The 72,089-nt window shown below is 41.0% G+C and overlaps 2 protein-coding genes across 3 annotated transcripts in view; both read left to right on the plus strand.

Moving 5' to 3' along the window:
- The window catches only part of COLEC10 (collectin subfamily member 10), a 21,523-nt gene extending 14,960 nt beyond the window's left edge, over positions 1-6,563 (plus strand). For both annotated transcript variants that reach the window (XM_085312137.1, XM_085312222.1), the window contains 3 exons: positions 1,626-1,679; positions 2,889-2,984; positions 4,493-6,563. In XM_085312137.1, the coding sequence (XP_085168263.1) occupies positions 1,626-1,679; positions 2,889-2,984; positions 4,493-4,884 (542 nt within the window). In that variant the 3' untranslated portion in view covers positions 4,885-6,563. The remainder of the gene's footprint in view (positions 1-1,625; positions 1,680-2,888; positions 2,985-4,492) is intronic.
- A 14,770-nt stretch (positions 6,564-21,333) lies between these two features.
- On the plus strand, positions 21,334-31,436 carry MAL2 (mal, T cell differentiation protein 2). The gene is made up of 4 exons (XM_085312353.1): positions 21,334-21,542; positions 23,738-23,908; positions 28,750-28,908; positions 31,269-31,436. Exons 1-4 carry the CDS (start codon positions 21,408-21,410, stop codon positions 31,338-31,340), a joined length of 537 nt encoding a protein of 178 aa, XP_085168479.1. The 5' UTR covers positions 21,334-21,407; the 3' UTR covers positions 31,341-31,436.
- Positions 31,437-72,089: the final 40,653 nt, after the last annotated feature.

The raw sequence follows: 72,089 nt of genomic DNA on the forward strand, positions 1-72,089 counted from the left end.
TGATAACTGACATGTTTATGATTTACTTCCTATCTGGCATATATCAGACTTATTTGGCTAAAATAATTTGCTACATGACTTAATAAACCAATCCTCTTGGATGATAAAAGAGAAAAAGAGAGAAATTTGCCCCTTGTGAAGTAAGTAGCACAAATCCTCTGAGAGCTCTAAAAGAGAAAGGCAAATTTGTGTCTCTGCTTCTGATACTGAAGGCCCTAAATCAATATTCTGTCGCTGTTTGGGATGCCACACTTTGTCAGCTGCATTGGTGTGGGAGATGTGAGCAAGCGACACACACAACACCTAGGAAGAGAAATGATTTAAAGATTTTTAAGAGAACGTAAGCAGGGCAACTCTTCCTTGCAAATCAAGGTAGATTCTGGCCCTGCCTGGATAATAATGCCATGAAATTATTGCCCTAGTAGCCTGAGAAGAGACACAGACCCTCCCCTTAGATACTCCAAAGAACGACACAAGAAGAACCATTCCTCCGGCCAGCAACCTGCCTTGAAAGCTCAGCAGGGATTCCACCAACCTAAGAGGAACTCTGSGGTCTCTAACCAGCACATCAACCCAGAAATACAGTGAGTGGGTAGAGCAACCTCTCCTGAGAGCTTCTCAAGTCATTGTATTCTAGCAAAACCTGGACGGCCTCTAGCAGCCTCAGGATCAAAGAACAAAAGAATTTGGCCTGAGGGACCAATTTTCAAAAGTTCCTAGACAACTGAAGACACAGATAGTTATCTCCCAAGTTTCTTCAATCAGCAAAGGAGACTAGAATTTAAGATTACCACAAGTTGCTTATCTTTAAGTAAACCAAAGCTCTGAGTCTTTAAGTAAATTAATCTCTCTGGCAAGCTGACTGTATACTTCATCACTCCCTTCCAGTTGGAATATTTTTCCTTATTTCTTTTTACTTTTTATCTGGAGAAAAAAAGGAACTTTCACTCAGGAAAGTCAGGGCATTTCCTGATCAAAATTACAGCTGAAATTTTTTAAAAAGGTGCCTTTTAGCACATCTGAAGAAGTACTCTCATCATTTTCATGATTTACAGAACAAGAGGAAAGCAGCTGGATGAAAATAAACCATATTTCCATTAAGTGTAATGTCCTGAACTCTGAAATGTAATGCTAACGCTTCTTAATCCCATTATGCAGGTGTTAATTGCTGCCTGCATGCTCACTCTGTTGCACACATGAATTCAGTGGCTTAGCGTACATCAGCCTCATCTTGTGCCTAATCCCGACATGGAGCTATTGAATCCACGAAAGGCTCTGTCCTGCCAGGCAATGGAAAAAACTAGRTCTCCCCTCCCACAGGTTTCTTGAGTGTCTTCTGCCTTCCAGGATCATTGTGTAGCTTATATTTAAAGTAAGTGGTACCAGGAACCAGCAACACGCAAAATGCTTGCTTTATCAGTGGGTTAGCTATTAAAGGGTTCTGCTTATTTCCATTCACCAGAATTAATCATGGGATGTTTGACTTGGCACATCTGCTAGTACAGTACATCAGAGCTTTCTACCAGATGCAGACCATTAGTATATTATTAAGCAGGTGTTTCGAATATGTTTTCCTGACATGTACACAATCTGAGATCTGAGAATATATTTTCTTTTTTATCCAGGTGACAAAGGAGCCAAAGGCTTATCAGGGGTGCCTGGAAAAAAGGGAAAAGCAGGTATGTTATGCATCTTTCTCTTCAAAATGGTTGAGTCTGCTGATTCTTTGATCTCAGAGTTGGTTGTTTGAATTTGATCTTTACAAAATTCTGACGCCTACAAAGTGGATAAACCTCAGAATAGATGAAACAAAGAGAAGGAGACTGGAAAAGCTTTGTTTGGCAAAATAGACACTGTGTAGGGACATGACTGATGGTTATGAATACACCAAAATACACACAAGATGGAAAAGAGTTAAGGAAATTAATGGACAATGACCGATAACATAAAAACTAACATGTACAAATAGATCAGCAACACATTTATATTGGAAAGTAGAAGAAAGTTTCTGAACATCAAAGGAATGAAGAGCTAAACTCCTAATAGCAGGAAGAGGACAAAAGAATATGKTTTTTTTACATAGAGCATAAGCTGTAGTCTGCTAATAACCTTAAATGTTTTTCCACTTTGAATGTACAGCTATAATCATTTTTAACACACTTCATGGGCAATGCCAGCTTGGTTCTGGAATGGGAAACCATCAACAATTTCCTCTCTCTCTGAGAACAGGAACAAACAAAATCTATACCAAATCAAATTTCAGTTTACCAACAAAAATACAACTTAGCCTTCAGCACTTGAAAGCTATTGATTATCTGAGTTGGTGTAAATTATTTCTGCTCTACCACAGCTGTATGCAGCACTTCACTAACATGGTCTCTCTCCCAAAGATTTTCCACTCCTGCCTCTGTGCACASTCACACTTACTCAGTTTTACTGAGCAAACAGCAGTTCCACATTTCACAAATGCTGCTGTTTCCTTCAGGAGGCTGAAGAATCAATGGTGTTTACAGTTTTGGAGATAGACTTTGAGCATTCAGATCACAATGAAAATCACATCTCAACTCGATGGAATTAGTGATGACAGGGGCAGAGGATGTATAAATCCTACAGTGATATGGGCGGATGGAAGATGGCAAACTATGACTCTTTCATTTGCATTTTCAAACTTAGGGATGTTTAAAGCAAGTTAACAAGGGAGTGTATAGAGGTAACATATTGAGTGCTTTGGTCTACAAAAGTATGGCCAATAAGGTAGGGTGAGACTAGYTCTCCACAAGTTGACACCAAGTCTTTAGAAGGTTTGAAAGTGGATTACAGCTGATCCTCTACACACACACATATATACTTCTAAATAGAGGAATTCTCTGTCCTTTGTATTGCATCAGGCACAGTCTGTGACTGTGGAAGATACCGCAGAGTTGTTGGACAACTGAATATCAATGTCGCTCGGCTTAACACATCCATCAAGTTTGTAAAGAATGGTAAGCATCACCACGTCCTTAACGTGTTTTATTTGCTCCTGTCATGTTTATCATTGCTATTCCTCTATCACTGCTGTTTTACAGCAGTGCCAGGAAAAGGGCCAAATCATATGAGGCACTCTCAAAACACACAGCAAACAAATTCCTGTCTCTGCAAGGACACATGCAGCAGATGAATAAAAGTAAAAACAATATAGAAATGATCAATAGAATGATAGGAAGAATCATGAAAAGCACATGGTACAGGTTGCTAAATCTATGAGCACGGCTCACCTTCAGGTTCAGTCACCTCTCAGGCAACAAAAGGAAAAAGTTTGTGCCAAGCTGCTCAAAGTGCCAGAAAAGGTGATAAGAATCTTTTGACCTCTCTACTGCACAGGAGGGCTGCATGTATGGTAGTCCTAGCGTTCCCCTCAGGGCAAGCATTAGTTTTTACTGTAATAAGGGAGATACCAAAACCCCAAAAACATGGGTTATAAGGAGTCACATTTGCAAGCAGTGCTTTCAGCTGGACAGTGTAAACTGCCCTTACTGAAAGGAAAGAAGGAAATGTCCTGGTACWGCAAAGCTTTTTGAAAGGGCTCCACATCACATCGCTCTTTGAAAGGGCATTACTTCTAGGATTAGGTCTCTGTGAGTAAATTAAATGTCTGGGACCGTTCTCTGGCACTGTGGGCAACTGACATAGTGTAGACCTCATCTGTATTATTAAATCCTACAAAACTGAATGGTCACATCATCAGGAATGGTCTCTGGCCTCTGCTAGCTCCTAAACTGTGCCAAGGGTAGGTCCTAAATTGTTATGGAAAGCATTAGTTGCCCCAGGCCAAATCTGTGTCTGGGACCATTCCAGCAATCTAGAAGCAGGGACAATCAACTTCCAGTACCCAGGAATGCTCCTTGGCACTGTTTAATTCACCAGGATAGATAATGCTTGATAAGTTTGGCTTTTAAAGCTGCTGAGCCTCCATAGCTCCCTTTGTAATCAATGCACACTAAGTGGCTACAGCAGCTCTGAGAACATGGCTCTCATCTCTCATTCTAGCAATCACATTTTATAAACACTGACTTCTTTCTATATGGAAAGGACCTGAAAGCTATTCATAATCCTGTATTTCCATCCCAGAGCACTTTTTAAAATCTATATTCAACAAAAAGTAAAGCAACTGAGGTGGTTGAGAATTAGACCCAGCTAATTGTCCATTTAGCATGCCCTGTCCAATCACTTTTACTTCAGTGATATCTAGTACTAAAGTGTCTCAGGAGATGCATGCCAGCTAGGACTGAAGAGCTCTTGTCCTAACTTGTGTAAGACGTTCATCACTCCCATTAGCAGCATTAGCCTTTGATCCAGTCATCATTGTTCATTGCAAGTTCAGTTGCGGGAACATTTTTTCCTCTCTCCCTTTGATTAATTCCAGGGTAGAAATCACCTCATTGTGATATTGGAACAGAAGCATCTTCATATATGTTGAAATGCCATTGAGCAATGTTTTTTCCCTCTAAAGTTATAGCAGGCATCAGAGAAACAGATGAGAAATTCTATTACATTGTCAAAGAAGAGAAGAATTACAGAGAAGCCTTGATCCACTGCAGGGATAGAGGAGGAACACTAGCAATGCCTAAAGATGAAGCAACTAATGCCCTGATTGCTGACTACATCTCCAAAAGCGGCCTCTTCCGAGCATTCATTGGGATGAATGACATGGAAAAAGAAGGACAGTTTGTGTATGCAGACAACACCTCACTGCAGAACTACAGTAATTGGAAGGAAGGGGAACCAAACGACCCAAATGGGCGTGAGGACTGTGTGGAAATGCTCAGTACAGGCGAGTGGAATGATTCAGAGTGTCAAGTTACCATCTACTTTGTCTGTGAATTTCTCAAGAAGAGAAAATAAAAGTGCCACAGAATGTGCCTGGCACTTTCTGTATATATAATAACCCCTCGTGCTTCATCCCTTGTAGGAAAAGCAGACTAAAAGGGCTCAGCTCAGCTTTCACTTCCCTGGGTTAAGGAAGAGTAACTATTGCTGAGTGAGCTAACGGTGGCCCTGAAATCAGTTCAGGTCTGTAGGTGGCATTCAGCCAATAGTGAATATGTATTTTATTTTTATGTGCAATTTAGGGTGGTTGGACAAAAGTAGAGTATGCAGAGGTGAACATGACTTCACTAATGCCAGAAACAGTAAACTCACCGGTATATTAACTACCGATGAGCTTCACAAAGTCCACTTATCTTTGACCTGCACAGGAAGTCCCAATACTTTCCCTGGAGACTTCAGACCTGGAGGGACACATTTCCTGTTTCTCTTGAAAAAAATCCTTCCTTTGTTAGAATCACAGAATAATTAAGGTTGTAAGGGATCTCTGGAGGTCATTTGATCCCATCTTCCATCCAAAGCATGGCCAATTTCAAAGTTAGATGAAAAGTTGTTACCCTCCTTGCTTGTGACTGTACAATTATATTGCCTGATATGCAGAAGAGGACTCACTTATCTTTCCTTCCACTCCATCAATCCATCAGGCTGGTCTAAAGTGTTAGGAATTAACTTAGCACTGGCACTGATGTTCCTCTGCAGGCAACTCTGAGCAGCTTTTATGCAATTTGAGAATAAATGGAGCACTTCTAGCTTCTGATGACCCCCCAAAGGCAGCTACATAGAAAAGTCTAGCACAAAGAGAACTGTATAAAGGAAGCACCATTACTGTAGGCTGTAAACAGACACATTCAGATTCATTTATACCAATGCACACTGCTGGTTTAACAAGTGATTCTAGAAACATGCAAATGCCCTAACTCAGTAGTCAGTGATATTTGATGTTTAATGCTAAAATCACCTGTTCCTTCGCAACATAATAAGCAGCTTAACATCAACAGCCATAGAATGTTCTTTACCCTCTAAGAGCTCAGAACTGCATGTAGTTGAGCAACTTAATCACATACTTCAGTAAGACTCTTCACAAATGACCAGCAGTAAGAGGCTTTGCTGTCAGGGCCTGACTCCCGAGTTTTCCATGGCACTATGCCCACAATGGATCAGATGTTGGTATATTTTTAATAAAAAGAAGCAGTTTTGTTCATGTGGTAGAAGAGCCCACACTCACATGGCATTTTCTAAAGCATTTCCAGGACCGTTCTGAAGTCCAGGGTGCTGCTGACATACAATTATTTTGCCTTCAGAACTAGCTTTTTCTTAGACTTACTTCACGCTGCTTAAAAATCTTGCCTTTCCTCACAGCAGAAGATGTCAGGAGAAATTCCTCTGCAAGAGACCTCCACATCTTCTTTCCAATTTGACACAGAAAAGGAGGGAGAGATATCTGGAGGCTGAAGAGAATGCGAGGCATTAGTCACAGGCACTAAATGTACCTTGTAAGTCACTCTAAACACCAGTTGTGCATAGTGTTCCTCTGGCAATATGAGGAAGGTCACTTCAAAGCCAGACAAGAAGGCAGTTCCATCAGGTAGTGATGCAAAGGATTAGCTGCAGGTCTCCCATCTGCTGCTATATACACAATGTAGAAGCAATCAGACAACAGTCACACTTACCCAGCTTGGCCCTCAAAAGGAAAATCCTCCAAAACATTTAGCTAGTTGGTAGTTTGACTCATTTAGCTAGTTGGTAGTTTGATTCCAAACTCATTTCTGAGCAATGACCAACCCAGAAGCCTCCCAGGAGACTCTGTAACTCAGAATCACTCTACTAAACCAGTTTCTCTAACTACTTGTTTATCTGGATAACAATTTGCTGCTACCAGCAGTAAATTTCCCTTGTTGCTGCCCACCATCCAGGCAACTTTTCAGACCTGTGAGTGCAGGGGCGGGATCACATTTCTTTTCATGTTTCCCCTACTACGTTATGAGAGTGTTTGGGCAAACAAGTTCACGTAGCACAATGTACCCTTCCTGTGTTATCCCCTTACTGGGAAGCTGACATTCCCCAACATCAAGCAGAATTCCACCTGTTAGGATGTACCGTAATAAACTCAATAAGCTAAACTCATTCGGTTTTAGAATCATTAATGGATAAGGAATTTACGACTCATTCAAGGCTAAGTTTCTTGAAGAAAGATAATATCTTTTCTAAGATCAAGCCCAGAGTAAGCTGCTGGAATATGCTTGCTTTTCTGGAACTGTTTGGCCATCCTGGGACCATTGGCTGAGATAAGCCTGGGGTGTCCTTAATACTGACAGTCATCAATAGGCCATTCTCCTGTTCATTAGGAGGAAGCTTAGAGCTGGGAGGAGGTGAAAAAGAAGAAATGCTTTGCTGCAGGATCAAGCCCTGCCTGGGATTTGACTATGTGCTTTGCTTCACTCACAGTATCAGGCAACGCATGTCTAAATTGAAACTGGTCAAAACACTGAAGAAAAGTGAACTCCATCTGCTCTTTTTTCAGATAGTGAATTAAAGTCACCCAGAAGCAAGCTCTGTGCACAGGAAGGATTCACTGTTTCAGCCTTTAGCTGCACAGCTGATTGGAGTGAGGAACTTGTGTTGGATTTCTGTGATAGAGAGGCTGGAACTGTCTGCTTCATCTCTCCTAAGACTATCATTGAGACACCAGCTTCATCCTTAATTAATTAGGAAAAAAAAAAAAAAAAAGGCAACCCTTTCACTCACTATGCCTTCATGCAACAAGCAGATTTGCCATGGCTGTTCTATGCTAACTACAGAACAGGGACAGTAGATGGGAGCAGTACAGACATTCAAGCTAGCAAGGCATAAGTCAGATCAGGTGCTCATGAATCCCAGTCCTGCAGCACTGACTCCCAGTTAATAAATTTTGCCAATAAGCCTACCCATAAGCCAAGCCAAATAAAAGAGACTATACTGCACAGGAAGCCTGGCAGGTAAGTCCATACAGCTCTGCACCATGTTATGCAGACACAAGCTTGGGTCAGCACTTACTCAATATTTTAGCTGTGTTTTGCAGAAGAAATATATTTATTATGATTAAGAATTTGAGATACAACACAATGGTTCTCTTTGAACCCTTGTCCTAAGCATAGAGGAACAGGATAGTTTGTTGGTAAAGACTAAGGCAAAGAAGGCACTGAATACATGAGCCTGATCTGTGTCTGCTGTCACTAAAACATCTGCTTCATTCAGCAACGGTCCCACATTTTACTTGTTCAGCCTTTTTCAACTAATGTAGCAGAAGCTCTTATTTTTGCCCTTAATATCCTTTGCAAGTCTCAACTCCTATTAAGTTTTGGCTTTTCTAACACTACTCCTCCACACTCAGGCAATGTTTCTAAATTCTGCCACTGTGACATGTCCCTGTTCCCACCTTCTGTATACTGACTTTTTGCATTGGAGCTCCATCATGAACTCCCCATTTAGCTAAACCAGTCTCCTGATACACCTGCTTGTATGTGTCCTCTGAACATAAGCTGGCTTGCCACATCACAGCAGGAACACTTAAATGTTCTTCTTGGTCTTAGTGAATCAGGATTTTATCTCCTATACTCTGAAGACTATCATCCAGGTGCAAACATCAACTTCGTGCTTCTCCTAGGTCTGGAATGCACATAAGGCACAGACATTGAGGGTAAATATAATGTTTTCAACAACTGTTTCTAAATAAAAGATTATGAATAAATAGGTCCCACTAGGAACATATTTTTCTGAAGCATTTCAAGTAATCTTACATGGGAAATTGGGAAATCCACATCTGTCAGTGCCTTTCATCCATTCAATCACTTTTTTATTAATGTTTAGAAAATGTTTCAGTACTCAGTGCAATGTAGTGCCACATTCTTGACCACAGCCACAAGAATCTAAACAGGCAGCTCTCTTTACTTAATTTTATACACAGTCTTAAGTGGTACATCGTAGTTGTAGTCCAACCACACAAACCAGGTATTAAGGGAAGCGATTTGACACTGCATGTAACAATAAAAACATCATGTGCCACAGTGAGGGGAATTAGCTTATGGTTACTTTGGAAGGCAATGTTCTAGCTTGTCTTCCTTTAATTCATATCAATTAATGGCTTTYGTTCATATGCAATTTTTTTAATTAAAGTCATACTTGACTTTAGTCATACATATCTTCTACATTCTTGCAGAAGAAAGAATGAGCACGATCAAAGGCGTATATTAATCTGGATTGTTTTTATGTCTGTGTGGGAAGCAAGAACAGCAAATTGTAAAAGAATTTTGTGAATTCTGCCTACTTGCCCTGTAGAGTGTGCCTGACTGCAGTCCTGACGCCCCACCCTCTCCAGTCCTGTAAAGGTTTCTCCATGCTGATGTTTCAACATAGAGAGGAAAAGTTTCACTTGATTTTCATTACATGGGTGGGACTAGGAACCTGCATGGTCTTGTTTTGCAGAAAGCAGCAGCAACCTACCAAAGCACAGTAGTTAACTGCATAAAAATCTCAGTGTCTGGGAGCTAGGCGATCACGTGCATTTTTGAGTTCTGAATCTATACGACCCTTACCACGCTCAGTGCTACACTTATATTTAAATCCCACAGAAGTCCTGTGCCTAAACACACACAGATTTACTGATGTTTGGGCAGTAAAGGGGCTGTAACTCTGCATTAGTAGGAGGCAGTACAGCATGGATGTATCTACAGAGCCATGACCYGCTCGTATGCAATTTCTTTACCTCTTCCCTCCCCCTCCCTCTCCATCCAGATAAGGGCTGCATCTGTCTTTGCTTACTTGTTTTACTAAGCAGTTAGGCATAATGCCAATCATTGCTTTGGTCTTATTATTTCAGACATACCTTAAACCTTAAGAGTTCAGCAAATATAAGCAATGTCCTTCTGGAAATAAATTACAGTTAAAACTACTCTGCTAATTTTTCCCCTTTACTAGATGTTTTAAGACAGTGCTATCTTATTTACCTCTCAGCAGTGTGTCGCCTAGTAAGACATGCTAATTTCCCCAACTTCACACAATAGAAGTCTTTATATCAACTGTGCCATAACATTCCCTGAGCACGTGGGACACTATACCATGCAGAGGGTTCAAGCAGCAACAATGATCAGTCAGTCAGTAAAGGATTAAGTAAAATACTGTGGAAAAAAATTTGAATACAGAGTTGGCGGATGCTTAACATGTGAACTGAGGAATTTGCTCCCACTGTGAGCCAGTTTCTAAGTCTTGAAAATGCTCAAAACCTTGTCCGAGGAAATCTAAAAGGCTGCCAGAAGATCTGAGAAGAAATCTGCACGCAGTAACTCAGGAACCCTAGAGCTTTCTATAAGATTACTTATGCAAGACAGAGAGTTTCTCAGAGACTGAAGAAGTAGAAATACATTTTTCTGCAGAAATATCATACAATTAGAAGTCTTTCCTTGTAAAAAGCATACTTTTTCATCCTTAATTCCTCAAATTTGAACTGTTCCTAAAGCAGACAAATATTAGTGGGCACACTAAAAACACAAGCATATTCAAGCAGTGTGTATGGCCACACCGCACATGGCTTCCCCCCAGATAGCAGAGTAGTGTTACAGATGATAGCAACTGTACATGCCATGCCATTCCCCTAAAAGACTCTTATAAAAGAAAACATAGAAGCAGTATAAAAACTTACAGAGAATAGAATAAAATACAGGAGAAAAAAAATAAGGATGAGAACAGAGTAGAGAATTAAATCAGAGCTTGAGCTATAGAAAGAGGTGGAGCAATGAAGAGCCACGATGGTGAAGTCTTTAAATTTGGTCCAGAAAAAGAAGCCAATGGAGTCATTTGCAGACTGAGGCTGTTGTAATCAAAGTCAGAGCAGAAAAGTTATTTTAGCTGAGATATGCTGGCAGAGCTGAAAATGGAGCTTATTTTGTATATTAGAGCAACTGTTTAAAATAATTAAATAATACCCCAGAAAGCTGAGCTGAAGAACTATGTCACAGAATACCAGGACCTCTAGCTTGGAGTGAGATGAAATAATCTAATTCTACCTCAGCACTAGAAACAATGACTTTCACATTACATTCCCCTTTCTGCTTTTGCTGTTTCTGTGTTTGTGTTCAGGACATCAACCTTATACACTCACTTCTCAACAAACTGGGAGCAGTAGGTACCCTAGTAAAAGCCCTGTGTAACTCTACAACTTAAGTTGTTACAACTTTTACTGGTGTTTTCAAAAAAGAGTATGATATAAATTTATATATACACACACACATATACATATATGAATGCTCTGGTGGACATGATGCTAATAAAGGATGCCAGACTCACAAGAAATGGGCTGACTTTCAGACCTGATGCAGAAATCTCTACCTTGATCCCATCTCTGATGCTTCCRTATTGGAAAGGTATACTTCAGTGTTCAGCCTGGTATTTGACTGACCAATGTATTTGACCATGGCCTCTCACTGGATTTGAGCAGAAACTCTGTTTCCTTCCAGCAGCTCCTTTTTCTGTCTATCCTTTCTGCACTGTGCTAGCAGTACGGCTTAGGACTTACCTGGCTAGAGGATATGGATGGAGTAACTGACAGAGCAATTCTACATCAAAACTGTACAAGTAGCCACTGGAGTTTGGAAAGCAGAGGAACTACATAGAGGAAAGGTTATAGGATAAGACATACCTTTGCTTTTCCTTCCAATATATATATATATGTATATGGGTCTAGTTAGATGTAATTCATTAACCACTGAGAATTCAAACCTTGGTTCCTCCTGACATATAAAGATCTGATTCTTGACTTAGAGATGTCATACTTCATATTCTATTATTGGTACCTACGTTAATTCCCTTTTGGTCATTACAAAYAGGTAATTTTCTCCATGCATGGACAAGGGGATCAGCTAGCTCCTATTCCAATGGAGGTGTGGCTTACTAGAAAAGCTGGAAGCGAGGGCCAGCTGCTTGAGTTGCTCAGCAAATAACAGAAAGCACAGTTCAGTCACGAGATACCTGAAAAAAGTTGAAGAGAACCTCTCAGAAGCACAGTCCTGCATTCACCCATGTGAAAGAACAATTTTAGGGGAAGGAGCTGGTGAGAGCCTGGCAGGAACAGCACAACCTTACACTGAAAGAAAAGTTTTCATTTTGTACTAATAAGGTCAGCAAAAATCTGAGAGAAAGCATTTCCTGGATGAGAGCCAGACTGTGCCACAGGGGTGGTGGAAAGAAGAATCCAGGCAGAAGACAATGAGTTGAGTGCATGGGAAGAAAGGCTGGAGACAGTTTTGTGTCCAGCACAGATTCAAGCAGGAAGGTCTTGTATTTGCTTGTTTACCACACCACTGAATCCAAGAGACTGGGTCTCAGTTTCAGAGCTACCACCTCCATTACTGATCTGCACAAGGGTCTGAGGAGCATAGAAATCTCTGGAGGGAAAATGAGGCAGGATGATACAGCATCAAGCAGGAATGGGTTTGCTCTAGGAATGTACCCTGCCAGGCTTTGAAAGAAAGAAAAATGCAGGCACTGAGAGCAAAGAAAAAGAGCATAACAACATTTTTGATCTATCATAACATTTTTGATCTATCATATCAAACATACTTGGAACCTAGTACATATGTATATGATATATACAGACTCATCAAGTTATGTTGTGTGAGTCCTTTCAGTCAACAAACCCAGACTGCTATTTGATTCATTTTAAGCAGTGCTTCCATTTACTTTCAAATCACTACAAAAAACACTGAATTACTCTGGTCCAGAGATCTGTCTCACCGAACTTTAGTTATCTGCAAGATAGATGCCCACGTCAGGCCAAGTACCCCCAAAATTTCCATTATAGTCAGAGGACAGAAGCAGGCAGATATGATTCATATGATATATTTCAGACACCTGAACAGGCATTCCCCATCTATGGCTATTTCTGTCGTCTGTTTGCAGTGGGGGGTCTAGCCAGGCAGCTCAGAGATACATACAAGCATCTGCTTAGATGAATCCCCACCCTGGTTCTTCATACCAGAACCACCAAAGGACTTCATAYTAGGTTAATAATTTCTTTCCAGGTAAAGAGCATACCTAAAATRTAAAAGTATATGAATATTACATTAGTCCTGTTCAATTACACCTTCAAAGTACCACATAAACATTAAYTTAACTGCAATTAGACTACCCTACTAGCAAAATAATGCATAGAACACTGACCTATTTATTCTTTCACTATTATGCAGAATTACTGAGCTGGTTTTTGACCATTGATTCTTCCTTCCTCCAAATACCTGTGGATTAAAATTTAAGCTACTTAAGTAGCTCCACAAAATTAACTGCAGGCATAAAATGGAAAGGCAAGTATTTCAAATGCACTGCTTTATACTGTAAACACTCAAAAGGATAAGTGAACATAAAGTCCTATTTCAAATCCTTCCTTAGCATGGACTTCAGAGCAGAAGAGTTTTACTTACTGCTTACTGCTTACTGCTGGGGTTTGGTTTCGTTTTGTTTAATTACTGTCTTGTAAATAATCTACAGAGTTTTCCTGGTAGCTAATTCATCCTTCCTTCCCMTCCCCTCCTTCACAGTCTCTGAGAACAATGTACAAGCTATTTACTACAGAAGATGAAAACACTCATGCAATAAGAGGCACACGTATAAGAAGTGGAAAGACAACAGGAAAAAAAGCACAAGGTCAGAGACTGAAGAACACAAGAGATTACATAAACAGTTCTGAATGAATTAAAATATTCATTAACATTATCTGTGCAAGTAACTGCTGTGGTTGTCTCATTAAAAATCATAAAGGCAAAGTGAGATAGTCTGTCCTTATTCATAGTCTGAACYACATCTTAGCAGAGTGCATCTCAGTGTGAGGACATCACTTCGTCTCCCTTTACGATTTGTAAATTAAAGGACGCTAGAAGAGCTACAGGTTGTTTTCTCTCCAGAAATTGCATACATACTCTGTGTAATACTTATTTCCTCATAAAGGACGCCAGGCTAACAAGAATGCAGTCTAACTGGTTTAGGTTTAGGAAAGAAAGGAAAAAAATCAACCCTGTTTGTTTTCCTATGAATCAAAATGTACTTGATCAAATGTTTAAACTTAGCAAAACATTGTGTAAGAACCTGAGGCAGGGTTCAGTAGGAACTGAATAGCTGAGATAGCCCCGAAGAAATATTTTTACAGTAATTCCCTGTTTATAAATACTTGTCAGTTCATTGCATTTGCTGCTGAGATTCCTCAGGCTTCTTCCCCAGAATGGAATCCCTTATGCACATGGGAGTAACCACAGATTTTCCCAAATTCATGCACTGTTTTGATGGGCTTTTAAAATATTGTTCACATGTGCTATATTAACTTCAGGTGTTGCTTCAGCACTTCAGTGAATCAGAAATAGTAACTACCTGGAACTTGTCATGAATGTTAGGGCCAGTTTTCAGAGGACATTATCACATTACTGAGTAGTAGTTATCAATCTGATATCTGAAAATTGTGCCTCAGAAACACTGCTTGTGCTCTGTGTGGGGCACCCAGCTTCTGCAAACACCTGAGTAGCTGTGGGAGCTTATCATTTCAGAGGACAGGCAAGCTCACAGTCTAAAGTTCAAGGTTACAGAACATGTATTTTGTGCTTACCCTGAGCCTCAAACAATGAGACAGATGCTGATGCATTATGTATGATCTCTACTGAGATCATTAGTGTTTGTCAGAACGTAAAACATTGTAAAAGTTGGCTCAATAAAAAAATCCGTTTTTAATTTCACTGAAGTAACATGCATATAAAAATATTCAGATATCTCTTTATGAACAATATGAATTTCACACTGAAAACAACCTTCTTTCAGTATAAACAGATCACTGTGATGATCTGATTTTTCTCTTTAATATGGGTTTAGCAGCTCACAAAGTCTAGAGGTGCAGAAGCACAGCTCAGATCAGGTTCCAGAGGCTCTGTGCACCAGCACTTCTCATCTGTGCGTTTTCAGAATCTCTAAAAAATAATCATAGTAGTGGTTTTCCATCTATCRTCTTAAAAGAGAAATAAAGTCCATGTACAGTATTTTTCATAAAAAGAGCTAAACATAGCAGTATATCTGACTCATAATCTTTGTGTTTATTTTTAAATTAATCTTCTAGTACTAACAATTTTTTAGGCCTATTAAACCTATTTAGACCTATTAAAGAGAAAAAAGAACAGTTTTCCTTGGCCTGGTCCACTCTCATTTGCATTAGCTCTGATGCAAAAGAGGCAGAGGGCACCCATGGCTGGGRGAACAGGCTCACTTCATTTGGCAGCAGCCTAGTTATACTGGATTAGGTGCAGCTTGAAGCATATGAGAAAGTTCCTAAACACCACAGAGGTGAGATTCTGGAGGTAAAGATGGTTCTGAGATGAACATAGTCAGTAAAAGGATTAAAGGTCTGCCTGTGACTCAGCGGTCAAAGAGCRCTCTCTCAGCCTTGAACTCCAGTAGCTGCTCTAAGCAGCAACAGATGCTAATAGAATTGTACCATGCTATTTTAAGCAGACTGAAACTAATTATGAACATAGAGAGGTGACTTACAAGTCACTTAATGATGCCCATAATTACATTCAAATAGCTATATTTACCATCCTACTTAAAATCATCAGATAAGGCATAATTAGGTATATACATTCTTATACTAAGCTTGATCCTTTTTACCTACAACTGAATAAACTCACAGGGCTTTGAAATCTATAGGCTTCCTTCTTYTGCAATCACTTTCTATGCTACTTCAAAACAGTAAAAACCATTTGTATACAAGCATATTTTAATTTGTATTCCTGCTTCTCCTTCCTGAATTCATTCTTCATAAAAATGAAGCCACCTTTGTTTGTTGCCTAATTATCCTTCACCTGCTATTGGATTTTTAGGAAATTGCTAAATTGAGGAATTTGTTCAATAAAACAAACAGTCCAAAAAAGGCAAACAAACTGCAAAGAGGGGAAAAAAGTGACTCCTTGTCAACACTGAGAGTTCATCAAAACGCTAGATGCATACTCCTGCCCAGTGAGATCAGAGGCCAACACCTCACGATTAAAGATTAGTAGAGCTCTGACTGACGATGAGAGAGAGGAGCCCCACGCTACCAGCAGCCCTAATGGCATGGCGTGGTGCTGCATCTTGCATTTGCAGCACTTAGGTGGCATGTCCTTGGGTTTGTGCTGCCAAAGGTGGGCTCTTCTGCACCTGCTCGAACTGCTCCTCTTTCGCCCCATTGCACAGGAAGTGAAAAGTGGTGAGAAACAGCAAATGTTGCTGCTCTGCAGCCCAGCTGCTGGTTTCCCTGGGCAGCTCTCTGTCTTAAACATCCAGTGTTACTTACTTATCCTTCAGCTACAAGAACATTATGCTCCAGTTTGTACCTTCAGGACTTGCATGYGCCCTGTGGGCGGCAATCCATTTTGGCTCACCTATGCCAATAGCAGAAAACATTGACCTCTTGCAACATTTCCCCACTTAAGTAACTTTTCCCTGCTCAGTCATCTCAATCCCCACCCACCTSTATCATGTGGATTCAGGATCCTCCCCTCTACTAGTGTTGAGATTTTGCATTTTTACCTTTGCTGCACCCTCATGCATCAAGAGGAATTTCTCAGYATAAATGAAAAAAGAACTGGCCCTTTGAATACACGTCATACAGACTAGTATACTAGTAGAGAACTGCAGTGCCATCAGGCCAAAAAAAACTAAGTGGTGGCATCCTTTGGGACATGAAAATGATGTTAGTGGAACAGGTTAGAAACCTAACTCTGCTCTCGGAAACACCAGTGTGCTTCACTGAGGAAGGCCTCTGAGGATCTCCACACCAGCCTCCTGGCAGCCTTCTGGCTGTGGGAAAGGATCCTCAAACTCCCTTACTGGACCAGCTAAGGATTCACTTCTTTAAGAGGAACTGCTGCGGGGTGGAGAGCCAGAGCAGCCAGAGCCTTCCCTCTCACAGCTCTAGGCATGGAAACCTTTCAGCAGGAAGGGGCCATAGGCAGAGTACACCACAATCTCACAAGCCAGACAGGAATCACTCCTTAAAGCAGCTCTGAGACCACTTAAAGCTACTCTGGGGAAGGAGTTGGTAATCAGCCATCCCTGGGACTGCTGTACCAAACAGGTGGCACATTTCATCTCCTCTTCCCAGCAGGCGTCCTAAGCACAGTTTAACTAAATCAAGCCAATGACTTCAATAGAGCTTTTTTTGGCTTAGTCAGCCAATGCAAAACGGGCAAYGGGTAACCAAAATCCTGTCCGTTAAAACAAAAATTGTCACAGAACATCTCAAGAATTTGCACACTAATTCATAATATGTGCTGGTCCAAACATGATACTAAAGTTCTGTTACCACTGAGTAAATAGAAAGCCTGGACTATAGAAAATACGCTGAAGTGTTTGCTTCCATCTTACATAAACCAATTGTATGCCAATATAATTTCACTGGCTGAAGTACTACAACTGCTGAATTTGTATCAGTTGGAGATCAGAACCTTGCACACAATAACCAGGAGCATGTTAAATTAATTCAGACTTGAACAAAACTGCTTGCATTTTATGCAGTTAACTGCCAGCTTTTTACTTTTGTTATGTAACTAACTACTGGATTTAAAAAGTTAGTACTCTTTCTTATGAAAGCACAGCTTTGAAAATCTAAAAGAAATCCACAGTACTTTGTGGGGAAACTTTTTAAAGATTAGGAAAGTAAACAGAAGAAGGAAACACATCCTGACATTATCAGAAAAAATGTGCTCTGGCTAAATGAGATTTGTTTGTGAAGACCTGGCTGTGAGTAAACAGGGCCATGCGGGTACAGGATAGGGTTACTGCCATGTATTGTTTTTAAATCTTCCACACACTGAGCATTTTGGCAGACCACCCTTGTGCGCACTGCAACCTGAGACATGAGCTTAGCAGTGCCGCATCTACTTCCAGAGGTGATAAAACATTCAGATAAGGTGTTGGAGACCATGATTTCCTATATTGACATTACTTTCACCTATTACTCTATTATCCTTAAAAATATTCAACTCCTCCAGAAAAGAAATACCACACATCACCAGAGGTTGTCTGAATCTTGCTACTTAGGACTTCTGTGTAAGGAATTTAATCCAACAAGATTAAGATAACAACATTCATATTTTTCAAAACATTATTTTTTTTCTTCTAAATCTCTGAAGCTTATATGTGAGGGCTGGTCACTTAAGGGAGAAGAGACAATTACAGCATGCAGAATGACAGGTATTTACATTTCAGTATATGTGCTGGAAGGCATGCACATATTACATCATTATACTTGGAATTTAAATCATCAGTTGATTGATTCAACTTAGGATGCTTTTGTATATTGTAGGTTGCTGATTTAACTTCCTCAAGCATATGTTCCCCAGGAAGTCCAATTAAATAAATCCAAGGATTATCTCTAAATTTTGAAAAATCTGTAAGACTTGTAAACAAAGTCCCATTCTACTAGTGTTTTCACTGTAGCTACTGACATGCAATATATACTTGCATATTTTTGGAGTTCTTAAATGCTGGAATTTTATTTTATTTCACTTGTATCTCCTCTCTTTGTGGATAATTTTTATCATCTAAAAATCACAGCAAGCAATTTTGTGTTTTTTTGACAATCTCAACTTAAGGTTAGGCTGCAATATGCACTTGAAGATAACCAAGRGGAAGAGTTTAGAATTTACTTACAAAATATTTTAATGAAAAGAAGTTTTTAGCCCTTTGGTTGTGTAGAAAGACCTTCTTATGTACTGTGTGAATCAATATACTTCTGTCTACTTGTTGATTCTACTATCAGGCAGACTTGAAGCAGCATCATGCGTTTATTCTGCAAGATGCCAAGACACAATTATTTACATAAAAATGCTATTAAGCAAGCTGTCCAGCACAAGCATGTGCTCATGCCATGGATACTTAAAAACGCAGTCCTGATTCTAACCTCTTAAAGAATTCAAATTTTTAAAGATTGAAACTGTATCAGAATCTGTAGACAACCAATCACATAAGGTATAGTAAAGCACTCTGCCTAAACATAGTAAAAAATAATTTAGCTATTTTAATTTAAATAGTTAGGGTCTACTTTAGGGTCATTTGTGTAGAGGTACATCTAAACAGTAAAATGTACACTATGCTGCGAAAACCTACTCAAATTCCAGGAAATCAGTGTTAAAAGGAATGCTAAGGTTAAAATGAATAGCAGTTACGAGCCAAAAAATAAAATAAAATAAAATAAAATAAAAGATTGCACCTGGTCAGTAAAATCCATTGCTGCTGGAGTTCATGCAGATTAATTATTTGTGTGACTGGATAATAAAACTGGAAATGTTTATGACCAAGTGCGATTTGAACTTCCCCTGTACAAGATAAGGATAATCATGTTCTGTGTTCCAAATCATAAACTGACCTACCCAGCTTTCCACCCACTCAGATTTTTCTATGCAAGGCATTCACAACAGATTCAGGGCCAGAAGGTAAAGTTAATTGGACACCGGGCCCTCCAGAACGCAACCCCAGGAAAGAACAACCTACTCCTAATCAATTGGACACAAGTCTAAATCTTATCCTCCTCCAAAACATTCTTAAGTCAGGAGCTGTAGGTGCCTCCAGAGCCTGGAAYCCTTCCCTGAAGATAAATGAATGGAACTCACTGCTCACTCCTGAAACGCGTCCAGAGGAGGAGTAAGAGGTATTCCTTTCTTATCTGATAACCAACGGTTCTAGCACTCAGAAAAGAGGAGAGGCCAGGCTCAGCGTCTTCCTTAGCCTAACAGGGCTCAGTCTCACCTCTCCCACTTCTTAGGAGAGCAGGAGGCATCCAGCTGCAAAGGGCGAGGGGATGAGGAGAGGAAAGGTACCCCCTTCTCCCATTCCTGAAGTCGCACGGCATGAAAAACGGAGTGAGCCTAGAGAATGTGTAAGAAAGAGCATGACTTGTTGCTTCTTCCTTCTCTAGCAGTCAGGATTTAAAAGCTGGGTTGCTATTACTGCATTTCAGAAGTGCTTGAAGATGGTTGTATTTGGAAGTTACTTAAACTAAGAAGGATGACAGAATACATTGAAAACGATCTAATGAAAATACATCTTTCTTTACCTGTGCATACCCAACAGTTTTACATCAAATAACATTTTCTACTACTGGAATTTAAATAGCTGTGCACTGTTGAATGCTTTTTAAAAAAAAAAATGGATACACATGAAATATTTTGAGTATTTTGGAAGKGGAACCTACAGTAGTGCATAAAGAAATCAAAGGAAATTATTACCTTTTTCCAAAATTACATTGTGTTGGCAACTTCCACAGGTTTATGGTATTTATATATATATATATATTTTTTTTTTCCTGAAACCTCATCTCCTCCATAGAAGCGCTAAAGGCATGGTTTGTCTTTTAKGTTTCCAAAAAACACATCACAAACTAACACTCATAACTTTGAGGCCTCAAACATCTATAACCAGAAGGTAGACAGATGCTGGGATGTTAGGAAATAACCCCATCCATCTGGCTGGATCTGTCTCGGGACCTCCGAATGAGCAGCTTCGCAATCCCGTCCAAATGTTAGACCACCCCCCTACAACCGAACCGCCGGCTGGTAGGGGAGCGGGGCAGACCCAACCTCCACCTGTGCTGGCGGAGCGACAACCCCGGAGCAACGCCACGGGCACAGCCGGCGCTGCCCCGCACGCCGGTATCGTTGCGGCGGTCAGTGGAAGCTCTCCGTGCGTGCCCGCGACGCGCGTACGCACGCCTGGAGCGGGCCGCTGCCCGCGGCCTCCCGCCCGAAGGCGCGCAGGGGGACACCCTGGCCGGACGGCCTCGCAGCCCAGCCGTGCCCCGGTCAGCCAGCCTGTCAGTCAGTGGGACCTCCAGACAGTCAGCTCCGTCAGTCAGTGAGCCCGGCGGTGCGCCCCTGGACAGTCAGCCCGTCTGTCAGTCGGTCAGTGCCCCMGTCAGTGAGCCCCTTTGTCTGTCAGTCAGTCTGTCAGTCCGTCAGTGATACCCCCAGTCAGTCTGTCAGTGAGGCTCCCACTCCATCTGTCTGTCCTTCAGTCAGTCAGCCTGTCTGTCAGTCGGTCAGCACCCCAGTCAGTCAGTTTGTGAGTCTGTGAGCCTCCTAGCAGTCAGGCAGCCTGTCAGCCTCTCGGTCAGTGAACCCCGCAGTCCGTCAGCGAGCCCGTCAGCCCCCAGTCAGTCCGCCAGTGAGACCCCCGTCAGCGACCCCCCGTCAGTCAGTGACGCCCCGTCAGTCAGTCAGTCAGTCAGTCTCGAGCCGCCGGTCAGCCCGTCCGTCCGTCGGTCCCTGAGCGAGCCCCCGCCGCTGGCAGCGCCCCGCCCGCCGCAGGCCGCCCCCTTCGCCGCCCCCGCTGCGGCCGGGCGGGCGCCGCAGGTTGCCGGCACCCAGGGGACGGCGGGGCGGGCCCGGCGCTGGGGAGGGCACAGGGAGGCGGCCGGGCCGGGCCGCCGCCGCACCTGCTCCCTCCTCCTCCTCCTCCTCCGCGTCCACCTGGCCGCGGCCGCGCTCGGCAGCAGCAGCAGCAACATGTTGCCTAGAGGGGGCTCGTCCATGCCGCCGCCCCCCAACCCCGCCGCCTACTTCCCGCCGCCCCGGATCACGCTGCCCTCCGGCCTGGACATCCTGCGCACCTACTCGGGGGCCTTCGTCTTCCTGGAGATCGTGAGTGAGCGGGGGGCGCCCGCCCGGCCCCGGCCCCACCTGCCATCTTGCGAGCGGGGGGCGCCCGCCCGGCCCCGGCCCCACCTGCCATCTTGCGAGCGGGGGGCGCCTGCCCGGCCCGGCCCCACCTGCCATCTTGGGAACGGGGGGCGCCCGCCCGGCCTCGGCCCCGGCCCCGGCCCCACCTGCCATTTTGGGAGCGGGGGGCGCCTGCCCGGCCCGGCCCCACCTGCCATCTTGGGAACGGGGGGCGCCCGCCCGGCCTCGGCCCCGGCCCCACCTGCCATCTTGCGAGCGGCGGCGGGTCTCGGCGGCCCTCGCCCCGAGGCGGTGCTGGGGGCCCTCCGTGGGCGCGAGAGGCCTCTGGAAATGGATTTTATGTGGGTTGTTTAAGGTGGCGAGGACTTTGATCCCCCAAGTAGCCCTGAAGTCCTGAGCCAGAAATCCCCGGTGGAAAAAACTGCTGGTTTGTGCYTGTGTGTGTTACAGGTCCTGTGTAAACTCCTGCGTCTGTCTTTAAATTTCCCTGTAAGATGCTGCTGATTTAAGTGGGGCTGAGGCTCTCTGAGCTGAGTATGAGCTTTTGTGGCATTGTAGCACTAATTAGCAAGAAAAAAAAACTTGCAGGACTCATTCAGATTATTTTTTTTTCCTTGGGGATTAGAGCTGAATACTCACCTGGGTCCCAGCCTGTGAAATGGATCCCCCTGTGCAAGCAGCAGCAAACCACGCCAGAGCAAAGAGCTCAGCGTACGTGTCCAGGTGCTAAGTGGGGCCTCAAGTCGGTAGGGACAAAAGGCTAATCAGGCTGGCAAATCTGTCATACATCTGACAAGCTGGCGGGAGTGGACAGGTGTAATACAGGGGAAATAGCACTGCAGCAAGTGCTGAAATCAGGCAGTGCCTGCAATGCACTTGCTGCTGCACACACTTTCTGCTGTGCCCTCTGCTTCCTCCCTGCCTATTACAGTTGTGTCTCGGAGTAAGACTTGCACCTGCAGCCATGTGAAACTAGAGAAACTTTGGTTCTTCACAACGGCTAAAATAGGAACCCTAGAGAATAAGTTGAAGGCTGTTGCATAACCCCCTGGGAATTTTGAACCGAGACTAGCAGTGCATCTTTATATGTATACTGCTGCGGTGTAACGCTAGAGAGGTCCCAGTTTGTCTTACAGCAGGCACCTTATGAAAAACCAACCTTGATTCCAACGAAAGTTTGTTGAATCTGAAAATGTAGATCTAGAGATCTGGAAAATAGTAACTTACTTTGAAATTAATTGTAGCTGTTATATCACAGCAACTTGGATTATGAATTTGAATCTTTCTATAATAAATTGTTTCAGATGGCAATTATGATTTTTTTTCAAGCACCACTTTTTTTTATGAAGAGGCAGGATTTGCAGGAAGAGATAACATCCTTTTTTAGACCAATGATTAATAAACCAGAGAAGCTGGTTATTATGGTTAAAACAGAGAAGCTTTAGAATATGTAAATCGTCCTTCAGTCGATTGAGATTGATGTGCTACAAACAACATTCATGAGACTGAATTCTTCTCCTAGTTACAATAACTCTGAAAAGCTTTGTATACTTTTCTAGTAATTGCATAATTTACAACTCGTCTTTTTCTGCATTCCAGTCTTCTATTTCATTTTATGACTTAATGTGTTCTCTTTCAGCACTTTATTACAAATGCATTGAAAAATAGGATGCAATTTAATTTCTTTATCTCATTTGATAAGGACTAGCAAAACTAAACAGCATAATATTGAATCCAAATCTGATGTGCATCCTTGTCAGCTAATTTTAGTGTATATTGTGATAGTATAAATTGATATTATATATGTTGTGCATATTAATAATGTTTTCATATTTCTTATATTCCCTTCAAATTGAGCCTAAGGGTAAAATTATCAGCAGCAGCCCAAGAATAACTGGGGTTTGTAAATCACATTTTCAAGGCTGCTTTAAGAGCTTTTAAGAATTTAGTGAGTCTTCAGCTTAACTTTAACTTAATGCTTATCAGTTCTGAGAGAGGTACTTAGGCTCCTTGAGTACTTTTGAAGAGTTTTCTCTTAGTTCCTAAAAGTAACCTGTGGACTTGTTGGTGTGTGATATTAAGGACTTGTTCTTAGGCAAAAAGGACTGACTAAAAGTTCTCTCTCAGCTTCGTCACCCATATTTCTTTCTTTGCAGCTGTTTGGAACAATAGTCTGGATTTTGGTAGCTGCCACCCGAGTTCCGCTGCCACTGCTGCAGGGATGGGTGATGTTTGTAGCAGTGACTGCGTGGTTCCTGTCCATTGTGTTCCTCTGTGTGTTTCTCTTCAGTTATGCGAACAGGATTGCCATCAACTGGAACCAGACAGTAAGACTCTGTTTTAAGGATTCTGTTTGCTTTATAAATTGGACATCACTTAATGAGAAGTACTTATCCGAAGTCATGATGCTTGTCCTACTGTTTTAACAGAAAATTGCTCAAAATGAAGGAATTCGAGCTGGAAGAGGACAGAGTAGAGCAGTAAGGATGATGGGGAAATACAGAACTTGTTTTATTTTGGAGACTGAAAGGGCCTGACTTTTGAACTTGAATGAAGGTGTAAGTTTACCCTCTATAAACACATAGAACACATGAACAGCAAGGAGAGGACTGCTTTAACAAGGCGTGGCAACAAATTGGTTTAAATTGGCCAGAAATAATTGCAGACTGGAAATTATAAAATATTTTCTAACTATTAGAAGAGTGGTGGTAACACCCTGTGAATAATGGAAGTAGACAGATCCATCTGGTATTGTAAATGAAGTGATACATTTGTGAACACATTGTACTATGTGGTTGTCTAAGATTAGCACTAGATTCAAGGACCCAAGAAGTCTCTTCCAGTCCTGTGTTCCTGTGAAAACCTTCAGCTGTTTTTTGGGCTAACTCCTTAGATAGCTCAGTGTTGATGACTGGCTGATAGACTTTAGATAGTCAAAGACAGCATGACCTGCAGTATAGAATGGCTTAGTATCTTTTTAGGAGATTTAAGATCCTCTTTTGTAGAGGAAGCCTGGGGAAACTACAGATATCACTGTGCTCTGCTCAGCTTTTGTTCAGTAAGAAGACATTATGGCTTGTGCCGATAGTTCTCACAGACTGTATCTTCCTATTAAAAAAATGGCAAGCATTGGCTCTGTTTTTTTACAGACCTCATGGGTACCTCAAATATTCCCTGATAGTTTATGTTCTCCTTTGCTATCATTAACTGTTTATTGATGTAAGTAGCTGAGCACAGTATGGTATTATTCTGTTTTAGAATACTATGAATAACAAGAGTGGCAAAAATATCAGAAGAATTGGAGCTTCCAGAAAATATTCCAAAAATATTAGAACTTCTAAAATATTAAAATGTGTCAATGTGTAGCTGCTGATCACTTTCACCTTCCTCTTGTGTGCTTTATTTTCTCATCTTCTTCTATGGACATTTTTCTTGATCGTAGCTAGGTTTGTTTGCTTCAGTATCAACATCTGTGATTATCTATCTGTTAGTGTTCAAGTCATTTACAAACAGTCCCTTGAAATGAATCTCTGTAAAGCAAAGCAATAGACCTTCATCCATTTGAGTCTCTGACAGATAACTTTGAAGCCCATCAATGTTTACAGACTAGATTATATTCAAAACAAACTTCAGCACTTTGATAGCAAATGCATACATACAACATCAGCTTTCCAGCATGATACAAGTGGTAATCAAGCTAATAATGAGTTAGGATAATTACAGCTTTACAGGGATTTATGCTATGACATCCTCACAAATTATGATGCAGCAGGGCCCTTGAGCATAACTTAAGTAAATTAATAATGTCCTGGGTTTCATTGAAACTATTTTCCAATTTACAATCATGCATCTGTTTAATAGTGAGGGCATAGTCTTTTGTATGTTAAAAATGCTATACAAATGTTCATCTTATAATACTCATGTGTCTTGCACGTTGGCTGTTAGGTGCTGGCAGTGATTGGTTGTAGCATTAATTTTGGCCCATTGTTTGTGAGAAATTTTCCATGCCAGGAAATTTTCCATGTCAGTTGCTATGCAACTTGAGTAAAGGCTGTATCTGTGAGACTCCTCTGTAACTTAATCAAAAAAGCTGTCATAACTAAGTTAACATCCTAAATAAAAGCAGTGTCAATCTGTTTGTCTCTATCATGGTAGCCCTTCCAAGAGTCAACAGAAATGCTCCTAGAAAAATAATCTGRCCACTATTTGCAGATTCCTGAATGTTCTGTAACTTGTTGGAACTAGACTCTTTAGCAGCACTTCAGAAAGATTGCTGCATTCTGTTGTAAATGAGTAGTTATTAGAAATACTGAACCTATATTTTTAATAAAATAAAAAGGTATACTTGTTTTAAATTGGCGTCTATTCAGATAAATGTTTTTGCTACTTCAGAAATCAAATTTACAATAGAACTGAGGAGTTACGTGTTGTTTTATTAGGTCAAAAGTGGGAAGAGACATGGCTTGGTTATGTTAGAGTACTGTGACTTCATTTAAAGATTCCTAAACAAATCTGATTTAAGATTCCAGCAGCTTAAATATAAATATGAAAAGCAGCATAGGAATAGGCCTGTGTTTAGTAATAGCTTTGTGTCGTGGATAACTCCGTTGATACTGATACTTAAGAAATAAGATGCTACACAGTGGAAAAGTCAGGAAAAATATGGACCGTATGGAGGTACATTCCTCTGTATTCCACCAGATGGTATGACAAATACTCTTCTTTTTACAGCCTGACTCACAACATACTCATTTACAAAATTAGGTGCGAACTAATATATTATACAGATTTGGCAGTGTTTTGTGCACACAGAACAATATGATGTTTCAATGATTATACAGGTTTTAAGGCAAGAGAGAATTAGGCACTATGCTAGTAGCCAGTGCTACATAGCTTTACTCTAACTGCTACCAGGAGAACAAAATCAGAGGGTTTGGGAAGTAAATGGAGGAAATGAAAGTGTTTGCAGCCAGCATCATTTTCCTCGTGGAGCTATTTGTGCTCCTTTGCAAGCTATGGTGCCAAAAGAGTATGACCAGTAACACTGAAAAAGTTTTGTGTTAGGTGTTTAGCAGCCCAGAAGAATAATCATGGATCTCCTTGACTAGCCATGGATTTACATAGATGTTTCAAGTTGCTGGAATCTTGTGCTCTAAAACTGATAATGTTAGGCCATAAGATGGATGGCATCTGTCCTGTAGTGAACACACCTGCATGTTCACCTGGTGCGTGCTTGTGGTCATGTAAACAGATCTGTGTCTGTCTGTGTCAGGTCGAACAAGAGGGAGAGCCTACAACAGTGGGCGGGAAAGTTGTAGCTAGTCATAGTTTCCCTGTCAGCTYCCTTGTCTGCCAGTGGCTGCTGGCAAGTCTGGTGCTGGTACCTGCTGTTTTTCTGTGAGGTACAGACATTACAGCAGGGCTAGAGACCAAAGGAATGTGCTTTATGCTCAGAGCTTGAGGGATGGCACACAAAGGCTTTGAAATCAGATCAGGAAGCCACCTCCTTCCCCATGTCTCTTAGTTCTGCTGATGTCAGTGGGGCTTCCTGGTGACACTCCAAGAGGAAGTAATTGTAAAGAATAGCTGTGACAGAAAACAAGAAACCAAGGATACTGCAGGTGTTGTTCCAAATCTTGGCTTCCAAATAATTTTCAGTCATGAAAAAAAAGCAGTACCCTATATGACCTGACCTCAAATGATCCTTAATTGAGAGATAGTCATTTCCTGGTCTAAGTGGAATGGAAAACTGTGGTAGCAACTTACACAAAAACTTAAAAAAAATGACTGTGGTGTGATTTAAGTGGTTTCAGTTGCTGTCAAATGCAGAACGATTGGTGAGTTTGCAAAGCAAATACTTTTCACCAAAAAGTAAACTTGACATCTATGAATAAAACATTTTCTGAATTGGGAAATGAAGCACATTCTTAATAGTTAAGGGCACTGCACAGTTATTTCTAGAGCACGTGAATGCTGTATCCTGTTGGGATCAAGTCACATATGATATATACTAYGCATTCACTTTTGGGATACTGATAGGCCCTTGCACTTAAGCAAATTGCAAGTGTAGAATGAATTTATTAATGCTGTAGATTGACTATATAGTGTGAGTATCATCAAAAACATACTCTCATACAATATTCAAAATTGTGTCTGCATAAGTATGTGTACAAAGGCTGTTGTGGGTGGACTCAAACTATGTGGACTGCAAATGACTGCTTTGCAGACTATTCAGCAGAGAAAGATCTAGGAAGAATATTTTAGACATTTTAAAACTCTGCTGCAGCAGGTCGTGGATCTTGCTTCCTGGAACACCTGTCTCTGAAGCTTAATCGCCAAAGATTTGAGCACCCACTGCTGTTTTTAAGTGCCCCAATAATACAGTCCAGAAATGTGAGTTAGGTATCTAAACCTTGTGTTCTCCTAATGTTCACCACAGAGCAGAGACTTCCCTAGAGAACATCAGGAGAGAAGTATGGTTCAGGTAAATCCTAACTGCTATCTTCTCAAGGGTCAGGTGTTTTATTTAGCGATATCAGGAAGTATGCCCAAGTTATTGTGTTTTGTGTAGAGCCAAATATGAGAGTTGAGGAAATGCCTTAATTCTTGGATTCTGATTGTACCTTGGAGTAAACTTCGGCTATGTCAAGGTGTTTCTGGGCATTTGCAGAAGCGAAATTTGATCATGGGAGGGGGAACTTTTGGAGTTTAGGTTATACGTGGGAAGGGATTTTTGGGACTGTGAGCTTGAGTTGTACTGCTTAAATTGTAGTAAAGTCAGCCTATATGTCATTTTTTCTTATTTTTATTTAGGCTTTGTAAAGCTCCCTATATAGAGTTCTTTCAGCTGTAAACAGCCTTAAATTGATCTTAAAGGTGAACATATTTGCATAAAGGTGAGCAGATGCCTCTTAATTTGAAAGAATTTGGCAGGATGATGGATTGCCATTTGTCACTAATTCTGTTGCTGTGTTATTATAGTTGTAATTGCAAGCAGCTGTGAAAATGTCCTGGTTAAGCTCTCAGATGGATTTTACACTATTTATCTAAAATTATTGTTATCAGTGGTCATACATTTCATGTTTTGGTATTGGGTTTCATTTGTACTGAGGCTGGAAAAATTAGGTATCTCTTGCAGCACAGACTGATTCTGTCATTTGCTTTTCAGGATTTTCTTTTCCATGGGGCTACTTTTGTCTTTTATTTTGGAGCCTTTCTACTGCAAGCAGCAACTACATCTCTGCATCATTTACCCCGTAATTTTAATTCCACTATACAAGAGACGCTTCTATCTGATCATGAATATAACATAAGCATAGCAGCCTCGGTATGTATTTCATAAATGTGTATTAAGAGATAAAAGTCTGTTCTAAACTTTTGTAACTAATCATTCAACTTGGGAATTAACAGCAAGCTGGAATGGAAAGAGAAATTGAGAGAGAAAGGATTCTCTTTGAGAGTAGCAAATATTCCCACAGTGCCATATAAAAATATTGCAGTAAGTTTTTACTATGTGCTAGTGTGATTGATACTTAGTTGCTGCTTTTCACAATGGTATTTTAAATACATGAACACTACAACTTACTATTTTTAGACAGAGACACTTTGTAAAAGCAGTGCTGGATTTTAGAATAGAAGAAAAAGGYGATAACATAGCCTTTGTCAAAGCATCAAGTCTGAAATTCAAGCCTGTACTCAAATTTCCAGTTGTTTTGCGTTTTTTAATATTGTTTAGATACTCTGGAACAGGCAGTGGGGAAGAATCTTGAACTAGCTCTTTGTGAAGCTCTGCATATGCACTCACTGACACCATACCTAGAAGTTAACTGCAGGAGGGCCTGCTGTCCCTTATGGCATGGACTGGAGTGGTTTTATAGGTAGCCTACTTTCCAGACTGCCTTTTTAACACTATGATTGCATCATCACTGAATGCTTTAGCTTTCTCCCTGGCTAGACTCCTGAAGGGCAGTTAGAGGTGTGCCAGTAGGCTTAACTCGAAGGACTGGAACTAGGTACTCTCTGCCCCTCCCAGAGGGCTTTACATACCTCAGGGAACTGTATATATTATTAAGCTTCTAAAACCCTCTGTGGGCATCTGCTATCCTCAGAAATAAATATACCATGCGTCTTTGAAAGGTAAACAGCGTCCCCATACTTGTTCCCTCCTTTCAACTCATCTCAGCATAAAAACAGATGAACCAAAGGTACAAGGTTTATGTTCTCTCTGCAAAAGTAGAATAAAAAGAAAAGATCACTTTGGCAGGCTGGGTTCGGAAGGAGTGAAGTGGGCATGTCAGTCTCCCAGTCCAGGTTGCCTCACTAAGACAAGGTTGCCAGCAGCACTCTCTGCCACATCTGATCCCTGCCTGGCCATATGGTCCAAGGACAGAAGTGATATTTCATGGTCCTGCCCAAACCAATTGAGAACTTCATACTAAGCAAGCCCTGTTTCAGTGTCTTCAGATCCCATTGCATATACAATAAAACCTTGTTCTGCAGTCCTTTCAGTCATTCTGTGTGGTAACACTGGGGTCTCCTTTACTCGTTCCATACTGTTTTTACTAGGGAGAACTCAAGTCTTTGAGCCCTTCAAATTCCTGTTAAGATAGGGGAGGAGGAGGCTCTCTTGTAACTAATCCCAGTTATTTGTAATTTAAGAGATTCTGGGAAATAGCAAATCTGATACTGTAATCTTTAGCATCTTCACATTTTTTCCAAAAGTACTTAATTAAAATGTCAGAACCTACAAAAAAAATGTAATCACTCGAGATACTTAGTTCTGCTGTCATTATCAATCCTCTGTTCTACATGGAGAAAATACAAGGCAAAGCCTTACTAAATTTTATCTTTTAAAATGTGCACAATGGAATTTAAAATGTTTGTATATATTCTTTTTATATAAGTGATAGTTCTGGAACACAACATCTACTTAGAAAGATAATTGTCAACATTATTGACAATAATGTTATATAACAAGGGATAAGATGTTATTATCTGATTGAATCCATATGTTCTAAGAGAATGTATCCATCTTCAGTGATGGACAATTTAAAAATTGTCTTTTTCAACAGTTCTGTTTCTGAATTCTTCTTTTGAATTACATTATGTATTCAGGTTTGCTGTGGCATGACCTTCAGTTCAAATTTATTAATTCTTCAGGCAGAGGAAACTTTCTGCCATTTTTCAGGAAACTATTCTAATGGCTGGTTATCAAGTCAGGAAGACCAGATTTGAATTTATTTCCCTATATCTGCAAATGAATAGTTGTACCATTTAAAAGATGTTTCCTTAATTTTTTGCTGCATTTGCTTGGAGACAAATCTGAGATTAGTATTTGATCAAAACCAAAGTAGAATGAGTTTGCTCAATCTGTGTAAGAGGAAACTGAAATACAGATGTAAATACATACAAGACTAGTTTGTACCATGACTTATGCAGATGTTCTGGTTCACATGCTACTTGCTACCTTCAGATGATATTTTCAACTAACAAAAGCAGTAACATGGGGTTATAACATGGAGTTTCATGAGAAACTTTGGAGGATCCCCACCTTATCTTTACCTTAAGAGCATTTTGGCCAAGAGAAGTAGCTTTTGAATAATCTATGTTGTAGTATTCATTTATAATAGAAGTGTAAAGCAATATGTTGTATCATTCACACTATTTTTTTCCCTACTCCTCCTTTAGATTTTTGCCTTTGCAACCACTGTTTGTTATGGTTGCAGTACAGCACTGGCATTAAGAAGATGGAAGCTATAGCAGTTGAAGAGAGGTTAATGCTCGAGTGTTCCACCTCAGATCAAATTAAATGCCATTTGTTTATTTTACTGTAATATAATTCCAAAAAGGCTTCTTTTTTTTTTTTTTTTTTTTTTTTTTTTTTTTTTTTTTTTTTTTTGGCTTAAAATCTGTTTCAAAGTGATGAAATGCAAATAACCCCTTATCAAGATTTTTGTAACTGAAAACAGATTTCCATCTCTTCCTTTTCTAGTTTTTATTTTTACTATATACTAATTAGAAGCATTTCTGTATTCAATGATAAATAGATATGTCAGTAGGAGATAACTGAATTTTGGTGCTAAACCAGAAGAGGAAGAAAATGGAAATGAAACAAATGTTACCTGCATAGGCAGCTAAATAGCTCCCCCTTGTTACATCCTTTGATTAGGCCTTAAGTGTTTAGCTGCCTTATAATGAGTTCTACACAGCTATAGCCTTGAGGCTCCCTATAGAGTTGTGGGATTTCTCTATCAACTCCTTATATGATTGGAGCCCAAGCTGGCTTTATGATATCGTATAGTAGATATTTTTAAGTTTGATGTAATGAAAAATTTTTAAATGTCCATCCAGTGCAATCTTTTGATACTCTTTTACAAATACCTTCAGCTATGGTGATCTGATCCTTTAAGCTTACTATATTTGTTAGTAGAGGGAAACTGTCTAGGACTGTCAGTCAGTAGTTCATTAGTTTCGTGGATTTATCTTTATCAAGTCTATTTATACTGCAGAACAAAACAGTGCATTTGTGTTGTGTGTGTATATACGTGGTATATTTTTGTTTAACAGGAATATTTGCACTGTTTCCTTAGTTGGAGTATGGTTTTGTTTTTGTTACTTCAAGTGCTGCATTTGTTACTTATTATGTGAGTCAATATCATTTGAATGGAATATTAACAAATGGTGAATAACGTCTGACCTCAATTCTTGCAGTGTGTTTTGTTGCATCCTAGATCTTCAGTGTTGTAAAGGTGTTTTTATTTGGGCATGTCCTCATGCCTGTGCAACATCTTGCTGAAAGCAATGGAATGCAAAGTGGTCCACCCTCTGTGGAGTTGCTTTTGGCAGCAATGAAGTTTAATTGAGCCTGCTTTGAATATCCCAGGTGTATAATGACATACAATATTATAAATGAAATGTTAACAAATCTAAAACATAGTATTGTATTCTGCTCCTTAACACACATCCTTTTTGGCAGGCAATGAAACTCTTTTTATAAAAAAGCTAGGAAATAATTCTAGCTCTTGTGAAAAATGCCAAATTGATAATCTTAAGGAGAAAAAAAAAGACTGCCTGTCATTTGTAGAACAGCTTCCTTACCACATCCTGCCAGCACACTTGAAAATTCTTCAGACACCAGTGGTGGCTGGGTGAGGAAAAACAGGACTTTCCTCATTCCCTGGCCTACTCATTCACAGTGAACCAGTAAGGGTGTCTGCTCGTCAAATTCTTCATGTAGAAGGGTCTTTCCTAGCCAGCCACACTCAGTAGTGCCTGTCCTTCAGTCCTGGCAGACCCAGGAGAGGTTGCTATTAATGGCACTGCAGTGAGTGTCAGCCCTTCTGACTACTGGAGCCAGTCAGTCCTCCTGAATTATTGCTATGAGACATTTTCATATGTCTCGTTTTCTGAAATTTTTTATCTTCCAAGGATTTTGTACTCTGCCTGAATTTTTTTTCTAATCCTCTACTTGCATTGAAACCTTGTGTTGTGAATGTTTTGTCTAGAGTCATATGCTTCAAAAATACTTCATATTGTATAAAATACAACTACGCTGGAGTATATGGATGAAAGTGTTTAATGAGGACCTATGCTGAACTGCATTGAAGTTATATAATATTATGTATATGTATGGCAGCTGCCTGATTATTAATTCTTTGGTTGAAAAATAAGATGAAGAAACAAATTAAAGAAACACCTTGTAGCTTGACTGAACTGATGTTGGATATATTAAGGCTAAAATTTCTTGAGAAGGCACAATTACAGTAATGTTAATTCTGTGCATTGGGTTTGCTGCATGACATGGCATGGATGGTAATAAGAAAAACAGTGGAGGCTGTGGCCAGCTACAGCAGTGTTGCGAGTGGGGGCTTCTCTTTGGTGTGGTTTCTCCCTCATCCTGGAACCTCCGTGCACCCTGCACACCACAGCAGGGGCATGCCGTAGCTGCAGCCTCTGCAACCACCCCTCCCTTTCAGGAGGGAAAGAGTCAAGGCTGATGGGTGCTGTTCAGATCTCTTGTACTTGTAGCTACTTGTAGAGGAAGCTCAGCACAAAGAGTGTAGTGTGAAAACCTTATTTGTATAGCGAGGAAAAGCTAAAGTTTCTCTCTTGAAGTATCAAAGAAAAAGAGAAGAGAGAAAAGTAGAAAGTACAGTAATGAAAATGTGGCTTTCATAGCTAAAACGCAACAGAAGAAAGGAAGCTATTTCTGTTAGCTTGCAAGATGTTTTGCTGGACTCTGAAGAAGATCTAACAAAGGACACAACAGAACAAGGAAGCAATCACTTTCTTAACGAAAAGAAAAAGAAAAGAAGAAAAGCGAATTAATTTTGTATTACGTTATACAGGAAGCTGAAAAAGCAGATGTGACTCAGAAATGGTGTGTGCATCATAGGATGTCTGTATGCAAATACTAATAGGGTAATAACACTTAATCTCTGTGATACTCCTTATAGCTGATAACACAAAAGCCAATTTTAATAAATCTCACTCCTCTCTCAAATTTTATGTACAAAAATTCCCCCAAGTCTATGACTCTGATCATCTTGGGGAATACAGGGTTAGACTTCTCCAAAGAGTAGAAAGAAAAGGGGAGGAGATAGGGAGATAGATACGGCTGAATGAATTTAAGGTACAAGGAATGAAACCACAGATGCCAAAAGAGTGTTTTCATCAAACACAGTGCAAACCACAGTGCTGGAATATCTATCATGTCATGCAAGTACCTGCTCTTTTAGAATAAGAAAATACTCTGTGGTGGTTTGGATACCAGTGTTTAGTAACTGATGGTAAGTATTTATTCTGAGGAGACTTTTTTTTTTTTTAATGGTACAGAGAGAAGAAAAAAGTTATAGGTTATTGCTAAAGAGAAATGAAAGGACACATTTTAGAAAGCCAGAACTTTGTTACAGCATGCTCAGAAAAGGCACCAAAAGTGCTTCACAGAAGTCCTGACWCTACTTCTGTCTTCCTGAATGCCTGGAAATAGCCCAAGCCCAGCTGCTTTTCTAACTCCTTTGTATGTTGGTTATAACTTTCCTAAAGTCAGTAAAGTTATGCTGCTGTAAAATGCAGCTGCAGAAAGAGAGAGAGGAAGAACTATTGATCGCACAGAGCCCTTCATAGAAAGTTAAGGAAAAAGCACTGGAAAATCACAGGACCGGTGTCTTTCTCTTTTGCTTCCAGAAACCACATGATAATACTGACTCCCATTCCACTTCCTCTAATCATTGTATTTTTTTTCATTTGCTTTTTAAATTAAAAAAATGTTTAAATTTTTTTTTAATGTTGACATTCATCATTTTCCTGTCTGGATTTGAAAATACTGTATTTAAGTGAGCTTAAAACTCAGATAAAAATGGAGCAAATGAGTTATAACTATATGCTGTGAAATTGGTCTCTAAACACTAGTATGCTGATGCATTTCACACTGCATTTCTGAGCTGTCAAAGTTGTATAGAAAGGCATCCTGGTCTTGTCTGAAGATAATGGTGAATCAAGAGTTCTAAATAAACTGACATGCAAATGAGGCATTTCTCTTTTTTAATTTTACAAAAAGGGGAACTTAAAAATGAGTCTGATATTTGTTTCTGATCTGTATTTTGTGCAACTGGACATGACACATTGGTCTTTGATGAGACAGAGGAAGAAAACTAGCAGAAGAAAAAAAATCTCGGATACTAAAATCAGCAAATAGTAATGGAAAGTATTTGATCTTTTTTTTTTTAGTTGAGTTCAACATGGCTCTTCCTACCTCTCCCACAGTTAAGTTTCTTTTTGTCCATTATGGTGCTTCTGTAAACCTCTTTCTAGCTAGAGTTGCTCAGAATTTATATTTATTCTCAAAGAAGGAAGAAGGGAAGTGCTGTTCTGACTTCACAAATAGGAAACTCAGGTACAGAAACACTAAGCAACTTGCTCACTAATGAGCGCACATGGGAGATTTGTGGTGAAGCAGGAAAACCAAACTGGTTTCTCAAGTCTGAGGGAAATSTAGCCTAGTAGCCCATGCTGCCGGGGCAGGAGGAGGAAGCACAGTGAGAGGTGTGTGTGACTTTTCCCATTTGTGTCTCTGTCATGGTGATGTTACTCTGGCAGTTAGCTACACGGGGTTAAAAGGTAGGACATCAGTTCATGCAGGATTATGAGTCAAAGGGAGACTCAGTGTGCTAAGCTAACGTTCCTAGATCAAACACTGGAGTTTCTGGGCGTTCTGACCTTAAGTTTTGATTAGCCCATTGTAAATACAGCTACATACAGTTCCTTTCTGAGGCACTGATCTGCTCCTTTTATAAGAGAGGAAACAGGTCCTCAAGAACTTGTAGGTTTTCACTGCTTCCTCCTGTACAACACTGAGTCTTACATTCTTGGTATTGGCAAAATACTGTACCTGCATCAGCTCTGTCAGGACACAGCACCTTTCAGCTCAGAAACTCAAGCTAAATTCTGGCAACTAACTTGTCAAGCTACCTTCCAAGGAAGTACAGTGATAAATCAGATTAGAGTCAGGTATGTTTTTAACACTTTCCTTGCTGTAGGGTTACTGCAAGTGTCCATACAGATTCTGGAGATTGTAGACAGACTATTCATACACATATATTTAGTATAGCCAGTGTCAGACCTGTTGTGTCTGGCTCCAGAGAGACTCTTGTGCAAGGATGTTGCCCTGTGAATCCATACATTATTTCAGCATTACTAGTAATCTTAATCATTAGGGATTTTAATTTCATCCAAACACCTTTTTCTGGTCCTCTCAGGAAAGTATGGCTTTTATTCACTGAAACAATAGCACCGAACAATAAATCAGCAGATCAAAACAAGCCCAGTTGGGTTCCTTGCAGAGAAAAGGATCCTTCTGCGCTCCTGTCACTGCAGAACCAGGACCTCAGACTGCCCTGTTTTCCTGAATAAAGGTGCTGTAGCTTTGTAGTGTTACAATTACATGCTTGGGGAGTTCTGCTCACAGTGCCCACAGATGATGAGATTTTAATATTATTTGCTACAGGCATTTTTTTAGGTTCAATAAGCTTTATGAGTCAAACTAATGAGGCAAAAACTGTTTTGTTTTTATAAACCCTTTGCTACTTTTTTTTGTCAGTACAAGGACCATAGCCTCTGCAATTACTTTTCAAGTGGAAAACATAATGTAGCATAATGTAATTACTAATGTAATTAATGGTACTGAAGGTCTTACTGACTGTTTCTAAGTTGCAGGACCTGGAAGTATTTCCCGTATTGTGGTTGAGATGAACACCCCAACTCAATCATGATGCTATGCTATGGTGAAACCTGAACAGGCATCTCCTCCCTTCCTCCTCCCTCCCACTTCCCAGCTTTTGTAAATAAAGCCACGCATGCAGAAAAGCAGGGAGCTACAGCATGATCTGGGCAGGCTGGACAGGCAGAAACCAATGCGATGTATTGAGGTGTGATTCACAGACCTACTTGCACATCTCATAACATGCAAAGTTATGGCACAGAGGGGAATGGTGTGAGAGGCCTACTGGTTAGAACGGGATGATTGAGGCCTTACCACTTGGCTACATTTGTCTCCTATATTAAATCTGGCATTGAACTCAGGTCTTGACTCCTTAATATATCTGTAAATACTGTAAATACATTGGCCTGGGATCTGAAGCCCTGAGGAGCCTGTAGAGCCAGCTTAGAGGCATGGGCTCTTTGAATAAGAGGAATGAATCATCACCAGATGCTTTAACCCAAATTCCAGAAGCAAAGGGAAAGAGGAAATGTTCCCACTTCCCAACTCCTCCTATCAGCATGGGCCCTGGAGGAGCTGGAGGACAGAAGGGAAGAAGACTGGCTTGGCCAGAAGTATCGTCTGAGTGCCAAGACAGATGCCTGACATGAGCCATAGGAGTGACAGCTGTTCCTGGCCAAAACCCAAGGTTTGGTCCCTCAGTTAATACAAAATGTAAACATACCCAGTAAGGAGTTTGTCGATCAACAAGCTGGAGCTGCTTAACTAGATCAAAATTTTCTCAGAAAAACACAGAGCTACCTCAGAGAGAATTTTCATTATGACCATGAGACCAAAGTGCTTTTAGGTATATAAATGCAGCTTCTGTTGAGGTCCAGTCGCCAGTGAGGAATTTCACTAACGGAATCAAGAACAGAATTTTCGCTCAGCACTAAGTAGAACTGACCTTTGAAACAAATGGTATTGCAAATTCCTTGGCCTTGTATCACTTGCTGCTTCTCTCAAGGATTCTGCTTCTGGGGTAAGTTATTATTGGACTAGCTGCTTCCATTAAAGGAAGAATAGGTTTTGTGGCCATGGTAGATTTAGAAAGTTGAAGTCTCCAAGATAAGAAGGCAAATCCAGCACCTGTAGAGTCTCACTGTTCTGGATGATGTGACTCGTGAGTTCTGACTCATGAGTTATTTTAGGTTGGCAATGCTAGACAAGGTGTATGAGGTGCAAAGTCACATCCACCTCCTGAGATCAAGAACTGCTGTGATACCACCATTTAGTGAAATTCCAGGGGTCTTTCAGAGAACTGAGCACTTTTGCCACTGGGCACATACCCAAACACTAAGAACTGACACTCACCTTTGTCACCTTCAGTTCTGGGACTTTCTGAGCCCATACAGGCACCAAGACAATAACCTCCACGGAGTCTTTTACTAGGAAGAGAAAGGGGCAGGGCAGGGGGGGAACCGGTACAGAGAAAGAATATAAGCACATTTCTAGCCCCAAGAACACTTCTTTGAATAATATGGATATCRAATGTCTTTCAGTGTATTGTACTTAGAGGGAAAGGAGATTGAGGAAGGAATTATTGGTGAACTAACCACCTTCCTGAATCTTGCAAATTTTCATTTAAAAAGATCTCCCAAAAGAGCAAGTTACCACCATTTCTGTACTCAGTGACTGAAATGGTGGAGAACGGATACCAGTAGATGGAGCTACAGCCACAGAAAGCACTTCACTGCCGGCAAAGAGTAGCTTTAGGGACATCTTCGGCCAGTTATACTTCAAGGCTTTTACATACTATGACTTCTAGTTAAGCAAAGCTCCCAGGAATCCAGTTAGAAACACTTACTATAACCTATGTGATTGCTTTGAAAGAATGGGGACTATGTCTTCATCTTTTTACTATGGAAGACGTAACAACAGGCTGGTCTTATACACTGTTTCATACTTCTGTCAGGATGCTTATGGTAAACATTTCATATTTATCTGGTATGATCCCAGTACACTGATACTTSCTAACAGCAAAGATCTTTTTCTAAGGAGCTGAGAGGGAGCTGGAGACAATATTTGTCTCTTTTCGCTACAGGATTCAATTGGCTTCATTCTCCTCTCAGACCTCTGTAAATCATACAGTACTGAAATCCATGGAGCTACACTAAGTTAGACAAATGGGAATTATGTTTCACACACTAAGGGGTTTTTGGAAGGATTTCTTTTCCCTGGGGAGTTACGAATGTTGACGAAGACAACTCCATTACAATGGCAGCCAAACCAGCTCATACCACAGAGACAGATATCTCTGACTTTGCRGGTGGCACTAAACTCTTTTAGATCRTTAAATTCTGTGCAAGTGGGGAGGGTTTCACATGAATGAGTAAGCACAAGAGGTGGCAGATGAGCTTTAGTGTAGATAAATATAGGACAATGCATCTAGGAAAAATGATCTATTCCATTGTTGCTGCTGTCAAACTTGGAATTGACAGTCAGAGCTCAGGAAAGAGGTTGTGGAGCCACTGCTGGTGGGTCTCTGAAACCATCAGCTCGATGTGTAATGGCAAGCAAAAAGTGAATAAAATGTTGGACATCGTGCCACAGAGTTAGTCATTAAGACCAAGGCAGAGGGTGTAATGCTGTTGATACTTATAAAACTGGTGCATTCAGATCTTAAGGGCAGAGTTAAAGGGCAGCAAAAATGGTCAAAGGTTTGAAGCTGCTGTCTAATACAGGAACTATTTTGGAGAGAAGATGGCTGAGGAGGTATATAATGAAGATTTTAAAATCACAGAATCGCAGAATGTTTGAGGTTGGAAGGGACCTCTGGAGATCATCTAGTCCAACATCCCTGCTCAAGCAGAGTCACCTAGAACACGTTACACAGGATTGTGTCCGGGCAGGTTTTGAATATCTCCAGAGAAGGAGACTCCACAGTGTCTCTGGACAACCTGTTCCAGTGCTCTTTCACTCTCACTGTGAAGAAATTTTTCCTTATATTTAGGTGGAACTTCCTGTATTTCAGTTAGTGCCCACTGCCTCTTGTCCTGCTGCTTGGCACCATTGGAAAGAGTCTGGCCCCATCTTCTTGACACCCTCCCTTAAGGTATTTGTACACGTTGATAAGATCTCCTCTCAGTCTTCTCTTCTCCAGGCTAAACAGTGACGAATGTRTTGGTTAAGCTGAACATGTAACTGTTGTTCACCAGATCCTGGTATGGGATTTAGCAGGTACTTAATGCAACTAGCAAAAGATTAGTTTAAAACAGATAAAAGAAGATACTTCCTTACACCACAAGCATTGAGTTTTTGGACCTTGAGCCACAGGAGGTTGTGGATGCAGACAGTATTAGCCTGTTCAAAAAGGTGTTAGACAAATTAATGGATCYGTATGCTAAAGGGTTGAAGCAGGAATGTATCTCCTCTTGCCACAAGTTAGCTGAATGACCTGCCGGTGGGCATTTCTTACAACCAGGAAAGCACTTTGTGATTTCTTCCAAGTGGGAAAGTTTCTACATCCTGACCTGCAGTGCTGACCTACCATACAGTCTGACCCATGTGCTCCATCACTACTTCGCCAAGATACTGTGCGCATTCCACAGACAGAGGCCTGAGGCCAACCAGCCAGCCAAATTAGTATTTTTAGGGAAAGGTACAACTTGTATGTCCCAGCATAAACACAGCTTCTTGATTTGGTACATATGAATAACAGTGTTGGCTCCTGGTTCTTCACATGGCAATGGAAGAACAAAAGGTAAAATCAGGTCACGTTCTTAAACACATTTTTGGGAACAATAAATGAATACAATACATGCTGCCCAAGTCAGCTGAGAAAATTCTATCTTATCCTTTAACTACTTCTCTTCAGACTTTCCCAAATCAAATTTTCAGCAGCAACAAACTCTTTGTCAATAGTGACAAACTCTAAGCTAAGTACAAATACAAGGCTATTGAAAAAGATAATTCACGGACAGGAAGTTTTTTACAATCTGTGGATTTTCTTGTCCTCACCAAAATACTTCCTGTCCTGTCTCTTCTCTCCTCCTTTATTACCTTTTCTTCTGCAATTATTTGAGGGCTCAACTGCCTGTATACACAGGCTCATACATGCAAATACACACACATCTATAGCTGCTCATAATTTTCACCATGTAAGTCCTGGTCTCCCCTAGGATCCTAGTTCAAACCTCTAACCACTTTTCATGCTGCACCTTTGGTTTTTGTACAGTCCCAGGCTCCTCTGTGTAGAGCTTTCAGCCCCAGTATACCTCACTAATGTATCATCCCTGCTTCTCCTCCTATTCCTCATCTCACTTCTGTTCTTCCCTCTTCTCAGCCCAGACCAACTCATCACTTTTGTTACATACAAGACAGAGAACTTTTCTGCTATGCTAGCTGTCCCACTTGCACTGAATAACTAATATTGCTTGGGTAAAGTGTGTGGATGCTGGTGGGACTTCACAACCCAGAGGTGAGGGTAATTTTGCTCTGATTTCACAAGATCTTACAATCTCACRCCAAATAAGTCTGACCTGCTGCTCCCTCAACCCTTCTTCAGTGGTTTTTGCCCTTCTTGCTCTTGCACTTCGGCATCTAAGCAGTAASACATCTTGGAGAGAGGAGGATCTTGTCTTGGGGTAAGACATGCTCCAGATTTGCAGAGATAAGCACCAAACCTACTCTGGGATTCTGCTTGGAGCTACAGGAGTTCAGCACCTAGCTGGGCACTGGGGCGGACACTTTGCACGTGTGCCCAGGTGCAGACACACTGTTGTCTGAGTGGCTTGACTGTGGGTTATTGAACAGCTGAATTCAGGCAACCAGTCATTCTGCTTCTGTGAATGCCAGTAGTGTTAGAGTTAATTAGGACCTAGGAGTCAGATAGATCCCTTCCTTTCCCCTGTAGACCACAAAGCTGCTCAGTAATACAGTTGTAGGATTTTTTTTTTCACCTTTGGCAAAGAATTGCATTTTTTTGTAATTACTCTTTTAGAAATGATTGAATCACTTTTGATTAAACCCTCCTCAGATAATTCAGTCAAAAATAAGCACCCAGCATAGGGAATTTCAGCCCAAATGGTTTAAAATCTGGTAGAGTCTAAGCAACTGAAAAAATTCTTTCAAASGGAAATGATACATTATCTTAATTACAGGCAGTGTTTCCTACTCAGTTATCACCTCTTTGACCCCTCAACCTAAATGAGTCCCCTTGGGGGGGGTGTCATAGAGACAGGGTAGACAACAAAACACAAGTTGGGTTGGGGGGCCTCCAACGGGTGCATGCAGCTGGGGATGTGCGTTTGGGACATGGCTATGGGCGACCCCCGTACACCCTTCCTGGGAAACCTGCAGGCATGACCACCTCTTYGAAATGCCTGTGCACCAATGCACGCAGCACGGGGGGCAAACAGGGGTCTGTGTGCAATCGCAGGGCCATGATTTCATTGCAATCACAGAGACTTGGTGGGATAGCTATCATGACTGGAATGTTGTCATGGATGGAYATGTGCTTTTTAGGAAAGACAGGCCAGTGAGGCGAGGTGGTGGAGTTGCTTTTTATGTGAGAGAGCAACTGGAATGCATTGAGCTCTGCCTGGGGTGGAGGAGGAGGAGGCAGTCGAGAGCTTATGGGTAAAGGTCAAAGGGCAGGCCAACATGGGGGACACTATTGTGGGTGTCTACTACAGGCCACCTGACCAGGAAGAGAAAGTTGATGAGGCCTTCTATAGACAGTTGGAGGTAACCTCACGATCACAGGCCCTGGTTCTCATGGGGGACTTCAGCCACCCTGACATCTGCTGGAGGGACCACACAGCAAGGCACAAACAGTCCAGGAAGCTCCTGCARTGCATTGATGATAACTTCTTGTCACAAATGGTGGAGGAGCATAYGAGGAAGGGTGTCCTGCTGGACYTTGTCCTTACCAGCAGAGAGGACTGGTTAGAGATGTGAAGGTTGGGGGCAGCCTTGGCTGCAGTGACCATGAGTTGGTGGAGTTCAGGATCCTGCAGGAAAGAAGTAAGGCAACAAGCAGGWTTGCAACCCTGGACTTCAGAAGAGCWGGCTTTGGTCTCTTCAGACACCTAATTGGTGGAGTCTCATGGGTTAAGGCCCTAGAAGGAAGGGRRGTCCAGGAGAGCTGGCTAGTATTCAAACATCACTTCCTCCAAGCTCAAGAGAGGTGTATCCTTCTGAGTAAGAAGTGCAGCGTAAGGGGCAGGAGACCTGCATGGGTGAGCAAGGAGCTCTTGGCCAAATTCAAACAGAAGAAGAAAAYACACAGAATGTGGAAGAGGGGACAGGCTACTTGTGGGAATTACAGGAATGCAGCCAGAGTATGTAGAGGTGCGTCAACGAAAGCTAAGGTCCAGCTGGAATTGAGTCTGGCAAGGGATGTTAAGGGCAACAGGAAGGGCTTCTTCAAATATGTCAGCAGCAAGAGGAGGACTAGGGAAAACGTGGGCCCACTACTGAATGGGGCAGGGACCCTGGTGACAAGGGATACAGAGAAGGCAGAGTACTGAATGCCTTCTTTGCTTCAGTCTTCACTGCTAAGGGCAGCCCCCAGGAATCCCAGAGCCTGGACATGAGGGAGAAAGTCTGAAGAAAGGAAGACTTTCCTTTGGTTGAGGAGGATAGGATTAGAGACCTTCTGGGCAGGCTAGACATCCACAAATCCATGGGCCCRTATGGKATGCACCGACGGGTACTGAGGGAGCTGGCAGATGTTGTTGCCAGGCCGCTCTCCATCACCTTTGAAAGGTCCTGGAGAACTGGAGAGGTGCCTGAGGACTGGAAGAAAGCCAGTGTCACTCCAGTCTTCAAGAAGGGCAAGAAGGAGRACTACAGGCAACTACAGGCCGGTCAGCCTCACCTCYRWCCCTGGMAAGAGGATGGAACAGCTCATTCTGGATGTCCTCTCCAGGCATACGGAGGAAAAGAAGGTGATCAGGAGTAGCCAGCATGGATTCACCAAGGGGAAAATCCTGCTTAACCAACCTGATAGCCTTCTATGGTGGAATGAGTGGCTGGGTAGATGAGGGGAGAGCAGTGGATGTTGTGTCCCTTGACTTCAACAAGGCTTTTGACACTGTCTCCCATAACATCCTCCTAGACAAGCTCTGGAAGTGTGGGTTAGATGAGTGGACAGTGAGGTGGATTGAGAACTGGATGAAAGGCAGAGCTCAGTAGCGTGGAGTCTAGCTGGAGGCCTGTGGCTTGTGGCGTCCCCCATGGCTCAGTCCTGGGGCCCATCCTGTTCAACTTACTCAGCAATGACATGGATGAGGGGACAGAGTGCCTCCTCAGCAAGTTTGCAGATGATACCAAGCTGGGAGGAGTGGCTGATACACCCGAGGGCTGTGCTGCCATTCAGAGAGACCTGGACAGGATGGAGAGTTGGGCGTAGAGGAACCTCATGAGGTTCAACAAGGGCAAGTGCAGAGTCCTGCACCTAGGGAAAAATAACCCTCGGCACGAGTACAAGCTGGGGGCTGACCTGCTGGAGAGCAGCTCTGCAGAGAAGGACCTGGGAGTGCTGGTAGATGACAAGCTGACCATGAACCAGCAGTGTGCCCTTGTGGCCAAGAAGGCCAATGCTATCCTGGGGTGCATTAGGAAGAGTGTTGCCAGCAGGTGGAGGGAGGTAATCCTGCCCCTCTCCTCAGCCCTGGGGAGGCCTCATCTCGAGTCCTGTGTCCAGTTCTGGACTCCCCAGTACAGGAGAGACATGGAGCTACTGGAGAGAGTCCAGCATAGGGCTACAAAGATGATCAGAGGGCTGGAGCACCTGCCCTATGAGGAACGGCTGCAAGAGCTGGGCCTCTTCATCCTGGGGAAGAGAAGACTGAGGGGGGATCTGATCAATGTGTMCAAGTACCTGAAGGGAGGGTGTCAAGGGGACGGGGAAAAACTCTTTTCAGTTGTCCYATGTGACGGGACAAGAGGCAATGGGCAGAAATTGAAGCACAGGAAGTTCCGCCTGAGCGTGAGGGGGAATTTCTTCCCCGTGAGAGTGACAGAGCACTGGCAYAGGTTGCCCACAGAGGTTGTGGAGTCTCCTTCTCTGGAGATCTTCAAGGCCCACCTGGATGCAACCCTGTCTACCATGCTCTAGGTGACCCTGCTGAGCAGGGAGGTTGGACTAGATGATCTCCAGAGGTCCCTTCCAACCTTACTGATTCTATGATTCTACGACACCGAAGGAATACTGCCTTTTTTGGATAAAATTTCAGCTGCATGATCATCACTGAAAAATGCTTGCATTGTTAAGACCAAAATTTSTCAATTATAGCGTACATGGCATTTTCCTGAAGTAAATGAGAATGTGGTTTGCTGTTCAGACTGTCTGAGTGATAGAAGTATTTGCCACAGTTTTGAAATCTGCCCCCTCTCTGGAAACTGTGCACTGCTTTCTTTGAAGTTCAAAGCTGAGGACTTCCCTTCGGCTGACACAAGGCAGCCTTTGATTTCAGCAGTGCTATGCCAATCTACAACAGATCAGATCTTTCAATAAAAGGCTTTTTAAAGTTTATGTTCTCTCTTTCTTTACAGAGCAACCAGCATGAGGGTGACATCTCTGATGCTGTCTGTTGGCTCACAGCAGTGGTTCTCCAGGCAAGACATGAGCACTAGCCCAGCAAAGGCAGGGTGATAGCCACCACAGTGGCTCAGAGCCTTAGTCTGCCCAAAATCATGTCACTGAATCASAGGATCACAGAGTGGTTGACCTTGGAAGGGACCTCTGAAGACYATCTAGTTCAACCTCCCTGCTCAAGCAGGGTCACCTAGAGCACATTGCCCAGGACCCTCTCCAGTTGTGTCAGGCAGAAGGGCACTTCCAGTGCCAGGGTTTCAGAGAGGTTCACAATAACATGACTCCTCTGAGAGCATCTTTTTTTTATTCAGCTATGCATTGAAGGGTAGCAAGTCGCCTTTAGATACAGTATAACTACTCGGCCTCCTGGATTGTCTATAATAGGAGACACGGCTGACCTGGAAAGCTTGCCATTTTCCAGCCCACTGGCTTTAAAAGTAATGTCATCCAAAGGGAGATGAATGACCTTCTAGCTCAAGTTACTGTGCTGGTAACACACATAAACAAAGACTGAAGCTAGAGGGTGAAGAATTTAACCAAAAAACAGGTTCTATGGAGAAGTCCTTTCCTTCTTATCTTTTATTAAGTCTCAAGATAAAAGCTTTTACCTAAGTGAGTAACTTCTGTTTTAGCCCTACTTTTACCTAAGTGGATTAAACTCACCTCTCCCACTGCCAAAAGAGGTCTTCAAACACCCTTTCACCCGGGCTGCAGCGACTCACACTCGCACACCCACACAAACCATGCCGGTTGCTCCACCGTGGCAAGGACGCGGCAGCGTGCCCCGTCCCAGGCTGCTGGCCCTGCAGAGGACATGCTTCCTCAAGAGAGCTGGCAGTTCCCTCAGCGGACACGGACAGACTGTGCTCAGCAGCACGTCCAGCAAAAAGGGCAAAAAATGGATTTCAAATATTTCCTATCTTTAGCATTTGAAAAATATTGACTTTCCAGCGCAATAGTGTGCCCCTTGTGGCTCACGCTGCAGTTCAGTCCAACTGTCCTCTGTGATGTTCTGCCCGCAGTACAACAAACGTCACCAGGAAAAGAAAAACAGCTTGTCYCCTTGATAGCAACAAACAAGTGAACTGGAAACATGAATTGAAATTGTACTGTGCTTTTTTTTTTCAGCAGATTCTTTTATATTAAGTGGCCTAAAATGATAGTGTAAAGTTCAATGAAATAGAATAATGGTCAACCTTGTTGGTATCTGCTTTGATTAGCCCAGGTAGAGATGTCGTATTTACCAGCAATGTTAGTAAATTTTAGTAACTGCAGAATAGGGAAAAAGACTTTCCCAGAGCTACATATCTTTCTGGTTTCTTTGTTTAGACTCGAGGTTTCAACTAATTCAGTATCAAAGAAACCAAACTGAAATATGAAAAATGTGATTTCTTGGAAACAAGCAGTTGTGGAAAGAGCAGGACTCAGGTCTGAGGACTGTAACTGGAAAATAATAATTTCTCTAAGGCTCACTGAGATGTATGGCCAAATCCCCACGCTCACTGAGACGTATAGCCAAATACCCAGTGTCCTTAAAGTTAAAAGAGAAATATTCTGTCTAATCTATCTTGAACACTTCTCCTGGGACATTTTTCCCTCTCACGGTGTTCATTTCTGTTTGTGTCATTCCTGGAAAGGGGATTCTTTTTTAGGTATTTTCTAATTTTGTGGTGGGGATTGTGGATTTTGGTGAAGTGCCAAAGTTTAAAGACTTTCAACATTGATAGTTTCTAAGAAAGAAATTATGTCAGACAGACTCTCTTGCCTTATATGACACTTGATCTGAGATTTACTGTCATTTTTTCTAGAGTGCAGTAGGAAAGCTGTATTATTACTGATAGCCCAGACTGTAGTTCATCCTCCAATTAGTCCTTCATCATTTTGGCCCACAGAGGAACAGAAAACATTGCACATCTAAGAAAATCTAGCGCATCAGTAGTGGCGGTTACCATTTCAGTTAATTCAGGGAYGTATTTTTAAAAGTATTATGTGGTGTAAAATGTGTTTACTCCACCATTTTTTAAGTCATGAAGGATGAGCTCCTCAGAGGACCRATAAAACATTAGGGATAGAAAGCAGGCATGCAAATCCATTCAGTCATTAATATGCTTTGACTTCTCCAAAGCACCTTCCAACCTAGGTTAATCAGAAGCAGTGAGAGGGAAAGAGGGTTAGAAAGGTGCATAAATGCATACAAGTCAGAACAAAACAGAGTCCCAGTCCCAACAATTTTCTATTCCTGTGYGGCAGTTGCTGAAATCACCTTGCATTTCACAGTCCCTTGCTATTGAGCACACTGGTGACAGCTGACAAGACCTAGGATTTATAAAGGCCATAAGCTAACACACCAGCAGAGATTATTTGATCTGAGCCCTTCCTGCAGAGAAGTGGTGACTTTCCCCGTCGCATGACTAAAGCACACGTTGTTCCCCCCTTGCTACGCTTTGAGCCATGTCTATCTGAGACCAGGCCTGAAAGAGGCAAGGCTCTCCCATCTCCTGCGAAATGCTGGTCGGGATTTGCTATTCTATCTGCAAAGCTATTCCAGAGGGGCTGGGAGAAAGGTGTCAGGTAAGTTGCTTCCCACTGAATGGTGCGGTAGAGGACTTCCAAGCCTCTCTTCCTCCCTTCCGAGGGAGAGCAGTATACACTAGCCAGTAATTATCAATGAAATCCTTGGAATAAATTAGTGTCTTTAGAGGATACTGTGAAGAAAATCATCTGGCAAAGCACATTTATGGCAAGACACTATTGCAAACAGTTACATTTTCGATAAGGTCTCTTCCTCCATCCTATTCATTTTCCTAAGCAATTTAAATCATTTTTTCTCCTTTTGGCCTGAGTGCTTAGCTGATAATTTGAGCTGTGAAAGGTCATTTCCCTTAGAATGAGAAACTATTAATGCGAGTCAWGGATACTCTCCGAAGTATCTTGCCTCCAGACTGGTAATTTTTGAAAACAGTCACAGCTTGATAGGATTTTTAGCAGCTTCATTAACAACATGGATGATGGGACCAACTACTCCCTGAGCAAGTTTGCAGGTGACACAAAAACTGAAAAGAGCGCTTGATACACCAGACGGGTATGCAGCCAKTCAGAGCGACCTTGACAGGCTGGAGAGATGGGCCCACAGGAACCATATGAAGTTAAGCAAACGGAAAGTCCTGCCCCTGGCAAGTGAATAACAGTGTGCAGCAGTACAGGCTGGAGGCTGACTGGCTGGAAAGCGGCTTTGCAAAAAAGGCCGGGAGATCTGGCAGACAAGCTGWCTATGAGCCAGCAATGTGCCCTTGTGGCAAAGAAGACCTCCTAGGCTGCATTAGGCAGAGCATGCCAGCAGGTCGAGGAAGCTAATCCTTCCCCTCTACGCAGCCTTGGTGAGGCATATCTGGAGTGCTGTCTCCAGTACTGATCTTCCCAGCACAYGAGACATGGAGCTACTGGAGCAAGTCCAACAYAGGCCTACAAAGATTTAGGAACTAGAGCATCTCTCATGTGAAGAAAGTCTGAGAGAGCTGGGACTGTTCAGCCTGGAGAAGAAAAGGTGCAGGAGGATCTTACCAGTGTGTATAAATATCTGAAGGGAGGCTGTAAAGAAGACAGTGCTAGACTCTTCTCAAAGGTGCCCAGCGACAAGACAAGAAGCACTGGGCACAAACTGAACCACAGGACGGTCCATCTGAATCTAAGGAAAAACCTCTTTACTATGAGAGTAACTGAGCACTGGAACAGGTTGCCCAGAGAAGTCTCTATCCTTGGAGATATTCAAACTGTGAGCAATCTGCTGTAGTTGACTCTACTCTAAGCAAGGGGGATGGACCAGAGACCTGCAGAAGTGGCTTCCCACCTCGGTGATTCTGAGACTTTGGTAACACAGGCAAAGCAAACATCATGAGTGGAAAAGCTTCAATGAAACTTGAGTTACACCTGGAAGGATTGCATTCACACAGCTAAACAGCAGGAGCACGATATAAGATTGGTCACAGGGTACAGTATTTGTCAATGCAAGTGGTCTTCAGTAGATTATCTTCTTAACAGCAGGACCACACAGCACTGTCAAGGGAGAGGGCAAGTGCAGAGTCCTGCACCTAGGGAAAAATAACCCTCGGCACGAGTACAAGCTGGGGGCTGACCTGCTGGAGAGCAGCTCTGCAGAGAAGGACCTGCGAGTGCTGGCGGATGACAAACTGACCATGAGCCAGCAATGTGCTCTTGTGGCCAAGAAGGCCAATGGTCTCCTGGGGTGCATTAGGAAGAGTGTGGCCAGCAGGTGGAGGGAGGTGATCCTGCCCCTCTACTCAGCCCTGGGGAGGCCTCATCTCGAGTCCTGTGTCCAGTTCTGGACTCCCCAGTACAGGAGAGACATGGAGCTACTGGAGAGAGTCCAGCGTAGGGCTACAAAGATGATCAGAGGGCTGGAGCACCTGCCCTATGAGGAAYGGCTGCGAGAGCTGGGCCTCTTCAGCCTGGGGAAGAGAAGACTGAGGGGGGATCTGATCAATGTGTACAAGTACCTGAAGGGAGAGTGTCAAGGGGATGGGGAAAAACTCTTTTCAGTTGTCCTATGTGACGGAACAGGAGGCAATGGGCAGAAATTGAAGCACAGGAAGTTCCGCCTGAGTGTGAGGGGGAATTTCTTCCCCGTGAGAGTGACGGAGCCCTGGCACAGGTTGCCCACAGAGGTTGTGGAGTCTCCTTCTTTGGAGATCTTCAAGGCCCACCTGGATGCAACCCTGTCTACCATGCTCTAGGTGACCCTGCTGAGCAGGGAGGTTGGACTAGATGATCTCCAGAGGTCCCTTCMAACCTTACTGATTCTRTGATTCTATSAGACCCAGTTGGACGAAGCAGTCCTCAGCACTACACTTCARCAGTTTCAGACCTACCAAATAAGCCTTAAATCTCTTCTCTCTGTGCACATGAAGCCAATCTGACATATATGATGTACTGTATATGCACTGCTGAGGTAGTGAGACTTGTCTCACTCATTGCAGCACGATCCTTCTGTGCAAGGCTCAGGAGCTGTTTGAGACAGCTTTAGGTCTGTGAGCTGAATTCTCTAATAAAGGTCTCCCACCTTTATTTCCTACTGTTGCACTCAGACTACTTTTCATTTCAACTGATTTGTCCTTGAGTATTTCTTTTGGTTATTTCTCTTTTTGTTTCTCCACTCATGGAATGTTCCTCTAACCTTTAAAAGAGTATATGGTAAATTTTACATATATATATATATATGTATGTATGTATATGTATATGTATATGTACACACACACATTTATAAAAGGAGCATGATTTTACTACCATGGTTAAGAATAACAGTGATCTTAGGAAGTCTTACCTTGTACCTTGTGTCTACTCCAATGCTGAAGTGTACATCAAAATCCAAAATCTGGAGGAATGAAGGGAAGTCATTATTACTTTTTCTAAGAAAATACCATTTTTATTAAAAGCAGAAGGTGAGCTAATGGCASCAATGCTCTTTAAAATAATTTGGGTTTAGCATCAATAATGGAAATTTATATACTGTGGCTGGGTTATGTCTAGCACCTCTCCCATCTTTTCTGACTCTCTATAAATAAAAGTTTAAGGCCAATGAATATAATCAATGAATGATCTTAATGTTCTGCTCTCAGATTGTTTCCACTTAACAGGAAGTTCAGGTTTCCGTCAATAAATGGTTTATACTCTCCCATGCATTCTTATGTTCTGGTAAAATATATTTTATATGGATTAAGCCTTAGAGTATTTATTGAGGAAGAATAGAAACTCCACAGAAGCTGCACAGATGTGATATTTTTAAGGTTAAATTTCTTTAAAATAGCTAGCAACTTCTTTTATTTCACTATCATTTTGAATAGGATTGCTTTCAGTTTCTTGAGTAAGTCAGTGCTGGGCTCATAAACAGCCTTGAGCAGTTTTAGACTGCCTGAAATGCTATTCTGAGATCCAGATCAGAACTGACAACATACTTTGCAACCGCAGAGAGCCCCACTGCTTTCCAGGGAGCTCTGGATGGGTCTGGGAGTCTCTTTGCAAGGATCAAACCTAGGGACTGGGTCTTCAACTGCTCCAGGCAGCTTGACTCCAGACACAAAAAATGATCAGCCAGTGTCTCAAACACTGTATGTCTGGCACGTTTTTTCCACTCTTTAATAGCATCAAAACCTGGATCCTCAAGAACTGAAAAACATGGTGGGAAAAGAAGACATGTCAGCAGCTCCTAATGAATCTGATTTACTACGTGTAAAGAAAAACATCATCCATTTTTTWAAAAAATCCACATAGCTATTTTGCTGAGAACAAATTTTCTCAACAAATTAAACACTTTCTACTTTACAAGGAACACAAACCACTGTTGAGTGTAAATACAATATAGCCTGCTGAAATACTGAGAGAGATAAAAACCTAAGCATTCCTGCAGGAGTGAACTCTAAAAATTAAAGAGCTGGAATTTTCCAAGTTCATTTTCTTAAAACTCCTCCAGTATCTATAATGAGCCCTTTATCACTGATTTCTTCAAACACTTGATGGCTTTTTGGTACTGGCTATAGGAAAATCCTCTGCTCATTCTTGCCATTTTCTTTCCAGTCATCCAGAGGAAGGTTTCTTAACAGTCTTTCCTCATCTACTCTTTATTCATTCTCCATATATTACAAATATTTCCTACTTTGTCCGGGTTTCTGCTTAAGTACTCAGTGCATAAATTCCAAGTGACAAGCCAGGTGCTCGACAGGGCTRGAAGAGGAACCAAACTGTTCCTGCTCATGAGTGCAGGGACATCTCTCCCTTTTGATCTGAGGTAGGATCAATTTTGATCTGAGGTGGACCTGTTACCAAGCATCCTTGCKCCTCTGCCCTGGGAGGACATCTGTGATGGATGAGCGGAGCTGGCAAGGACCACTGCGAGGGGAAGCTATGGAGAAGTACTTAAATTCATTTCTCACATAGGTTCTCTGGCCATGGGCTTGCTGTGGAGGAGACGGAGCTAGTTACAGAGATGTCTTTTAAAAAAATGTAGCAGGTGGAAAGCTTATAAATATATTAAAAAAAAAACACTGTAGAAGCCTACTGCCAAAATCTTAAACAAGGGAATTTCCAAYAAGAAGCCGCTTGGTTTTACCCTGGGTGTCTGTTCAGCCTTCCGCATCATCCAAACACTGTCTCATTACTGCCCACAAGTAGCAAGATGCCTTACCTGCTAAGCACTTACCTACGCAGCACATCACTGCATGTGTTGTTCCTGAAAAAGAAGGCAAGGGTATGAGTGAAGCAAAACAATGCTTGGTTTGTTCACTCTGAACCTGGGGGGAARGAGGCTTTGGGGCAAAAAGTGGAGTATTCTTGGCATCCATTATGGTAATTTTTTCTAAAATTCCTCTCATTTTTTGCAACCTAGTCTAGGCCAAGAATAAGAAAAAAAATGTACTGTTTGGGAGTATTACAGTAATACCTAGAGATAAGTTGTCTCTGGCAGAGATTATTTTAGCAGGATCCAGAGAGGATTTAAAATCCAAATAGAGGAAGGAAATCAGCCCCACAATCTATTTCAGCTAGTGGCAGAGGTAAGTCAGGCTTCTCAGCAGCAGCACACAAGAACTCTCTCCAAAGAGACTTCTCTCTAATCTCAAATATCTCTAAGATGGCATTTTAACCGGGGATTATATTGTGGCTCCTCCTTTTGAGAGCCTGCATGGACATAAAGAGTCCTCAGCCACATAAATACTTTCTTGTACTGTGCCTCCAGACCTCAGGAGCATGCAACAAAGGAGAAAGCCAGGGAGGCATAACCAGCACTTTCCTTCCTCTCAGCTCCTTGTTTGCTGATCAAAGATCTGTGACAATAGATGCAGTCTCAGCTCTGCTTCGAGAGCTTTTCCTATAGAGATAAGTCAGTATCCCAGCAGAAAAAAAGCTCAAGCTACTGATAAGAGCTCCTACTGTGGGATCCTCCGGGAATGTGAAGTTACAGACCATCTCCTAGACTGATCTATGCCCAAAGACAGAATATGGCTTTGCAGAGTTTCATGTCTTCATCTATTCAGCATCTGTCTCCTGCTTTCATGTCAGGCTTGAGAGCATACCAGGTAATGCATTTTGCAATGCCATCACCTGTGCCATGAAAGAAAGATTTAGGTGTGGTTGTACTGGTGCATTTCTGCAGGTACAATTTAAGTTGTTCTGTCACATCTGATGTCTTGTTGCCAGCACTGGCAGAACTCCTCGCAGCTGTAGCTCATGCAACTGGAGACATGAAAAGCAGAGTGTCTAATTAAAAAGGCACTGAAAACACAGGTCTCTAGATCATGTGCTTGTCATGCATATGCCAGACTCCTTTTACCAGCAGAATCATGTTGCTAATCTATTTGCAGGACTTGATTTATGAAGATTAATAAGACAGCCAAATTATGTCAACTTATGGCAAAACCCATGTATTTTTCTTTTAGTTCAGATTCCAAAAAGTTATTTTCTTTTTCATAAGGCTATTTTTAATGGCAGAACATATGTGTACCCTACCCAGTCTTGCCTTGAATGCCAGGACAGCTCAAAGCACTGCAATTATGTGACCCTCTAAAAGTTCAAAAAAATGGTACTCACCAATAGTTAATATTTATTAGCCATTTCTATTCCTGGACACAGGAAAGTATCACAGTGATATCTCCCCAGTCTTAGTGCTTTGCACAGAAATCCCGGGTTTCTATTCCACTTCTGTCTTCACATCCTTCTCAATGTCAGCTGGAAGATCCTGATGTCATTTGCTAGGAAGCCCAATTCTGTTAAATCCCTAGAAATAAATATAGAAATAAATGGAAATCTGTGTATTAAACATCATGATTCTTGACAATCTACATTCTCATTGTTTCTTCTACCATCTCCTTAAGCACAAACCAAGGATGTGTGTAGCCATAAACCTATATGCAATGTTGTTATCTGCACCCATACTGTTTGGAGAAGTACTCATAAGGCTGGACTTTAGGCCAAACTCAACACCTATCCATATTATATGCCCTCAGGAGTATTTTGGAGTTATTTCTGAGATAATTCATTGGATTCTTCTAAGTGAGACAGTCCCTGGCTATTTGCTGTGCTTTCAAGCATATTCAAGGTAAAGGGCATCAGCCTTTGGCGCACCCTTCGTTGATGTCTTTCTCCCTGTAGTGTTATCATATGACCAGCAGCAGACATGAAAGTCACTCCTTGAGGAGTAAAAGTGAAGAAGTCTTTCTTGGGAAATCCCCTGCCACYCAACACTAAGATACCTACATCGCTGCAGCCTGTGTTTAGGTTTCTCACATCCTGTAAATCTAAATTAAAGCAAAGACAATATATATATCATTTTTTCAGTCTTGACAGTACACTGGCCGTCAGGCTTCTCTCAAGACCAGTTTAGGTGYGATGTTGGTGTAGGAACGAGAGGACCTCTTCTAAAATATCCTTCATGTAACATTTTGGACCAAATGTTACAAAAAATTCATTTATAAGAGAAGAGGAGAAGAATGCATCCCTCACATGCATTAATGCAAAATCTCAGACAGTTCTCTAGAAAAAAAGAAAAGAAACCAGACCTGTGACAGCATCTGTGCATTTATTTTTTATCTACATATATATGTTTCTTCTGCTCATCAAACTAGTCATTTTTCTTCCCTAATCCGGGAGTTAACTGGTAAATAAACATACCCTTCGARTCTAGAAATCACAGATTCCCCCAAACCAATGACATTGTCTTAAGATTTATTTGAAAAGCTGGACTTTATAGACCAAGATTCAAAAATTTTGGCTGCTTATATTAATCTTACTACCATGTAAACCTGTCTTTGAAAAGATTGAATAAATTCTTATAATAGTTCTCCATATTATAGTAGTTTTCCATATTCCTGCTTCCCCTGCTGCCAGCAGTATTGGCTAATAAACTATGTATACAGCAGTCTTCAGAAAAATACAGTAGCCAACTATAAACCCTCAGGAGTTGAACAATTTTAACATTCCAACTGTATTATTCCAATTTCAAAGTGATTCTCATTCCAATTTCTTCCTTGCTTGGGACTTTTAATATCTGATCCCACTGAAGTGACTCTGAAAGATATCATATTGACATCTTTGACGCAATTGCGTGATAGAACAAAGAGGAATGAAAACCTATTGTTTTACGGAGGAAGAAGTAAAAGTAGTGATTTAAATTAATCTCTTTTTTTTGCAGTAAATAGCTAGAGGGAGAGAGACACAATTCATCAGCACTTTATTTAAATTGCTGTATCTTCATTTTTATGTGAACCATTACATGTTTATTCCTGTAGTTGTGCAGACTACATACTTACCAAGTACATGGGCGCAGTCAACATTTGGGTCTGCTTTGGCTGAATGTTTTGGACTATTGCAATCTTCYGATAATAGAGCCAGAGGGAAACACCTTTCACTATATATGTAAGGCAAGAAATGCTCASTAATAATAAATGAAYCTGGTRTTTGTCTCAYCTTTTCCATTTTCAAAAACCTRAGTAAATATTAATTATTTAGTTCTRACTCTGCTTCTTTGAAGGAAAAAAGCAGATAACTTTATGTCCATTGCACAGATGGGAAGACAGAGGCAGAAATAAAACACATCACACAACATACATTTAATTAGAAGTCAGAAATCTTTATCACTTGACCCTGAATATTCAGCAGAGTGATCAAGATGAACTAGTGTATGTTTGGAATGTCATAATGACTCATTTCTCATGTCCTGTGAGTATAGTGCAATAGAAGTATATTAGGGCTCATTACCACATACTGAATATTATGTACTACTTCTGAAGTCCATAACAACTCTGGCCTTGGCATGATTCAAGCATATTAAAACCTGATGTTCTGATTAAATTATACTGCAGTCCATTTTTATTTATGACTTGAAATGGAAATATTCTTTGCTCAGGACTCTGTTAGCTAACTGTGGAGTACCACCTTCAGCTAATTTGATCTAGATGTCACTTTATCCCCAAAAGAGCAAAACACCTACAAATGGTGGATCACAGTAAGATGTCATACAGTGGCACAGCAGGGAGCATATCTGACAGGGAAAGCCTTGACTACAAGAAGCTGGGCTCATCTGGGGGCTACTCTACTTCACATCATCTCACTTTTAGAACATCATTGACATTTATTCAGAATGAAGAGGTTGATTATTTGGCCCTTCTACACCTCTACACTGATGTTGCTCAATATTGTTTGTGACCCAAACTTCTAAGGAAACAAAACCTGGCTGTCCAAGCCCGGGGAGTCCATGGTGCGCCCAAGCTCTTCTGCAGTTTGTACATCTCTGCCAGTGCCCCAATGGAGGCACTACTCTGAACTGCATACGCTGAATAATTTGCAGTGAGGAGAGTGTTGTCTGTTCCAGTTGCTGTACAATTAATTACATGCAGATGGCACAAACAGGTGCTTAACTACTAGCAATAACGGTCTTCTAAGTACGTGGAGGGATTTGTGGACTCATAAATTCATAAAGGCCAGAAAGGATGGTTACCACCTCATACATATTGCAGGGACAGAGATTCTCCAAACATTATTTACATCGAGCCATAACTGTCAGTAGAGCAAGCAAAGGTGAAGCTAAYCCTTTTGCCCCCTGATCTTCATTTGGCTAAGTCCCATCATGCTCAGAGAACTCAGGGGATAAACAACAGCGAGGGACATGCCCTGTTCCTGATGAACCCCTCTGCTCCACGCAGGCGCAGGCTCGAGCTGGGAATCACTCGGATGCCAGAGCAGCCTGAACGCGTTGGCCCCCACAACCTGCCTCTCTCCATGGCCGTGTTCAGATGACCACAGCCCTGCTGCCACACCGATAGCACAGCACAGCCCCGGAGTGACCGGTGGCCAAAATGTCACAGGCTGACAGTCCCTCACCAATGGTACATCTTTAGAGGAGATAGTGCAGGGTTAGCTCAAAACTCTCATAGAGTCTCTTTGCCCTTCCCAAACCTCCACYACCTTTCCCTAACGCTCACGCTTTTCCTTAGCTGCTTCAGTCCAAAGGGAGAAACACCGAACTGTGACAAGCAACTGGATTCATTGATCATTTGTTTCTTTTCACATACTTTTCCTTAGAAATGAAACTAATACACAGTGTGGGAGGTTCATCTCTCAAATTCCTGGGTGAAATTGGCTAAGTTTGAGTCAGATATGCTGAGACCCATCACATTTCCCCCTGGAAAGAGAAGAAAACATCCAAAGGTTTGAAGTCTGGTGCTACCAATATGCCCAGGGTAAGATTTTGAAACTCTATAAGCTTATTTTCAAGCAAGTAAGATCTACTGTTATTGTAGTTTGAAGGTAAACTTCAAATGAACATCCTTAAATTAATTTGGATATGAATTTAGACATACAGTTACACACACCTACTTTTAAGGACAGGGATATTGATCTTGGCAAGGCAATAAATTCCTGTAATATCTATCCACAGAATAAAGCCAAGACAATTCAAACTCGTTTATTTTTTGTCTTCACAATGTTTTGCCAAAACCATCATTTTGTTGGCCACATAATTCTGATTTATATTCAACAAGAGTAGTAAAAAGCTTTTATAGAGGAGACAGCCAGAGTGACATTTTCTTATAAATCATCATGATTTTTACTGCCACAGGATCCTGCGGCTCCACTTCAAATACAACTGTGCTGTGAAGTGTGTGGATGAAGCTGCATTCCTTCTGAATGAGAACCATGTTTCCCTCTCTCCATGAGTGGCTCACATTCCTATCAGTCTCTRGCAGATAATAACAATATCCAAACAGAAGAGTCTTTTGGAGCTGGTGTAGCAGCTTTGGGAAAACATGTTCAAAATGGGTGCCACTCTATATGGTATTGGTTTTTACCTAAGTAAGTCAGGAGGTAAGGTGCACACTGGGCTCTTTCTCTTGTGCTTCCACTGGTCACGGTATTGGGGGATGGGTTGTCCTGCTGGAAGAAGATGTAAGAACGTAGCTATAAACAGAGTATTTAACTACTGCTCTGGAATCTAGTACCCTGAGCTTTCAGTATCATCCTCTTGGCTCTTTCAACAGGTGAAGGGAATTGGGAAATGTCTATATTCACTTCTTAACACTAAAAAGGAAAATCCATCAATGACTGTTGAAATTAAAATAGTACTAACCTCTTATAAACTGTTAGGGACTTACTTTCCAAGAAGGGCTGACATTTCTGTTCCTAATCCTCTCATTTTATTGTTTGGGAACCTTTACCACTGAAGCCCTGTGTATGGAGCAGGGTCCAGAGGGCAGTGTTTGACCTGACTCTAGACTAGATTTAGGCAAAGATCCAGCCACTAGGCTCCAAATATGTTCCTGCTGTGCCAAAGTCTCATAAAGGGGTGTGATGAGACTGCAGCCACATACGAAACAGAATCTGAAAATCATTTTGTTGCAGTCTGCCCTCTTTCTCTTAATTCTGTAGATGTGACCTGAACTCAGGTAACATGGGTTTGCACTCCTAGACTAGGTCTACCTCACTCGCAGAGGCCATGTGTTCAGCCTGGCCGTGACTTGGCTCAGTGTCTGGACAAGACCTGGGCATGCTCATCCATTCCCTCACACCTTGCTTCCCAGCTGGAAAACCAGAGCGCACAGCCTGGGAGAGAGCCAGCAGATTCGCCTCTCACCCCGTGGGAGTCCAGGGCCACAGCACAAGCAGTAGCCTCACTCCCAGAGTGGTTTTCATGAATGAATCATGATTATATTTAATTTAACTCTAGATGATGGCAATCCTCAGTCATCTCCTCAATATATCACACATTTCAGTCCAACCTCTCTCCGGTATATGATATCAAATCAAAATGGAAATCTTGGTATGGGAATCCAAGCTTGGATCCAAGCTCCAAAAAACACAGTAAATATAAGAAAGTTCAGATTTAAAACCCTTGTTATAGCCAATTTCCAGGGGATTTTTCACACTTGTACCACTGTGCTAATGAAAGTGTACTGGCTGAAAGCTGCTGGCATATTTAGAAAGCTGTTCTTCCTGAGCTCTTTAAGAGTTAGAGCCCCTTTTCCCACTGCTGTAAAGACTAGCACTGCTATACATAAACAGAGATAAGTGGTGAAATCCTAGCCCCATCCAAGTCATTACGATTTTGCAGTTGACTTCATCAGGGCCATAGTTTAGGTCAGGGTGAAGGGTTTAGCTGCATGGCCTAGTGGAAAACAGAATATTTTAGGCTTTCTTTAATGTGAATCTCAGTATGAAATAATATCCTCTTTCCTGTTCCTGAAATTTCAAAGAATTTCTCTTCCACTTCTGTGACTATAAATACATCAAAGTCATGTCAGCTCTGCAGGTTAAATGATATACAGAGCAAAACAACCCTTATGGGGGCCAAGAAAAGAAACCTCTCTATTGTAGAGCTGCTGGCAGCATGACTAAGTGAAAAAAAGTGAGCTTTCCTCAGTCACCTGCCTGTTGAGCATACAGGGAGCTTTCTGTGCAGTACTTCTATGTCTAGCTTGTATTTTAAAAATAGCAGGTAACAAAACATTAATTCCAGTAGTCATGGGGGAATACGAAAAGGTTCAGGTCCAGCTTGCGTAGAACTGCAAGAGTGGCTGCTTATCACACTAGTGTTGCCTTCATACTACTGTAGCACTATTTTCAGTCAGTTTTCTACCTCTGAAATAAATGTGTTTTGGAAGCACAGCACCTAAAATCTAGACAAATGTGGACAATAGTTTTATTTTGAGACAGTCATGAAAATGTTCCTTCTACTGTTGTGTTTTTTTCTTAACAGTCTCAAGTACTTCTCACTGAATAACTCAAACTAATTTTCATTCCTTCTACCCTCCACTACCTGCAATGACAGTGAAAGCTGTCAAATCAGACCAGCATTAGGATTCTGAATACTGAGKTCTTGCAACAGAATAAAGGTCCTATTCCCCGACATGTGTTCTGGAAACCAAGCAATATTGCTTTGTTAATGCTGTATCTCCCTTTCTAAATGTTAGCTGCTGCAGAGCAAGGCTAAAACCCAGAGATGTGCCTGAATGAAAAGGGAATTAAAAAGTGAGGTCTGCAGTACCACTGGTAAACAGAAATCTGAACTRATTTTGATTTATCATATACCTAAAAGGATCAGTGTGAGTGTATGGACTGGAAAAGAAAAATCTATGTGGGAATAAGAGAAAATCATTGGTTCAGACGAAGAATAAACCTTCAACCAATCTGAACTGTGTTATGAAAGGTTCAGAAGATGACCTCAGCAGCTGCTCTTCTGCGGTCAGGAAGATGAAGATGGAAATCATTTTCTGAGATTGAAGTATATTATTGAAATAGATTATTGAGATCCAGTTTTGGAATACAAGAACACRTTGATAAACTGGAGTGAGTTCAGCTGAGAACCACCAAGGTGGTTGGGGCTGGACCACTTGCCATGTGAGAAGCGGATGGGGTAACTGGGCTGGTTCAGCCTGGAGAAGAGGCAGCTTCAGTGAGGACCTAAAAGCAGCTCCTGGACATGCATGAAGAGGTTACCAAGAAGATGGAGACAGTGGTGGTGCCTGGCTGGAGAACAAGAAGCAACAGGCATAATTTGAAGGAAGAGAGGTTCAGACAGGATGTATAAGGAGAAATTTTTTTCCCCATGAGGACAGTCAGGYAGTGGAGCAGGTTGTCCAGCAAAGCTGTCCAGTCTCTGTGCTGGGAGGGTTTCAAACCTCGTTGGATAAAGCCCTGAGCAACCTGCTCTGATCTCCTGTTTACCCTTCTTTGAGCAGAAGGCTGGACTAGAGAACTACAGAGGCCCCTTCCAACCTAAATTTTCCTAAAATCCTGTGATTTATTACATTTTCCCCTGAGCTGTATGTTTGAAAGAAGAGATAATACCTTTGCCTAGTCTTTTTAAACTCCATTTCCAAAACCAAATTTCACCTAATGTGTCCAGCAAATTCTTTCTTCTGACTGCTGAAAATTGCTGATAAGTGTGTCATTTATTATAGTGATTTTTATGATTTGGCAGCACTTTTACAGAAATTGTTCAGGAGCCATTTCATATCAAAGTGGATAATTATGCACACAGTCATTCCAAATGGAAACCACAGGTCATGATGAGCTGGACTATTTTGTAATTTTTTTGTGAATGAAAAACCAAAATTTAACCATTCACCACTATGCAGTCTCCACATCCAGTTAAACTGCCCTTTTGCTTTATTGATTAKAACTTGCTTGACTATATTAAAGAGTTTTTAAATTGACTTTTTAAAAAAACAAGAGGACAATTCATTGCTACAAATATGGGTATACTGATGCCAAGAAATGCTCCCAGAATATTAAGCTGTTCTGAATAATATTTCARTACAGTTGAAGCTGCTGTTTTTATGTGCCTGAAACAACAAAAACAGAAATAYTTGTGAGTTGTTTTGACATTCTTGAATGCCCCCTTAAGCAACAATAAAGGAGGTTTTCATAGCTGCTGTGTCATAATGGAATGAGTTTGTGTTTCTTCAACCTGGTAGTTGCATTTTGCTAGTTAGAACACCAGGAAGAAATTTTAAAACCAGAACTAGAAAAGCAAAACAGAAAAACAATATGACTTACAGGACAGTATAACCATATTTTGTTTTATCTTAGCTCCAGATTTATTTCCTTTTTTCTTTCAATTTTTTAATCAATCTTTGAAATAAAAACAGGRGAATGAAACCTAAACCAATCCCGATTAGTCAGAGAACTACAAAACAAGATTGTAGCTRTTATATTTCTTTATCATGTACAGCTTGTTTAGAGAAAGTTGGTAAAGAAAAGTTTGCCTTCAGCACTTTGCAACTGAGTTTGCAACCTGTACGTTGCCTCCCTGTGGTTTGGTTTTGGACCTCACCAGCAGCACCTCATGTGCATAGGCCACTATGACCTTACATTGCAAGCAACTTATTCCCCCTTCCCTTTTATGGCTTATGCATATCCAAAAAATATTCAAACTAAAATAAAAACATATAGCAGGTACTAATTTGGACTAAACTCTTGAAGCAATGTGGTTTTACACTGGATTTCTCACTTAGTAGAATTTGGTAAACAGTGTATTATAATAAATAAAAATTTATCCTGCAAAAAAGGTAATGTCTAATATCATTAAATAGCTTAGTGGCATAGAATTGGATAAAATATGCATCCTCAGAGTCTTTAATTACATGTATCTTCATCATGAAGATTGCTATTTCACTATCATAAATTTTGGTATCAAAATTTTATGATCAATGTGGAATTGATCAATGTGGAATTTGCTAGTCAGAACATCAGGAAGAAATTTTAAAAACAGAACTTCCCCCAATTGTTTTGGGGAAGAATCTGTGCATTCAAGGTAATACTCTTCCACAAACAGGTTTCTCAGGAAAACAGTATTGACCACTCATAATGTTCAAGTGAAAATGTTAGAATCATATTGTCAGCAACACACCTTTAAGCACAGTTTTTGCTAGAGAGATGTCTTTCTGACAGGACAGAAGAAGGCACAACCGATCTTTGGGGTATATCAGGTTTTAGAACATTGCATGTAAAACAAATGAGAAAATTCTAGCTTAGAAATCAAGTTGGAGGTACTAGGCTTTAAAAGTTATTGGTTATGTATGATATAATAGCGTATGCACGTTCAGAGTTGTACAAACAGAAGAAATTGTCCCTGTCTTGCTCCTTCCYGCTTACGACTGGAATGCAAGAAGCAGTGAGCGAAAACATCCTTTGAATTCAATTAGCATGTTGATGTGATCAGAATTCTCATAAACATGCCTTCAAGCAAGCATTGGCTCTGTCACCTATCACAATACACTGAACAGATAAGTCTAGCATGCAATTCTTCAAAGGGAAAAAACTCCCTTTGCTTCCATCCAACACTGAGTAAAATTTATGGCATTCAGATGAAGTTATTCAACAGACAGCATTTTGGCCAAAACTGGGGAGGGAAACAGAGACAGCAAGAGCTGAGAGCAGGGATCAGTGCTCTGAGCTGAAGAGACAGACTTAGGGACTGGAGGTGGGATAGCTGGAGATAGAGCACCACAGAGCACAACCGTGGACCCCACATTTTTACAAGAGAATAAATCTCTCTCTCTTTTCTTTTCTTTTTCTGGACTCTCCCTGCAATGATGTTACAAAWATTCTCTCCTTATGTCTCTCATGTGCTGGGTATTAAAGGTATTAGAAAAATATGCAACAATTAATAGTTATCCTCATTTGTTTTTCCCTGTATTTCTCTACTATTTAGAAACTATCTATTACTATTACTATTACTTATTCTATTCCTTTATATTTTATTCCTGCACTTAATCTATCCTGCTAATATAAAAATTTATTGCAATGAATGAGAAATTCTTTCTTTGGTTACAGCTTCAAAAATATGATCAGCTCGTAAGGAAGGCAGTGTCTGAGCACAAGGAGGAAAGGGCTGAGGGAGTAAATACCTATTTTGATTTGTTCTTAAAGACCACCACTGAYGGCAATTTCACAGTTTTCTCAGGCAATCTGTTTCACGACTTCACAGTCCTTCCTGTTAAAAAGTTCACACTGGTGTCTAGCCAGAATCCTTCTTGCTGCTCACTCTTTATCCTATTMACTAGAGACATCAGAAATAGACTGTTACCTTAGACTTGGGAACTAACTTTTATGTACTTGAAGACTGTTTGCCTACCTCCACTCCCAGCATTTTCTTTCTTAAGTTAAAGAATCKCAGATGTCAGCATATCCTTACAGGCTATTCTTTCTAGCCCTTTGATAAATCCTTGTTGCTCTGCATTTCCTCCAGTTATCTACTAGCCATGGTATCCCACTTACTGAACAGAGTAGTAGAATTTTGGATACTATATCCTTGCTTATACATCTCAGAATGATGTTTGTTCCTAGTTCTTTGCTTTACAAGATAACCAGTTTATTTGCTTTTTCTCATCTTCCAGTACTGAACCTGATCTTCACATATTCTCAAAGATAACTGCTAATTGTGCTGAGATTACTTCAGAGAGTTCCTTAGACATCCTTGGATGAATTTTATCAAAGCAAGATGATTACAAAACTTCTAACTCACCTACAGATTCTCTGACTTATTTTTAGTTTGTTCTAGATTGAGGCCTTACTCATTTTTAAAGGTAYTAGTTACCAGATTATCTCTTTAGCTATGATAGATTCAAAAAACTTACTAAACACTTCAGTCTTCTTGGTGTCACCTTCTGATAGCTCTCCTTCTCTATAGTGAACAGCAGACTGAAAATCCCATTGCTTTTCCTGTTAGTACTAATGTACTTACAGAGTGTCCTGTTGCTCTGCTGCCCCAAGACAAGTATAGCAGGTTTTGCACTTTGGCTGGTGCTATTAATTTATATCCAATCCTAGTTCCAATGTTCTATGTCTTCCCTTCTGGATGTAGAGGTTGGTGAAGATCTAATCGTATAACCAGAACTTCTTTTTACCCTTTTTCCATTTTAGAGTTGGTGCTTCTGCCTTTAGAACGGTTTCTTTGAGGAACTGCTCYATCTCCTTAACTCCCTTTCCCTTGCATTCTGTCTTCGTGAGATCTTCTCTACAAATCCTTAATATACTGAGTCCTACTTTTGGGAAGCCTCTCCTTCTTCTCCTAGTAACAGTGAGCTCACCTCCTTGCCATACTTGCATGTTCACAACTAGCTTCTTCCTTTTCTGATTAGGATAAAAACTTGAAGAGCCTCTTTTATGGATGAGTTAGTTGCCTTCTGTGGTGACAAYCCACTCTTTTTTTAACAGTTGTAAATTGCTTAAACTTTTTTAAATAGCTGATACTGTAATACTGAAGTTTGGTTCTTTTCTATAGATTTGTTAATAAGAATGTGTAGTCTAGTCAACTATCTATTCTAYGCATAAGTATTAGAATGTCAGCAAACAGACATAATAGTAAAAGGTGACGTTTTCATATAGTAGTAATTTTATAGTTACTGTGTTAATACCATAATGTTTAGGGTTGATTCCTTGTTCTTGATTTTGTTTAAAAAACAACTTTTAAACAATAATCTCTGACTTATGGCATGTCTTACCTGGCTATCATGATTTATCTAATCAAAGCTTGGCTTTCATCAAGCTTTGATATCTCCTTTAAAAGTCTTTTAACAAAGATCAGTTTTAAAAAAGTAGAATCACCTTTCCCTTCTTTTAATCTTTTGCCAAAGGTGTACCTTTTAGTGTTTTCACACTAAGTTAATTCATACAGACAAAAATTAGCACGAAGGAAAAGATTTGATAGGAATATTTCTAACATATATATATATATATATATATATATATATAAAAGAACCTGTAAATAAGTAAATTGCTGAAGCATATGCTGGACTGTTACAGCAACATCCCAGAAGTGAAGGTTTCATCTTCAGCCTTACCTAATCGCAATCACCCTCATCTTCAGTGATTTCCAGTCTCTTATTTCCATCAGATTCAATATCCTCTTTGTCCCTCTTCATTATTATGTATTTGTCAGTGATGGAGTTAGAAAAAGACTAGAAAGGTAGAAGAGGACAGAACAAAAGTAAAGTCAAGATTAACTCCATAGCCTACATCTCAGTTGCAGGTCAAGTGAGCTCTGAGGAACAGACCAGGTCTCCTGACCATTAGAGCCAATGAATGGTCATTGAGGGGAGAAAGGTCTCATTCCAACATGTAGCCAAGGCATGGCTGAAATGTGCACACAAGCCAAAGGACATCCACTCTCTAGTCCCACAGCTTAGGTCTGGCAATAAGGAGAACCATAAAGTCACTGTCTCCCTCTTCCTATCAGCATGTCTGTTTATTTATGCTCTTTCCCTCCTTATCAATTAGGCCTCTGGAGAGGTGTTCCCTTAAAGCTGGCCCCAAATGGAGATCTGTGTTATCCTGCCTTAAYTCTTTTCTATCTGCTTAATACAGACAGACCAGAAGATCCTTGAATTAGGTCAACTAAAGAAATGAGGAAGGATCTTCTAAAACTTAGGCTTTTGCATTAACACAGAAGTAATTGAAACTGGTACAGTTTCAGCCATCAGAAAGTCTTTTCAACTGACAGAAGCAACATAAAGGAAAATTAGATAAATGCTACAGGCAGGTGCCAAAATAACTTTAAATAAAATTTGCAATGGACTTCCTGAAAGTAGAAAAAGAGGCAGGATTTCATCTCTGCCTTTTTATGATCCTATTCTAAAGGTTTCCATAAAAATACTGTAATCTAGTTCTTTAGCCCTGAGAAAGGGTTTTATATCTGCACTGTCTGACTTTTAGAAGCTTTTTAAATATTTTTGGCAATTGGAACATTCATTACAGAGTGGAAGTCTGTTGAACAGATACCTTAGAGAGTTTTGGCTTTACTTTGCATTCTTACAGAAAGAAACTATTCTGAAGGAAAAAAAGAGAAAGAAAATAAAAAGAACTTTACTGTCCTGCTGAGAGTCACTTTACCTATTTTTCCCCTGACCAGACATGCTATTGGAAAAGCACTGCAATGGATACCTGTATTCCTCCAATGACATCTTTTGAAAAGCAAATGGATTTTGGCATTTTCTCCTGAAAGTCCTACTTGCTTTGTTTCCTTTGCCACCTTCTGATAATATCATTACAAAATAGCCTCTTATTCTGGACAACTGGCCACCCAAAGGTCCATGAGGGGCTTTCTTGTTGTACTGAGTTCATCTGCCTGCTGAGGAAAACACTGCGGTGGTGTGAGGATGATATGGAAGGTCCCAGCAGATGAAAATTGAGTTGATCCAGGGATCAACTCCTTCCATCTCCAGAGGTAGCTCGGAGAGCTCTGCACAGCACTGATACTAAAGTGTGATATATCTCTATACTACCATCACCTCCACAGAAAAACAGTATCTCCTTGATTTCTTAAACACACTTTGCCTCTAAACCACTAACAATCCCTTTTTRTCTTCATATTCTCCCTAATTTGCTGACTGATATTATCCTAAGACATCTGTCACCATTACTCCTCATTCCCTTCCCATCACTGATTTCAGCTTGCTTTCCCCTAAGGAAAAGACTTAAATTTTGAAAGGCCACTAAAGTGTTCATTGCAGGACTTCAGCTAAGTGCTGTATAATGATGCTAACCTGAAATGCAATATGGGTTTGCAGCAAAATATAAAAAGCTTTCTATGGTCCACATAAAAATTGAGAAATTTAGAATTTCCTATTCTAGTCCATACTTTAGGACTACCCTGGGAAGGAAAATGTTGCCCACAAGTTATATAACTCTTTTTATTTGTAAGACCCTAATTGTTTTATATTAGCGAGTGCCATCATTAGTATGAGAGCTGGTGAAGCTCAACGTGCCAAGAATTTAGGTGATTTTTTTGGAGCAAGTCTGGAAAAGGCAAGATTGTACCCTCGGTTTAATAGTTCTGCTCTTCACAGGTGTTTCCTATCTGCTGTTACTTATCCTAGAAAGCATGTCTGCCCACAAACTGCTGATTCTGATGGAGTTTCTTTTTTCAATTAGTATTGATAGTCACTGGATAAAGTACAGTTGTGGGAGTGGAGATAGGACAGTTACAAAGCAGAACAAAGAAGAAAGTCAAAAAGTTCAGAAAAGCATTATTTTTGAATAAAATTTCACGAAATGGCTGAAATCTCATTTAGGAAAGAGATAAGAAAATGAGAAGAGAGATTATAAAGTTAATCAGAGAATTAGGAAGTGGATGAATCATGAGAAGGAAAAAAATGACAAAAATAACTTAATCAATAAAAAGCACAAAGACGTGCTTGCAGAGCATGAACTGTACTCTCCACTCTTGGTGGGGAGAGATTYTCCTCAGATGAGCAAATGGCCCTGAGTAGACATGTCTCAGATAAGAAACAGCCTCTAAGACCAATGTAGTCATTATTTGTAAATGTTTAGGGATATTTTTGTTTTAATTCTATGACCTTCGTTTGGAAACTGGATTGAATTTTTAAAAATATGTAAATCTCTATTTTGCTGACTTTTATATGGAAAGCCCAGACAGCTGCATCCCAATATTTGGCATCTCCATCTCTTTCCCTCATCTACGCTTCAGTGGTTTGGCTCACRCTGAAGCAAGTCAGCCAGCCCAGGGACATGCTGGAGCCCTGCAYTGGAGTTAGTTTTCCAGCTGACTCCAGGAAAGGACTTCCCAGCTGCATCCAATATTTGCACATAAGTAAAACAATTAATGAACTAGGCCAGTTCTCCTCACTGCCGTTATTTTTGTCCTCCCCTATTTTTACCTCCCTTATCTTCCTCTAGGCTCAAGTATCTCAATCTTTTGCTTTCTGAACAGTCTGTCTCTCCCTTTCCCATGGGTTTCTCCTCCTTAGGGTCAGTGACCAAGGTGTTACAATCTACAGKCTGGGCTATCTCTGGATGTGCTGGCTGAAGCCCTCACCGTGAAACTGATAGTGGAACCAGTACTGACTTCACCGGAAGCAGCGTTAAATCCACAGGACAGCTAGAGAGAACTTTMATTTCTAAAATTTTCTAGCAGCTTTCTAACTTAGAGTGAGATTTAGATAACCAAAAYACTCACAGTAAGATGTAATGATATTTGAACCATTCTTCGTGCTTGATGCTGCCTGAAAAACACTCTGGACAAATAATCTATTTGGATAAAGTTAAAATCTGAAAAGTAGAAATCAAAACATAGGTTAAGAAAAATTATGGTTAATTTTCCCTATTTTGTGAGGGCCTTAAGCCCAATGGTCTTTAAACCAGACAAACCAGACAGTATCATTAAAGAGAAAAATACTTCCCCCAATAACTGCATACTACAAAAGCAGTCTCAGATGTGGTGTGTTTACATTTTTGGTGTTGGGACTACTGAAAACAGGCAGTTGCTATAAGCAGGATTCTTTAAAATAAAGACAGTTCTATTTTACCCCAAAACAGCTCCATCAAGTTCATACCACCCAAAAAGCAGGTTCTTTAATTTCACAGGAAGATTTTCTGTTGTGATGAAATCAAGCACTGCCATTTTAAAAAGCTGTCAAAACATTCAAGTTATTACATTCTTTGTGGGTGAAACAGCATACTTTTACTAGGAACAAAAAAACCCAATATTTGTTGGGCTCTACTCAATGCAGAATTGGAAACTGGGCTTACTGAACGGAGCTGAGACACTGGTTCTGCAACTGCACAGTGTTATCACACAAAAACTGAACGAGAAGTAATATGAATAAAAGAAATCTTTGTGGGGAATCTTTTCTCATATTCCTGTAATCCTTAGATAGCCCAGGCACTGCCAAGTCTGGGACTTTAAGAGTAAAATCTTCAGGAGAATCTATTTTTTGGTCACTGCCTGTGTTTAAACAAAGCCACACTGGCGTGCGTGCCCTAACCCACTCTGCTAGGCACAGGGAGATGGAGACTGCTACCAGTCTACTGGCCACAATTTTCCACACCAGGCCTTGTCCTTCACCGTATTATAACAAAAGTAAGCAGAAAGAAATGGCTTTTCTTGTTGATGGTATTAAAAGCAGCAGCAAAGTCACCTAAATTACAAAAGATACGAGAACATACTTTGAAGCAGATTTGTGATACCCACTGCAATCTGAAAAGAGTCTTCATCAACAAATATTACAAATTTTACAGGCCAATCTTGCCTTGCTTTGGGGTGTAAACATTAGGACTAAAATATTATACAACCTAATATCTTCTCTTTGTCTCCAAGTTTCAGTTCATTTTGTATTGGTGATGAAACAAGATGCATTTACTAAAAAAAAAAGGCAATTTTTCAGTATTACCAGCTGAAATCTGGACTAATGTCTTCAGATGTTGCCTGCACTGTTTTCCTCTTTGACTGATTCATCTCCTCTAATTTTTCTTTAACACACCCAAAGCTTGCTTTCTAGGTGTGAAAGACCAAAGAAACTGCTGAGGACTATATTCAGCAAAATCTAATAGTCTCTCTAAGGAGATCTGGTGTGTTAGAGCAGGTTAATACTTCATTAAGCTGTGTACCATACTTTCGATATCTCTGAGGCCTAATGAACATCATGAACTTTCCACTCATATCACAATTACAGAAACATCTGGGTGAAATAGTAATAAGCTTACTCACTATGAAAATGCACAGAGGAACACCCAAATACCTCTTTCTCATGTCCATGGCTGAAAGTTGAGCTGAAGTATAAAAACAATTAAGGAAGCCACTGCCATGAACCACTCTGAAAAGCTATTTTGTACTCCACCTGCAAGGCAAACTCCTTCTTAACTGATGATAAGGTGCTTCTCCATCCATAGTTAACTTGTTCTAAAAAGGAGAAAATACTTTTTATTAAAAAAAAAAAAAAAGATACAAAGGGGATGCATCGGAGTAGCTTCTCCCTTCCTTTTTTATAAGTGAAAGTCTCTGTTTGAATGTTCCTGAATAAGCACCATATGGGAGGGAGCAGAGAGTTTTTGATGTGACTCAGCCAATACGCTTGAGGTCCCTCAGAGCTCTGCTGCCTTCCACTGCTTTGACCCTCAGTCTCTGTCCTGATGCTGCTGGTCACAATAGCATTTAGTATAATCGCTTCTGTGATGTGGTTACTTGTCTCATCGGTGCTGAACTGGAGTGACGAAAAATAAAAATCTACAAAAAAAAAGAAAAAACGCAGAGCTACAAAAGAACTCAGAGCTACAGAATATTTTATCACTTTGTAATAATTATAATGAGCTAAGCAGGACAAATCACTCATCAGAAGTGCTCAGATGTTTGTGTTCCAAATTATATCGAGTAAACATAATTAAAATAGTCCATGAATATATTTTTCTGTTAAACACTAACCAGATAAAACTAATTACACATTTTTCTTCTAAACTGCTGCTCCATTAAGCTTTTTTACAAGGAATCTGTTTCATTGCCAGTAGAATCCTGATTTACTAAAGAAGACATTTTGGTTATTATTTGGACTGATAATACAAAAGAAAATGTAAAATTCAAATAAGCTAGACTACTGATTTTTATACACCCTGTCAATATCTTTTCATTTATTTGCTTGAACCAGAGCTCTCTCTTTAGCAAATGTTTTAGAACTTTGTTTAACTGTTTCTCACAAACTTCGTTTTCAGAAAAAGTGTAGTCTTCCCAGAATGTTGCCAGCTTCTTTTTGCTCACAGAAAATTTCAGAGTTTTCATTTAGACTTTATATTAAAAAATTAAAAACTATCATTCTTACATGTATTTTAAAGGCTCCAAATTGCATTAACATGACACATAATCAAATTACTCAAATGAAAATATTTTAGGTCACAAAAATAGAATCAGAGTGTGAACAAGGGAAATTATGTTACATGAGGAAGAGGACAAGTATTTTTTTCAAAAACAGAACAGCGAGTAGATTGTCCACACGACAGCAAGAACTCACACGCCGGCTGGTGTGGATGAGAGGCAATGTTTGGACAAACTCTCACGGTGCACTACACTTTTTTTTTTTTTTTTTTTTTACTATTATGAAAGCTGGGCTGGCAAATAAAATAGTTTATGAAGGTTTGCAGAAAATACTTAGCATGCTCATAGACAACATAACTTCTGCTTTCAGCTTCTATTAAAGTCCATACGTCCTTATGAGGCAATAAGCTTGTTAATTCTGTTTAGGTTCAAAGCTGCTTGGACCATGGATCATCTTTTCCTCTGTATCTATAGAGTGCCTTCCACATAGGATTATGGAAAGCTACAATAATATCTATAAAAATGATTGTTATAAATAATTAACTAATAATTACCATATATAGTGTATCAGTGAACTACCTATTACTACTTAAATAACTTAAAATA

This window comes from Rhea americana, unplaced genomic scaffold, assembly GCF_003343005.1.
Source record: "Rhea americana isolate MKP2758 unplaced genomic scaffold, rheAme1 scaffold_0, whole genome shotgun sequence".
In the NCBI taxonomy this organism is placed as follows: Eukaryota; Metazoa; Chordata; class Aves; order Rheiformes; family Rheidae; genus Rhea; species Rhea americana.

Excerpts from the sequence above, each read along its gene's own strand:
- MAL2 (XM_085312353.1), top strand. The coding sequence starts at position 21,408 with ATGTTGCCTAGAGGGGGCTCGTCCATGCCGCCGCCCCCCAACCCCGCC. Across the intron at positions 23,909-28,749 it reads CCATCAACTGGAACCAGACA|GATTTTCTTTTCCATGGGGC; the intron begins GTAAGACTCTGT and ends TTTGCTTTTCAG. Across the intron at positions 28,909-31,268 it reads ACATAAGCATAGCAGCCTCG|ATTTTTGCCTTTGCAACCAC; the intron begins GTATGTATTTCA and ends CTCCTCCTTTAG.